General features: G+C 36.2%; 1 protein-coding gene and 7 long non-coding RNA genes across 19 annotated transcripts; 4 read left to right on the top strand and 4 right to left on the bottom strand.

Annotated features, from left to right (window-relative positions):
* Positions 1 to 4,695: 4,695 nt before the first annotated feature.
* LOC141366249 (protein S100-A1-like) lies at positions 4,696 to 5,008 on the top strand (the record flags this gene model as incomplete). Its single annotated transcript, XM_073871712.1, has 1 exon — positions 4,696 to 5,008. A coding segment is annotated over one exon (186 nt), but the record flags the coding sequence as incomplete, so codon positions are not given.
* Positions 5,009 to 6,325: 1,317 nt separating this feature from the next.
* On the top strand, positions 6,326 to 13,305 carry LOC141366152 (uncharacterized). Of its 4 annotated transcripts, none has more exons than XR_012371252.1 (9): positions 6,326 to 7,982; positions 8,095 to 8,253; positions 8,910 to 9,080; positions 9,184 to 9,279; positions 9,528 to 9,615; positions 9,708 to 9,811; positions 10,569 to 10,671; positions 11,652 to 11,832; positions 12,355 to 13,305. It is a non-coding gene; the product is annotated as an uncharacterized lncRNA (long non-coding RNA). The 4 variants fall into 4 exon arrangements; XR_012371250.1 differs by having other exon boundaries at positions 9,166 to 9,279; XR_012371251.1 differs by having other exon boundaries at positions 8,113 to 8,253; positions 8,910 to 9,279.
* A 2,262-nt stretch (positions 13,306 to 15,567) lies between these two features.
* On the top strand, positions 15,568 to 22,804 carry LOC141366151 (uncharacterized). Of its 7 annotated transcripts, none has more exons than XR_012371244.1 (8): positions 15,568 to 16,780; positions 16,867 to 17,226; positions 17,339 to 17,497; positions 18,154 to 18,859; positions 18,952 to 19,055; positions 19,813 to 19,915; positions 20,896 to 21,076; positions 21,599 to 22,804. It is a non-coding gene; the product is annotated as an uncharacterized lncRNA (long non-coding RNA). The 7 variants fall into 7 exon arrangements; XR_012371247.1 differs by having other exon boundaries at positions 15,569 to 17,226; positions 18,154 to 18,324; positions 18,428 to 18,859; XR_012371245.1 differs by having other exon boundaries at positions 15,569 to 17,226; positions 18,154 to 18,324; positions 18,410 to 18,859.
* Positions 22,805 to 25,311: 2,507 nt separating this feature from the next.
* On the bottom strand, positions 25,312 to 27,869 carry LOC141366248 (uncharacterized). The gene is made up of 3 exons (XR_012371352.1): positions 27,808 to 27,869; positions 27,038 to 27,081; positions 25,312 to 25,661 (listed from the first exon to the last, which is right to left on the bottom strand). It is a non-coding gene; the product is annotated as an uncharacterized lncRNA (long non-coding RNA).
* Positions 27,870 to 28,913: 1,044 nt separating this feature from the next.
* Positions 28,914 to 31,195, bottom strand: LOC141366247 (uncharacterized). The gene is made up of 3 exons (XR_012371351.1): positions 31,060 to 31,195; positions 30,863 to 30,968; positions 28,914 to 29,208 (listed from the first exon to the last, which is right to left on the bottom strand). It is a non-coding gene; the product is annotated as an uncharacterized lncRNA (long non-coding RNA).
* Positions 31,196 to 52,262: 21,067 nt separating this feature from the next.
* Positions 52,263 to 53,932, top strand: LOC141366150 (uncharacterized). Its single transcript, XR_012371241.1, has 2 exons — positions 52,263 to 52,655; positions 53,168 to 53,932. It is a non-coding gene; the product is annotated as an uncharacterized lncRNA (long non-coding RNA).
* A 477-nt stretch (positions 53,933 to 54,409) lies between these two features.
* On the bottom strand, positions 54,410 to 55,748 carry LOC129434459 (uncharacterized). Its single transcript, XR_012371240.1, has 2 exons — positions 55,546 to 55,748; positions 54,410 to 55,038 (listed from the first exon to the last, which is right to left on the bottom strand). It is a non-coding gene; the product is annotated as an uncharacterized lncRNA (long non-coding RNA).
* A 10,659-nt stretch (positions 55,749 to 66,407) lies between these two features.
* On the bottom strand, positions 66,408 to 71,313 carry LOC129441759 (uncharacterized). 3 transcript variants are annotated; one of them, XR_012371239.1, is made up of 9 exons: positions 71,202 to 71,313; positions 70,931 to 71,089; positions 70,104 to 70,274; positions 69,905 to 70,018; positions 69,569 to 69,656; positions 69,373 to 69,476; positions 69,044 to 69,146; positions 67,883 to 68,063; positions 66,408 to 67,360 (listed from the first exon to the last, which is right to left on the bottom strand). It is a non-coding gene; the product is annotated as an uncharacterized lncRNA (long non-coding RNA). The 3 variants fall into 3 exon arrangements; XR_012371237.1 differs by having other exon boundaries at positions 69,569 to 70,018; XR_012371238.1 differs by lacking the exon at positions 69,905 to 70,018.
* Positions 71,314 to 72,089: the final 776 nt, after the last annotated feature.

Here is a 72,089-nt window from a genome sequence, read left to right as displayed (position 1 = left end):
AAGTATATCTATGATGTTTTCTTTTTTTTAACACAATGTAGGCCTACGTTATTTAGCAATAGACATGATCTAAGTACTAAAAAAAGATACAGATTTTTTCCATTTGTTTCCAATGCATACTTGATAAATCTTGCTTGTGTATTGTATATCAGGGGTTTCCAAACGTTATCAACCCAACAGTTAATTTCAAGACTCACCATTTTTTAGAAATAGAAATATAGAGGAAAATACAAACACATTTGTTTCCTTTAGTTTTTGAATAAGTTTACTTTAGTAATATATGGTCTTATGGTAGGGCTGCATAATTATGGCAAAAATTATAATTGTTTACTGCATTTGCACGGAATATGAAATTATATATTTGAAAAATACAGTGAATTGCAAGGCTGCAGAGAACAGTGCACTACTGCAGACTTATACTACTGAGGGTTTAAAGATATCATTTTAATAGTCAGTCGTGAACTAAAGTGGGCCGGTCTAAGGCATGAAACTCCAGGGCTGAAAATGAGTCCCACTCCGGCCCTGGTGTGTAAGATGCGATATAAACATCAAGCTGCACCACATCAGAGGAAAGCAGTTAAATGCAAGCCAGAGCCACACCTTTACTGGTCAAAGAACTATTTAAAGTATCCATCTCACACCACATATATTAAAAAAAAAACCTGCAGAGATGGTGTTGGAACCACAACTGTCTGTGGTCTGACAACTTCCTTTAAAACAATGTGTCAAAACCTTTCAAAGTATGTGGCATACAAAAAATGCATAAAATTTATCCAGCTCATTTTTGACGTAAAACTTGTGGTGAACCACTAAAGCTAATGGTAGTGAGGGACACAACCATGTATGTATGTATGTATGTATGTATGTATGTATGTATGTATACATATGTGTGTGCATATTTGTATATACAGTACAGTACAAAAGTCTTAGGCCACCATCACCAGCTTTGTTGTTTTAGCAAAGTTTTAATGTCCATCCATATTTATTTTTCACTCTTAAGATACAAACAGAAAATACAGGAAATATGTACACAAAATTAAAAACAAAACAACAGGCCTTGCTACCATCAGATTTGTTATTTTTTGCAATTGTATAGTGATCATATATAATTATTTCTCAGTCTCTTTATTAAAATACAACCAAAAATACCCAGTTTCACGTAGATGCGTATAAATAACACGAAGTGTAAAAATCGTGCAATACATACGCAAAATTCCACTTTGGTGTGCATATGATATGCCAGTCCTTCCCATTCACTTAAACGGTGCATCTTTTTTTGTCGTTTTATTTATTGGTTTCTCAATTTTTTTTTAGGTTTTTAAACCATTTTTACTTGGGTTTAGGGTTAGATGTTAGATTTGCTTAATGAGGTTATTTAATATACAGGTTTCTCCATGTTTTTGTCCATATTTAAGCCATGGTCGCTTAGAGTTGGGGTTAGAGTTGAGGTTTGGGTTAGGATGTCATTTTTATATAACAAAAAGTTCTTCTAACCCTAAACCCAAGCGAAAATGGTAAAAAAAGGCAAAAAAATTGGGAAACCAATAAATAAAACGACAAAAAAAGATGCACCGTTTAAGTGAATGGGAAGAACTGGCGTATCATATGCACGCAAAAGTGGATTTTGACATATGTATTGCACGATTTTTACACTTCGTGCTATTTATACGCAACTCCGTGAGACTGGGCTGAAAAATACAGGAAATGTGTAGGCTATGCTGTAACAGATATCCTTTGTTCTATTCGTTTGCCCCCTTGTTTCATTGTTAGCACCTGTGAATTGTAAACATCATTGTCATTAGTACCTCCACCTGTGTTCTTCTGTGTATTTAAAGGCGGAGTCCACGATGTTTGAAAAACGCGTTGGAAAAGGAGACGGGCCGACTACCAAAACACACTTATAGCCAATCAAATCAAATCAAATGCCGGTTTGCGTATGTGTGGGGCGGGTCTATCAACAGAAGGTCCAGATTCTATTGGGGTAGGGGCGTGTTTGTTTAGGTGATTTCAAATATCAACATTGGCTTTCAAACATCATGGACTCTGCCTTTAAACTCCTGCATTAGTTCAGTCCTTGTCGGTCCTCGTTAATGTTACCTGCAACCTGTGTAAATAAAAATTTAAAACATTGATTGAGTAACTGTCAGAGTAACTACCCAAACATTTGGGCCCTCTTTTAAAGATCTAAGCGGAAGGTCTAAAGCACACTGCGCAAGAGCACTTAAGGCGTGTCCGAATCCACTTTTGCCTGGTGCACGGTCTAAAAGATTTTCTATTATTGTCACAGGTCGGAGCGGACCACAGATGTCGTGAGTCACGCCCCTTCCTAGTTTCCACCTCGAGGAGGTCCCAAGAACACCCCAATGACAAGACACACGGAAAGCGTAAGTATAATTAAAACAAAACTTTATTTAAATTACTTAAAATATGGGGAAGGAGAAAAGGGAATGCTAAAATCCAACTGGCAGGCACAGTTTCGAGTCTCCTGGACTCTGTCGCAGGCAAATCTCAGGTGGGTCCTTCCTTTGCTTATCTCCTGGTTTTGCGACGACAAACAGTTTATTCACTGGGTTTCCTTTGTTCTGCTTACATCGGCCCGGTCCGGGGCACTCTCCTCTTTCTTGGGGTAAGGAGAACAGAGGGTGAGTATCTGAAGGCTGGTGTATCGATACCTGCACTTGTACGTGCCCAACTCCAAGTTGGTCCCGTAGGGGTGTCCCTGCCGGGCTCGGCTCCGCCCGTTGGTTGGAAAGTGAGAGGTGGCTGCTGTGATCGTCCGCAGTTTCCTTGGATGGTGGCCAGGTAAGTACTGCAGGAGGGAGGTCACTCGATCTGCGATGGAAACACAGGTAAGTCAACACTTTGTAAATGACTGGGGCTTTGGTTTTCCCTCAGGCAGCGTACAACTCAATCTGCTGGCTCTTAGCGTTAGGCAGAAAGGTAAGTAATTCACAGGTGACGCAGTTACTTCAGGTAACGTACGATTCACTCTGCTGGCTCTTAGCGTTAGGCAGAAGGTAAGTAATTTGCAGGTGACTGAAATAGGGTGAAATAGTGAAATAGGGTCAGAACCACGGCTGACTAGGACTCGTCCTGGGATTCGTTGGGCGCTGATTGCAGCGGAGGGTCGAAATGTGACCGTCGCGACCCCCTGGGTCTTCCTGTACTTATGACCCCCGGCACACCCACACTCCTTTCCACAGTGGGGCCGTTCACCTGTATGCTAAACTCACAATACTCGCTGGATGGTTTACTCTCCAATATGATGTAATTTACAAATGTTCAGAAGTACTCACAAGCGGTGATAACACTCTTCCTTTGTCTCCGTCTCCTTTCAGCTGTCGGATACTCTTCACACCATCGGTTAGCAATCGCTGGCGGTTTCCCTCGGCGATACTTCCGGTAAGTATTCCTATTACTGTTACTCAGAGTATGTTATTAGTTTGCATGTGTTGTTTCACAGATTGTCATTTAAATGTGATATACTCAGCCCAATCACTAGTGTCCTTAGTTCCTTCTTCACCCAGTCAATAGTATCCTCCGCCTTCACAACGCTGACTTCGCCCAGACCCTTAACTCCTCTCACCAGATCGGCTAGAATAAACTGCGCCTTTGGCAACTTCTGAGGCTCTTTATATACTCCTCCTCTTCTCCCCGTTGTCCAATCCATAATCGCCACACTCACTTCACACACCTGTGCCTGATAAAGCCTAATTTTCCTCCCGGAGTTTCCCGGAAGTGCCGGTGTTTGCGTTTTACAGTCCGGGCGGAACCAATTTCCACCAACTTTAGTTCCGCCCCAAAAAGTCACTGTGTGACATTATCGTAATGAGTATTGGGTGTGTTTTCGGCGTAACATGCAATAAACCAATGAGAGTCTCTAATCCCCTTTAAAGACAGTTGCGCTTGCTCCGTGGTGGATTCCCTAGTTACATGATTGAATGTGAAAGCAGAAAATCTGTTAGTGGAGAAAGAAGACCACCCCATTATACAATGCAATGTGCGACGCAAGTGTCTTTTGCTAGTTTCAACCCTTCACAATTATCATTTTCATGTTTAGCACCACGTTGTTTAAAGAGCAAATGCATTCTTGCCAATTTTGCGCCCATGGGTGTTCTGGTCTGAAAACGAGGTGTGTTCAGGCGCATTGTTGGTGCGTTGCGATTTTGAGGCAACTAAAATAAACTACGCCATTGACCAACAAAAACCTGCTCTAAAGTCTAAAGTCAATGGCGCAAGATTGTTTTTGTTATTTAATGAGCACGATAGTAATATGGGACGACAATGCGCATTTGCTTATCACACACATGGATGCGCAGCAGCACACAACCCTTTCAATAACATAAAAATTTAAGGATTAAAATACAAAAGATTATTATTGTGTCTCTTGGGCACAGGGGCGGAGCCGGACATTGTAGACATTAGGGGCTTAGCCCAAATCTAGGGGCTTCAAAACATGGTCCTTTATGGCAGCTTTATGTACTATTTTTTAATCTAAGTGTTCTCTGTATCATTTTGAAACTAACATAACAATTTTTGACAATGACACTTTAGCTTCTCTTATCCAAAAATAGGCAAAATATGTTTAATGTATACCAGTAACTATGACGCTACAAAGAATAGAATAACAATTTTGACTTAATTAGAAGATTTCTCACCTACTCTCTCTTTCTCTCTCTCTCTCTCTCTCTCTAAAGCTTGCTTCAGGGTGAACTCAATGACTTTTTATCGGCGAGTAAAGACCCTATGGTTGTGGAGAAGATTATGTCTGATTTGGATGAAAATCGAGATGGAGAGGTGGACTTTCAGGAGTTTGTTGTATTGGTCGCTGCTCTCACAGTGGCGTGCAATGAATTCTTTATTGAAAGCATGAAGAACTAAATGTCATGTCTTGATACTGTATGTCTATTCTCAGTTTTGCTGTCTTTTGCAGAAGACCATTTTGTAAATGCTATTTATCTGCATGTGACTTTGATAAGATGAAATGAAAATAAACAGCTGGAAATGTCTCTCTCTCTCTCTCTCTCTCTCTCTCTCTCTCTCTCTCTCTGGAGTTTGGAAGGTTTTAAAGTGCTGGGAGTTTTTCTTGGAACTGATCATTATATGCAGAAAAATTGGGAGGGTGTTTTTGAAAAAGTTTCTGGTCGCCTACAAAAATGGAGATGGATTCTACCTCAATTGTCATACAGGGGAAGAGTCCTCATTGTCAACAATTTAGCAGCTTCCATGATGTGGCATCGCTTGAATGTGCTTGACCCACCAAAAGATTTGATTCAACGCCTGCAGAAGGTTTTTGTTAACTTTTTTTGGGATGGTTATCACTGGCTCCCCCCTGCATTTCTTTATTTGCCAGTAATTGAAGGAGGTCAGGGGTTAATTGATTTAGCAGCAAGGGTTAAGGCCTTGAGGTTAAGAACTGCTCAAAGCTTGCTTTACCCCATGGAAGCTAGGCCATGGGTATCCTTTGGCCTTGCTTTGCTTAGAGCTTTTGGTGGATTCGGTCTTGATAGGCAGCTGTTCTTAATGTCTTCTTATGACAAAAGTTTTTTAGCTGATGCAAAATTTTATGGTTCTGTTTTAAGGTCCTGGACAGTTTTTAAACTGCTTAGGAATGAAAAAGACCATTATGGCCTTGAGGAGCCTCTGTTTTATAATTCTTTTTTAGGTGAAACTTCTTGTACGTCTAATGCCATTGTTAGAACTTTTATGGAAAATGGGTTAACTAAGGTTTCTCATTTAATTGACTTTTCCTCTAAAACATGGAGGTCAGTGATGGACATCTGTAATCAGTCTGGTTTCAGATCAGTTAGGGTGATAGAGCGGACTATAGGAGGGTTGAAAGAAGCCCTTCCCTCACCACTCTTCGGTTTTGTTAACTCTTTTCTGGCTGGAGGTCCTGACAAATGTGCTTTCCCTACACTATTTGTGTCGCCTAAGGTTTTTTCGGAGGATGACTGTGAAGGGAAACTGCTGTCTTTTAAAAGGTTACATGAACTTCTTTTTCAGGAGGCTGGGAAAAAGGAACTTTATCAGATTTGTGTTAAAACAGACCATTTTGAGGTTATGCAACCCAGTATCACGCTAAAGCGTGTAATAGACACGCTGGTCCACTAGAGGATGCGTGTCAATGTCACGCTTTGCCTCCTCAAGGCGTGAAAATGACACGCATTTATGAGGATGATAACCAATAGGGGGCGATCATTTCTTATTGCCAACAACTTAAACAAGAGAAGCGACGCAGTTATATGGTTTCTCTGGAGCTCAATGGGTAAGGCTTTCTTGGAAATTTGGTGATTAATGTTACTAAAATTGAGTAAATCCTGTGTTTATGTTAAGTCGTTGTTGCAACGTTAGCAATATAATATCACCGCTAAGGCAACAGACAAGTCAGTGCACGCGTTTGGTCAGAATCCAATTGGCTCATATTTAGGACATAATTGTTTGTTCAGGTGCGGTCATTTAAGAAATCCTAAAGTTGGTGCAGCATAACATTTAATTTGCGTGTGTGAACTATGGAGTTATCTATAGTGGTTTTTACGTTACTAAGGTCAGAAACATTATTGGATGACTGTTTGATAATCAGCTAATGTATTAATCACAGAAAGCTGCAGTGACTGCATTATATTATGTTGCTAAACAGTTGTTCTAGCGTTTTTAAACCAGTAGTTTTATTAATTTCGCGCGGAATGCAGTTCGTGAAATAAGCTCTAAATGAAAAAATAACCGATTTAAGTAAATAATTGTGTTCATTGTAAATCTGCTCATCTAAACATACAAGGCGGAACCAATCGATCACAGAGAGCGATCGCTGCTGACACCGTCAGCAGCACTTACATTCAGATTACAATAATATTTCACATTATTACATTCACATTACAATAATATTTCACATTATAAGTGTTTTTATATCAAATAAATGCAGCCTTGGTGAGCAGAATAGATTTATTTAATTATTTAATATTATTTATATAATAAGGCTAGTTTGTGCAGTTACATCTATGTCAATTGAGCGTTAGAAGGGATTAAAATTGATTGTGTTATGTTCTGTAATTGTTGTTAATAAATCTGTCAGAAGAAAGTGTGTAAAAGTTTGACTACAGTAACCATATCTAACCAAGCTTCAAGTACCAAGATAATTATTTCATTTATTTCTCTGAAGTCAGATCAACTGTTCATTTATGCAGTTTATGCTTTATTTATAGGTAGCATAACTGTTACCTTTTTTTTACAGTTCTGCATATATAATATGACAAACCTAGGAGACTTTGCTGTAAGAGAATTAATCATGTTTTTGTTTTCTTTTCTCAGGTCCGGTCAGTACCCACCACCCTTCCCTGTTAACATCACCCACAGTTTATACTTTTTCTTAGATAACCAACGGCTCTTTTAAGAGCCACTTCAATAGACCCTTTTACAGCCCACGTGATCAAATAGCCTGCGTGCGCATTTTGGCAACGGAAGTGATGTTATTTCCCAGTGGTTCTAACGTGTAAGCAACTCAGAAAGTTTATTAAAACGATTTCCCCACATCAAAACGTCTGGTTGTAGCATTTGGTTGCACTAATATAATATACGTTTAGTATTTGGCCATCTTCTAACGTCTTCTATCCACTCCACTATAGTACACGGATCTGGTAACTGTGTAGAAGATAAGTCAACTTTTTAAACTAACTTTCTCTGTCTGTGTTGCTTCACTGCTGATTCTTGCCATGCTTCCGTTGCCAAACTGCGTGCGCATACGTTGCCACGTCATCATTGTGTACAAACAGTAAAAGGGTCACTCACTAACTGCTCAAGAGTTGGCTGTATTTCAGTATTACCATACAAGGCACACTTTCTTTTATGCAAGGCAGAGGAACCCAAGGGCAAAGCAACAGCCATTAAAGGGAGTACATTTAATGTCAGATAGGTGGAGAAAATGCTGAAGGAGGTCCACTACTAAAAAGCAGCAAAAGTGAAGAGATACAAAGCTTCAGCTACAGGTATCCATGTTCTACCAGATTATTTGTGATTTGTCAGCCTCATTTTTTCTAAGCTATATTACTGTGCCCATTGTTAATGCTTTCTAACAAATTATTGAACTTCTGTTTTCAGTCTGTTTATTGTCTACAGTGAGACCTCCACATTTCTGCACTTGTGATCATGCAAACATCCAGTGTAGAGCACTTCACCTGCCCGGCATGTACACCCAACAATGCTCGCTCTTTGTGCAGATGGCAACAGAAAAACCTACAGATTCCGTCTGTCAAAAGAGTAAGTTCTTTTACTCTTGTAGTTTTAAGGAAAAAGAAACTTTTTGATTTAAATCCATCATTTGAAATGTGTAATTTTTGCTTTATTAAGTAGTTAATGTATCCCAGCTGTTGTGAGCTTATATAATACGTAAGGAATATTTGACAGTGGGCTGCTACGCAGCAGGTGTGCATTATTTTCAAATAATTTAAAGGACTGGAGTCAATTATTCTGCTTATACCACAGTTACCACAAACATTGCTTTGGGTATTTTAAGACATTTGACAGGTTAGGTGTGCGTTTTACAAAAATAATCATTTGGATATGGGAATGTGTGCTGGCACCCAAAGTGGCTAGTTTAATAGCTTGGTCATTCATTATTACATATCAATTTGTCACCCTGACTTTCAACTAGTTTGTGTACCTGGAGTAGAGAAAGCAGAAGATTAACTTTTTAATGCTCCATGAATCCTGAAAAACCTTTAGTTTAAAAGTAAACCTTTATTGTCTACAATCATTATAAAGATGCCTGTTGGTGTGATGTAATTTGAAACTAACAGAAAAGTAAGCAAACTTGATGAAGAGGGCCTTCAGGTGGTTGTTTGCAGACACGGAGTGCTACTCAAAGCTCTTAATGTGCCGGGGAGTAATATTTTCTTATCCACCTATACCTGCAGAAGGAGCTTCAAGCAGCCACAAACGGAGAGTTCTTTTGAACAGATATTGCTTGCAAGTATTGGCCATACCTTGAGAAGGCGTCAGTCTCCATGTTGGAACTCAGACCTTTACTGCAGATGAGACCTTTCCTTTCTGTCATGCATGCCAAGGCTCATTCAACCAAGTGTCAGGTAATGCATATTCTTTATCGTACCATTTGAAACTGTATTTGTATTACTTATTAATACACTGTAACTGTTTATGGTTGTAATATAGGTGTCACACATTTGTTAGATAATCTGGCAAAAATCAGGAAGGTGCTGGTACAACTGCAGTTGAGGGGGTCAAAATGGTCAACAGCTACCTGTCTCGTTGTGGCCTCACAACCAAGTATCTAATTGATGCCTATTTATAATATTTTAGGAAACCTGTCTTTATTTTTTCACTTTTTTATTCTTTCTGTCTAGTACTTTGAGATATTGCATAAGAGTAAGCTGTAACTGTTCAAAGTACATAAAAAATTGGCATGTAGTTCTCTCTTAAATTTTAAACTCAATTGTCAGTTTCTGGATTAATTGAAATACGACAAGCATTAATGGGACCTTTCTTCCTTCATCACATACATGTCTTGTTAATAGCCAGGAATGACATGCTAACTGTCCATGCTATTGGGTGGAACAAATGGAAGCAAGAAGGCCTTCAGCATTATCCAGCAGATACGTCAAGGTCTTATATTATGACTGAGTTATATAGACACAAAGATTTTTCTCACTTTTAAAGATTGCAAGGACAAACATATTTTTATGGCATTCTTTCAGAAAGGCTGAGTCTCAGAGACGGGAAGATTTGAGCAGTGAACTGGGGTGTCCTGAGAACATTGTGAATCAGTGGGTACAAGATGTCAGACAAAAGGCTACTGATGGTAATGTATTTTATGGACATTATTGAAATTGGTTTACAATATTGCAGTGTGATAATCAATTTTGTAACTGAGAATCTTTGCTATGTATAAGTATTTAAGTAGGGATGGGCAATATAAACGATATGCAATATAAACGATAGAAAATTGGCATACGATAGAGATTTAAAATCTATTGCACTATCGCGATAATGCGTGTTGATGACACAATCTACCCGCGAACTTAAGAGCCACGAGCTGCAGCCGAATAAACATGGATGAAAGCGTCAGTGAAACAGAGGAACTCGTGAAAAAGACCGATGCAACATCTATTTTTTGGATTTAAGCCATAAGTTACATAAGTTAACTGCTGCTCCACGCGCGAAATTGGCATTATGGTAATAATATATATGCTGTAGAGTGTGTCAGGCAAAAGTTCCAGCTAAGAGAGGTAACAAGACTAATCTGGCCATAACAGTTTACTTTTACTTACTTTTTAGCAGTTTGGCTTTTGTAAGGGTCTATATAACCTGTTCTGAAATGTGTCTATTGAAAGTATTATATCGCAATACATATCGCTATCGCAAGAGGCTGCAATGTATAACGCAATATGGATTTTAGGCCATATCGCCCATCCCTATATTTAAGTAAAGGTATGTCCTGTTTTAATCACAATAAACTTGTGTCCCTCTAAACTCCTTTGAGACATTAATTTGATTTGGGACATGTACAGCCTAAAAGACATCATAATCATTTACTTGTATTATTATTTTTGCTTTAGTATTTGGTAGGTACCAGATGTGATGACCTACATAACCTTCAGAAATTAATTGAACAAATGTTTCTTAGTCTTCATCGAAAAGCCAGCCTTTATAATCACACTGGTATGTTGATAACTCATCTAAAACATTTAGGGGCGGTTTCCCGGACCAGGATTAGCTTAATCCAGGACTAGGCCTTAGTTTAATTAGGAAATATAACTAGTTTTAAAACAACATGCCTTACTAAAAACATTACCTGTGTGCATCTTGAAGTAAAACAAAGGGCCCTGATGTATTTTAAGATCTGTAAGTGAAAGTTGTTTTCAGTTTGGAGAGCTCTTAAAAGTGTTTAAGTCTAGGACTAGTCTAATCCCTGTCCGGGAAACCGCCCCATAGTCATTTTTGTTGATTGCATTTATACCAGGGGTATGTTGAATGCTGTATTCTGATTGGCTGAGAAATGTTCTGTGGGTATGCATTAATTTCTGATAACTGCACACCTAACTTGTCAAATGTCTTAAAAATAGGCACCAGAGCAATGTATGTGGTAACTGTGGTATAAGAGGAATAATTGACTCCAGTCCTTTGAATTATTTGAAAATAATGCACACCTGCGGAGCATCCAGTTTGCGTCGTGCCTCATTGCACCAAATGTGCTTTTGCACCAAAAGTGCTTTTGAGAGAAACAACAGATAAAGAACAAACATAATATTTTTTGTCTGTACTTTTAAATTATTGAATGACACAATTACAGTATTCATTTTAATTTTACTGCTACTCTGAAGATTTAGTCCATTATTTTTCATTAGGGTGATGTTGAAACTAGGTCTTCAGCAGGCTTACACCACATGTGATATAAGGAGAATTATTTAAAGGCTCATAAGCAGCAAAGAAGTTGTTCTTATATAGATATAAAGATAATGGGAGACAATCTTTACTGTGTGAGTGTTTCTTTTTAACCTCTCATAGCCAAAGTTCTGAATCAAATATTTTGCGCCCTGCACCAGATTATGGGCTGTACATGCACTGCTTTTGTTTTGCTTGCTTTTCAGAATATACCAGTCAAAATTGTGTTTAAGATGTTGTTATTTGTGTGACTTCAGAATCCAGCAACACCCTCACCAAGAAGATTTTTTTGATGTATACATGTCAAAAGTGCACCTTCAAGAAGCAAAGATCATTGTGATGAGGGAGATGAGACACCACTGCACCGCACCTATCTCAGAAGCCTGGCTAGGAGCATCAGGAAAATGATTTCAGAAATGTCTTCAGGCAAAAACAGTGGTAAGAGGCTAACTTTTATTACCATCTTGCAATGATGCATGCCATTGGTTTCTATAAATAAGGGTTACAACAGTCTCAAGACACATGTTAGTTTCACATTCTGAAATCAAGTTCCTTTGTCATTTGGTGATAAAAATCACAGATAATCTACATGATTAGACACACTGAATAGCAAATACGACAATAAAACCCCACTCATTTTTAGATCCTGAAGTGTTACGTTATAGTTTTCTTGTGGTTGGATCTTAATGATCTGTAGTTCTTTACATAGAATAGAAACAAAGAAAATCAAGACACAATGAAAGCATGGCAATTGTTGTATATAGTTTAGAAAGGAGTACATGGAGGTATTTACATTTATTTCCTAATAGTATAATGTAATTAGTAATACTAATGTGAAATCTTTAGGAATATAATTGGACCTTGATAATGAAAGCAGTATTAACATACAGTAATGTACAAAATAAGCCTCAAGTAAAACCTTTAAGTATTTTCATGCATCCCTTCAATTTTTCCTTTTAGGCAGTATAAGAGAAGAGTGTCATCGCTGGCTACTGTGTCGTCTTCAGAAAAGGCTTGCAGATGTAGAGAAGAAGTTCCAAGTTTGCTCAAGTTACAGCCAGGCTTTGGGACGGTGTTCTTCGCTCCCAACCCTGGGGGGCCGGTGTCCTGCAGACTTTAGCTCCAACCTTAATCAAACACATCTGAAAGCTAATCAATGTCTTCATGATCTCTAGAAAATCACAGGTATGTGTGTTTGATTAAGGTTGGAGCTAAGCTCTGCAGGACACCGGCTCTCCAGGATAGAGGATGAAGAACACTGCTTTAGGACCAACTGCTGGTTCTCTGCTGGAGGATGAGCCTGAGGAGATACTGGAGGACCACAAAGAGCTGGATTATGAGAGTTCAGATGACATTTTGGATTTGGAACTCTGAACTGGTGTATGCATTTAGACTGTGTGTTACACTGAACTGCAGGTGTGTTTCATGGAAAACATAAAACTATTTGGAAATGTAATGGATGTCTGATACAGTGCTTTTATTTTAGACAACCGTTTCCTGCAGTGTGTAAGCAACATTAGCCTCATAGATTGATGGGAAACTACTGTTAAATAAGTTTTTGTATGATAATCCATATCTCCGTTTACAAGCAGCAGGTTAGCTATTAGGTTTCCCCTCCACCTCCGATGTTTCACAGACTACTCCTACAGTCAACTGTGTTGCTACAACTTGCAAATGCCACAATTCTCTTGCAATGGTTACTTCACCAAACTGTGCCCATATCATCTTGTCAACATAATGACATTTACTGTAGAAAAATGTGCAAATCTATTTTGCCTGTGTTACATATGTTACTATTATTGTTATATAGTTTTATACTGTATAAAGTTTTTTTCACAGTGATTGTGGTACTTTTGGAGTGAACTAACTGTATGTCATTAGATGAAATACTTTACATAAATGACTGATCAATAGCCTACCCATATTTGATGCATGAGTTAATACTGTTGTTACCTTTTCAATGAAAGGAAATGTTTTACAATGCCATTTTCTTGAGGTAACTATTAAACTGTTTCATATATGTTCCTGCAAAATTGTTTGCTAAAGCGTTGTTTACTTTTCCCTGTTTTGAAAATGAGATGTAAAACTGCTTTATTTATTTATGCCTTAAAAATATATGATAGTTTAATACAGGGTAAATAATAAAAACTTGTTAATTAGTTAGTATATACAGTTGTGTTGTATTATTTATGGCATAGTTGTTATAATTAATACAAGTTTTTCATTACACTGCTGCATAACTTTGCTCTAGATAATAGTAGGGTATTAACACTAGACAGTTCAAAGATTATTAACTTTTAAGTTATGTATAGTATCAATACATATATTTACATATAGTATGTGTGAATGCTTTTGGTCTTTGATTAAATGCTTGTCAGCACGGGAAAATGCTTTGTAAATGAAGTTATTTTTATTATTTGCTGTGTTTTCTGTATTAAAACCTAAAAGTTAGACATACTAAACTTAACCCAAAGAAAATGAATACAATAGGATAATTGGAGACCCTAAAATTTCTCTGGAGTGTTGTTTCTATTAGTAAATCAGTGATGGTGACCAGTCCGACTTGAGGGTGTAGCATATACACCGCGTAGCCCAACCAAACAGATAAGCAATGGATGGATAGAAATAAATAGCCAGCCCCTAACATTTAGTGCCTAAATTTCAATCTGAAACACAATTATAAATAATGACATTTTAAATGATTTCTTAGCAATATCAGTATCTTTTGTCCCCCAATACGTTTAACTTACTTAGGCCTATATGTGTCTGTGGTCAGGCTGTTAGCTTAGCAACTAGCATGAACTCGTTTGAATTCTTACAATATGTTTTATTGTTTGGCAATAGCATGTCTGTTAGAAAGTCACTTTATACTATAGTTCTTCTGAAAAGATGTAAACAATAGGCTACTGGTCCAGAGGCACTTCCTGTTTCAGTTTGTGACTGTTATTTCACACATAGGCTATATTATTATCTTTAAGATGTTTGTTTAACTTTTTGATCAGTTATATATGTTCTGTTGGTTGTAATTTATCCCAACATTTATCTAGTGTTAAAAAACTGAAACAGGAAGTGCTTCTGGACCACTGTTTACATCTTTTGAAATGGTCTATTTACAACCCTAGTTTGCAAACCTAAGAACTACATATTAAACAGTCTATAATACACTGCAACAGGGAAATTATTTGTATAGTGTTTTTCATGTCTGGAATATTAAACCCTAATGGAAAAAACAGCATAGACCAGCATAATTCCCATGCTGGTTTGGTGCTTGTTTAGCTGGTCACCAGCATACCAGCACCAAAACACAACATATAGCATGCTGTTCTTGCTGGTATGACCTGCATGGGATTGGTGCTGGTATGCGATGACCACCAGCACCAACCCAGCATGAGAATTATGCTGGTCATCAGCAAACCAGCACCAAAACACATCATTTCCCTGCTGGAAAAAAACAGCATACCAGCATGAGTATGCATTTAGGGTTATGCAGAAGTGAAGCACAGTAGTGTTGTCAGAATTAAAAATTATACATGACAGCAAAGTGAAATTTAATTTGTATCACATTTTGTGATGCTATCTATTAGTGATCACACCAGTACTCCTCATGATGGAAGAGTTCAAGGGCTTTGTAAAACAGTTCGTCTCATCATTGTAGTCCCTTTCCTTTTCTGAATGATGAGACTCACATATATGCATCATTTTTATAGTTCAGATGTCAATATATCAAAGCAAAGCAACTGTATATTTGGTTTAGTCCTATGACAATTTCACTCTGCCCACTCAGCCCTTGTATCACACATTTCAAAGACATGAAATGGTCCAGCGCATTTGTCAGACATAGTATTCAATTCCTTAATGATTTTTTTTCTTATTTGAATCAAACACTACTGTGGGCCTCATAACAGTGTCATTATAGCAACCCAGTATCACGCTAAAGCGTGTAATAGACACGCTGGTCCACTAGAGGATGCGTGTCAATGTCACGCTTTGCCTCCTCAAGGCGTGAAAATGACACGCATTTATGAGGATGATAACCATTTGGGGGCTATATTTTCTTTTTGCAAAAAACTTCAACAAGAGAAGCGACGCTGTTATATGCGTTCTCTGGAGCTCCTTGGGTAAGGCTTTCTTGGAAATTTGGTGATTAATGTTACTAAAATTGAGTAAATCCTGTGTTTATGTTAAGTCGTTGTTGCAACGTTAGCAATATAATATCACCGCTAAGGCAACAGACAAGTCAGTGCACGCGTTTGGTCAGAATCCAATTGGCTCATATTTAGGACATAATTGTTTGTTCAGGTGCGGTCATTTAAGAAATCCTAAAGTTGGTGCAGCATAACATTTAATTTGCGTGTGTGAACTATGGAGTTATCTATAGTGGTTTTTACGTTACTAAGGTCAGAAACATTATTGGATGACTGTTTGATAATCAGCTAATGTATTAATCACAGAAAGCTGCAGTGACTGCATTATATTATGTTGCTAAACAGTTGTTCTAGCGTTTTTAAACCAATAGTTTTATTAATTTCGCGCGGAATGCAGTTCGTGAAATAAGCTCTAAATGAAAAAATAACCGATTTAAGTAAATAATTGTGTTCATTGTAAATCTGCTCATCTAAACATACAAGGCGGAACCAATCGATCACAGAGAGCGATCGCTGCTGACACCGTCAGCAGCACTTACATTCAGATTACAATAATATTTCACATTATTACATTCACATTACAATAATATTTCACATTATAAGTGTTTTTATATCAAATAAATGCAGCCTTGGTGAGCAGAATAGATTTATTTAATTATTTAATATTATTTATATAATAAGGCTAGTTTGTGCAGTTACATCTATGTCAATTGAGCGTTAGAAGGGATTAAAATTGATTGTGTTATGTTCTGTAATTGTTGTTAATAAATCTGTCAGAAGAAAGTGTGTAAAAGTTTGACTACAGTAACCATATCTAACCAAGCTTCAAGTACCAAGATAATTATTTCATTTATTTCTCTGAAGTCAGATCAACTGTTCATTTATGCAGTTTATGCTTTATTTATAGGTAGCATAACTGTTACCTTTTTTTTACAGTTCTGCATATATAATATGACAAACCTAGGAGACTTTGCTGTAAGAGAATTAATCATGTTTTTGTTTTCTTTTCTCAGGTCCGGTCAGTACCCACCACCCTTCCCTGTTAACATCACCCACAGTTTATACTTTTTCTTAGATAACCAACGGCTCTTTTAAGAGCCACTTCAATAGACCCTTTTACAGCCCACGTGATCAAATAGCCTGCGTGCGCATTTTGGCAACGGAAGTGATGTTATTTCCCAGTGGTTCTAACGTGTAAGCAACTCAGAAAGTTTATTAAAACGATTTCCCCACATCAAAACGTCTGGTTGTGGCATTTGGTTGCACTAATATAATATACGTTTAGTATTTGGCCATCTTCTAACGTCTTCTATCCACTCCACTATAGTACACGGATCTGGTAACTGTGTAGAAGATAAGTCAACTTTTTAAACTAACTTTCTCTGTCTGTGTTGCTTCACTGCTGATTCTTGCCATGCTTCCGTTGCCAAACTGCATGCGCATACGTTGCCACGTCATCATTGTGTACAAACAGTAAAAGGGTCACTCACTAACTGCTCAAGAGTTGGCTGTATTTCAGTATTACCATACAAGGCACACTTTCTTTTATGCAAGGCAGAGGAACCCAAGGGCAAAGCAACAGCCATTAAAGGGAGTACATTTAATGTCAGATAGGTGGAGAAAATGCTGAAGGAGGTCCACTACTAAAAAGCAGCAAAAGTGAAGAGATACAAAGCTTCAGCTACAGGTATCCATGTTCTACCAGATTATTTGTGATTTGTCAGCCTCATTTTTTCTAAGCTATATTACTGTGCCCATTGTTAATGCTTTCTAACAAATTATTGAACTTCTGTTTTCAGTCTGTTTATTGTCTACAGTGAGACCTCCACATTTCTGCACTTGTGATCATGCAAACATCCAGTGTAGAGCACTTCACCTGCCCGGCATGTACACCCAACAATGCTCGCTCTTTGTGCAGATGGCAACAGAAAAACCTACAGATTCCGTCTGTCAAAAGAGTAAGTTCTTTTACTCTTGTAGTTTTAAGGAAAAAGAAACTTTTTGATTTAAATCCATCATTTGAAATGTGTAATTTTTGCTTTATTAAGTAGTTAATGTATCCCAGCTGTTGTGAGCTTATATAATACGTAAGGAATATTTGACAGTGGGCTGCTACGCAGCAGGTGTGCATTATTTTCAAATAATTTAAAGGACTGGAGTCAATTATTCTGCTTATACCACAGTTACCACAAACATTGCTTTGGGTATTTTAAGACATTTGACAGGTTAGGTGTGCGTTTTACAAAAATAATCATTTGGATATGGGAATGTGTGCTGGCACCCAAAGTGGCTAGTTTAATAGCTTGGTCATTCATTATTACATATCAATTTGTCACCCTGACTTTCAACTAGTTTGTGTACCTGGAGTAGAGAAAGCAGAAGATTAACTTTTTAATGCTCCATGAATCCTGAAAAACCTTTAGTTTAAAAGTAAACCTTTATTGTCTACAATCATTATAAAGATGCCTGTTGGTGTGATGTAATTTGAAACTAACAGAAAAGTAAGCAAACTTGATGAAGAGGGCCTTCAGGTGGTTGTTTGCAGACACGGAGTGCTACTCAAAGCTCTTAATGTGCCGGGGAGTAATATTTTCTTATCCACCTATACCTGCAGAAGGAGCTTCAAGCAGCCACAAACGGAGAGTTCTTTTGAACAGATATTGCTTGCAAGTATTGGCCATACCTTGAGAAGGCATCAGTCTCCATGTTGGAACTCAGACCTTTACTGCAGATGAGACCTTTCCTTTCTGTCATGCATGCCAAGGCTCATTCAACCAAGTGTCAGGTAATGCATATTCTTTATCGTACCATTTGAAACTGTATTTGTATTACTTATTAATACACTGTAACTGTTTATGGTTGTAATATAGGTGTCACACATTTGTTAGATAATCTGGCAAAAATCAGGAAGGTGCTGGTACAACTGCAGTTGAGGGGGTCAAAATGGTCAACAGCTACCTGTCTCGTTGTGGCCTCACAACCAAGTATCTAATTGATGCCTATTTATAATATTTTAGGAAACCTGTCTTTATTTTTTCACTTTTTTATTCTTTCTGTCTAGTACTTTGAGATATTGCATAAGAGTAAGCTGTAACTGTTCAAAGTACATAAAAAATTGGCATGTAGTTCTCTCTTAAATTTTAAACTCAATTGTCAGTTTCTGGATTAATTGAAATACGACAAGCATTAATGGGACCTTTCTTCCTTCATCACATACATGTCTTGTTAATAGCCAGGAATGACATGCTAACTGTCCATGCTATTGGGTGGAACAAATGGAAGCAAGAAGGCCTTCAGCATTATCCAGCAGATACATCAAGGTCTTATATTATGACTGAGTTATATAGACACAAAGATTTTTCTCACTTTTAAAGATTGCAAGGACAAACATATTTTTATGGCATTCTTTCAGAAAGGCTGAGTCTCAGAGACGGGAAGATTTGAGCAGTGAACTGGGGTGTCCTGAGAACATTGTGAATCAGTGGGTACAAGATGTCAGACAAAAGGCTACTGATGGTAATGTATTTTATGGACATTATTGAAATTGGTTTACAATATTGCAGTGTGATAATCAATTTTGTAACTGAGAATCTTTGCTATGTATAAGTATTTAAGTAGGGATGGGCAATATAAACGATATGCAATATAAACGATAGAAAATTGGCATACGATAGAGATTTAAAATCTATTGCACTATCGCGATAATGCGTGTTGATGACACAATCTACCCGCGAACTTAAGAGCCATGAGCTGCAGCCAAATAAACATGGATGAAAGCGTCAGTGAAACAGAGGAACTCGTGAAAAAGACCGATGCAACATCTATTTTTTGGATTTAAGCCATAAGTTACATAAGTTAACTGCTGCTCCACGCGCGAAATTGGCATTATGGTAATAATATATATGCTGTAGAGTGTGTCAGGCAAAAGTTCCAGCTAAGAGAGGTAACAAGACTAATCTGGCCATAACAGTTTACTTTTACTTACTTTTTAGCAGTTTGGCTTTTGTAAGGGTCTATATAACCTGTTCTGAAATGTGTCTATTGAAAGTATTATATCGCAATACATATCGCTATCGCAAGAGGCTGCAATGTATAACGCAATATGGATTTTAGGCCATATCGCCCATCCCTATATTTAAGTAAAGGTATGTCCTGTTTTAATCACAATAAACTTGTGTCCCTCTAAACTCCTTTGAGACATTAATTTGATTTGGGACATGTACAGCCTAAAAGACATCATAATCATTTACTTGTATTATTATTTTTGCTTTAGTATTTGGTAGGTACCAGATGTGATGACCTACATAACCTTCAGAAATTAATTGAACAAATGTTTCTTAGTCTTCATCGAAAAGCCAGCCTTTATAATCACACTGGTATGTTGATAACTCATCTAAAACATTTAGGGGCGGTTTCCCGGACCAGGATTAGCTTAATCCAGGACTAGGCCTTAGTTTAATTAGGAAATATAACTAGTTTTAAAACAACATGCCTTAATAAAAACATTACCTGTGTGCATCTTGAAGTAAAACAAAGGGCCCTGATGTATTTTAAGATCTGTAAGTGAAAGTTGTTTTCAGTTTGGAGAGCTCTTAAAAGTGTTTAAGTCTAGGACTAGTCTAATCCCTGTCCGGGAAACCGCCCCATAGTCATTTTTGTTGATTGCATTTATACCAGGGGTATGTTGAATGCTGTATTCTGATTGGCTGAGAAATGTTCTGTGGGTATGCATTAATTTCTGATAACTGCACACCTAACTTGTCAAATGTCTTAAAAATAGGCACCAGAGCAATGTATGTGGTAACTGTGGTATAAGAGGAATAATTGACTCCAGTCCTTTGAATTATTTGAAAATAATGCACACCTGCGGAGCATCCAGTTTGCGTCGTGCCTCATTGCACCAAATGTGCTTTTGCACCAAAAGTGCTTTTGAGAGAAACAACAGATAAAGAACAAACATAATATTTTTTGTCTGTACTTTTAAATTATTGAATGACACAATTACAGTATTCATTTTAATTTTACTGCTACTCTGAAGATTTAGTCCATTATTTTTCATTAGGGTGATGTTGAAACTAGGTCTTCAGCAGGCTTACACCACATGTGATATAAGGAGAATTATTTAAAGGCTCATAAGCAGCAAAGAAGTTGTTCTTATATAGATATAAAGATAATGGGAGACAATCTTTACTGTGTGAGTGTTTCTTTTTAACCTCTCATAGCCAAAGTTCTGAATCAAATATTTTGCGCCCTGCACCAGATTATGGGCTGTACATGCACTGCTTTTGTTTTGCTTGCTTTTCAGAATATACCAGTCAAAATTGTGTTTAAGATGTTGTTATTTGTGTGACTTCAGAATCCAGCAACACCCTCACCAAGAAGATTTTTTTGATGTATACATGTCAAAAGTGCACCTTCAAGAAGCAAAGATCATTGTGATGAGGGAGATGAGACACCACTGCACCGCACCTATCTCAGAAGCCTGGCTAGGAGCATCAGGAAAATGATTTCAGAAATGTCTTCAGGCAAAAACAGTGGTAAGAGGCTAACTTTTATTACCATCTTGCAATGATGCATGCCATTGGTTTCTATAAATAAGGGTTACAACAGTCTCAAGACACATGTTAGTTTCACATTCTGAAATCAAGTTCCTTTGTCATTTGGTGATAAAAATCACAGATAATCTACATGATTAGACACACTGAATAGCAAATACGACAATAAAACCCCACTCATTTTTAGATCCTGAAGTGTTACGTTATAGTTTTCTTGTGGTTGGATCTTAATGATCTGTAGTTCTTTACATAGAATAGAAACAAAGAAAATCAAGACACAATGAAAGCATGGCAATTGTTGTATATAGTTTAGAAAGGAGTACATGGAGGTATTTACATTTATTTCCTAATAGTATAATGTAATTAGTAATACTAATGTGAAATCTTTAGGAATATAATTGGACCTTGATAATGAAAGCAGTATTAACATACAGTAATGTACAAAATAAGCCTCAAGTAAAACCTTTAAGTATTTTCATGCATCCCTTCAATTTTTCCTTTTAGGCAGTATAAGAGAAGAGTGTCATCGCTGGCTACTGTGTCGTCTTCAGAAAAGGCTTGCAGATGTAGAGAAGAAGTTCCAAGTTTGCTCAAGTTACAGCCAGGCTTTGGGACGGTGTTCTTCGCTCCCGGCCCTGGGGCGCCGGTGTCCTGCGGACTTTGGCTCCAACCTTAATCAAACACATCTGAAAGCTAATCAATGTCTTCATGATCTCTAGAAAATCACAGGTATGTGTGTTTGATTAAGGTTGGAGCTAAGCTCTGCAGGACACCGGCTCTCCAGGATAGAGGATGAAGAACACTGCTTTAGGACCAAATGCTGTTTCTCTGCTGGAGGATGAGCCTGAGGAGATACTGGAGGACCACGAAGAGCTGGATTATGAGAGTTCAGATGACATTTTGGATTTGGAACTCTGAACTGGTGTATGCATTTAGACTGTGTGTTACACTGAACTGCAGGTGTGTTTCATGGAAAACATAAAACTATTTGGAAATGTAATGGATGTCTGATACAGTGCTTTTATTTTAGACAACCGTTTCCTGCAGTGTGTAAGCAACATTAGCCTCATAGATTGATGGGAAACTACTGTTAAATAAGTTTTTGTATGATAATCCATATCTCCGTTTACAAGCAGCAGGTTAGCTATTAGGTTTCCCCTCCACCTCCGATGTTTCACAGACTACTCCTACAGTCAACTGTGTTGCTACAACTTGCAAATGCCACAATTCTCTTGCAATGGTTACTTCACCAAACTGTGCCCATATCATCTTGTCAACATAATGACATTTACTGTAGAAAAATGTGCAAATCTATTTTGCCTGTGTTACATATGTTACTATTATTGTTATATAGTTTTATACTGTATAAAGTTTTTTTCACAGTGATTGTGGTACTTTTGGAGTGAACTAACTGTATGTCATTAGATGAAATACTTTACATAAATGACTGATCAATAGCCTACCCATATTTGATGCATGAGTTAATACTGTTGTTACCTTTTCAATGAAAGGAAATGTTTTACAATGCCATTTTCTTGAGGTAACTATTAAACTGTTTCATATATGTACCTGCAAAATTGTTTGCTAAAGCGTTGTTTACTTTTCCCTGTTTTGAAAATGAGATGTAAAACTGCTTTATTTATTTATGCCTTAAAAATATATGATAGTTTAATACAGGGTAAATAATAAAAACTTGTTAATTAGTTAGTATATACAGTTGTGTTGTATTATTTATGGCATAGTTGTTATAATTAATACAAGTTTTTCATTACACTGCTGCATAACTTTGCTCTAGATAATAGTAGGGTATTAACACTAGACAGTTCAAAGATTATTAACTTTTAAGTTATGTATAGTATCAATACATATATTTACATATAGTATGTGTGAATGCTTTTGGTCTTTGATTAAATGCTTGTCAGCACGGGAAAATGCTTTGTAAATGAAGTTATTTTTATTATTTGCTGTGTTTTCTGTATTAAAACCTAAAAGTTAGACATACTAAACTTAACCCAAAGAAAATGAATACAATAGGATAATTGGAGACCCTAAAATTTCTCTGGAGTGTTGTTTCTATTAGTAAATCAGTGATGGTGACCAGTCCGACTTGAGGGTGTAGCATATACACCGCGTAGCCCAACCAAACAGATAAGCAATGGATGGATAGAAATAAATAGCCAGCCCCTAACATTTAGTGCCTAAATTTCAATCTGAAACACAATTATAAATAATGACATTTTAAATGATTTCTTAGCAATATCAGTATCTTTTGTCCCCCAATACGTTTAACTTACTTAGGCCTATATGTGTCTGTGGTCAGGCTGTTAGCTTAGCAACTAGCATGAACTCGTTTGAATTCTTACAATATGTTTTATTGTTTGGCAATAGCATGTCTGTTAGAAAGTCACTTTATACTATAGTTCTTCTGAAAAGATGTAAACAATAGGCTACTGGTCCAGAGGCACTTCCTGTTTCAGTTTGTGACTGTTATTTCACACATAGGCTATATTATTATCTTTAAGATGTTTGTTTAACTTTTTGATCAGTTATATATGTTCTGTTGGTTGTAATTTATCCCAACATTTATCTAGTGTTAAAAAACTGAAACAGGAAGTGCTTCTGGACCACTGTTTACATCTTTTGAAATGGTCTATTTACAACCCTAGTTTGCAAACCTAAGAACTACATATTAAACAGTCTATAATACACTGCAACAGGGAAATTATTTGTATAGTGTTTTTCATGTCTGGAATATTAAACCCTAATGGAAAAAACAGCATAGACCAGCATAATTCCCATGCTGGTTTGGTGCTTGTTTAGCTGGTCACCAGCATACCAGCACCAAAACACAACATATAGCATGCTGTTCTTGCTGGTATGACCTGCATGGGATTGGTGCTGGTATGCGATGACCACCAGCACCAACCCAGCATGAGAATTATGCTGGTCATCAGCAAACCAGCACCAAAACACATCATTTCCCTGCTGGAAAAAAACAGCATACCAGCATGAGTATGCATTTAGGGTTATGCAGAAGTGAAGCACAGTAGTGTTGTCAGAATTAAAAATTATACATGACAGCAAAGTGAAATTTAATTTGTATCACATTTTGTGATGCTATCTATTAGTGATCACACCAGTACTCCTCATGATGGAAGAGTTCAAGGGCTTTGTAAAACAGTTCGTCTCATCATTGTAGTCCCTTTCCTTTTCTGAATGATGAGACTCACATATATGCATCATTTTTATAGTTCAGATGTCAATATATCAAAGCAAAGCAACTGTATATTTGGTTTAGTCCTATGACAATTTCACTCTGCCCACTCAGCCCTTGTATCACACATTTCAAAGACATGAAATGGTCCAGCGCATTTGTCAGACATAGTATTCAATTCCTTAATGATTTTTTTTCTTATTTGAATCAAACACTACTGTGGGCCTCATAACAGTGTCATTATAGATGGCCCTCAAAGCAGCAACAGTTGAGGGGGGCTGATCACATCCCAATAGCTTCAAGTAATGTACTGCAGAACACCAGGGTCCATCCTCTTAATTTTATGTCTGTCTCTTTGGGCTGTGCACATATGGGTAAGTGGTTATTTTCAGAATCATCATCTAATTTAAAGAGTTATTATATGACACACTGATGTTTTAAAACTTTTCTATTGCTCAGAAGTTCACAATGCATTTGGCAACATTTAAATGATGGTGTGATTACTCAACACCTTATGTATTGTTGGTTTATATACTGAGACTATTTCTGGTGCACTTATGTATTGTTGTTCTTGTGTTGCTCTTAATGCTACCTCATTTGTAAGTCGCTTTGGACAAAAGCATCTGCAAAATTATTAAATGTATAAACAATTACTTATTTCCCACCATCAATCTTCAAGTAAAAAAAGCTTTGTATAGAGTTGTCTATCAACATTAAAAATTAAGGTGCTCTAAACCACATCATTTCCATTGCTTGATAGATAAAATGTGTAGGTAAAATATGTGATCAATTAGAATGGATGATTGATTTGTTTTTAACAACACAAGACAGGCAGAACAAAATATCTTGTTTCTAGAAACTAAACAGTTTTACTATAAATAATACAAGGATCAGCAGCTATGGATGTTTTTTATTCTCTGAGCAAATACATTTTATGTTGTCTTGAATGTTCACCAAGTAGACTTTTTAATAAATAGTGTGTGTGTGAAAATAAAGAAACCAATGAATTCCTCAATGTTTATTGAAAAAAGTAAAGTAAATAGACTCACTGTACTTAACATCATTACATCACAGTAGGATATAACATCGATTAAAACAGTTAAATTGACAATAATTTGGTTGCAAAACAGTTTTAACAGTATTCAGAATTAATATCCAAAAAAGAGCAAAAAAGCAAGTGAAAGGAGGAGCAATAAAAGGGTCCAGGAAACAATGGTTTGTTTAAAACATAAAAGAAAAACAAGTTACACAGAGAAATAATAGTGCTTCTTATTGTATCAGGTCCCCAAGAAGATGCCGAAGCACTAACAAGTGTCCCCATCCGCCACCCACTCCAATGGCCACTTCTTTTATCTGTAACACAAAAAGAAAAAATGCAATTACATGTTTGGTTGGGCAAATAAACTGTAGACACATTAAAGGAGAACACCACAGTTTTTCAATATTTACTATGTTCTTACCTCAACTTAGATGAATACATACACATCTTTTTTCAACGCGTGCACTTAATCTTTGTACAATGCTTCTTGAATGTGTTAGCATTTAGCCTAGCCCCATTCATTCCTTAGGATCCAAACAGGGTTCAATTTAGGAGCCACCAAACACTTCCATGGTTTCCACACTTTCCATGTTTGGTTTTGTGCCACCATACTTACTCGTGTAACTACTCATGTAAGAGTCTTTAAATATGGAAAACATGGAAGTGTTTGGTGGCTTCTAAATTCATCCCTGTTTGGATCCTAAGGAATGAATGGCGCTAGGCTAAATGCTAAAGCATTCAAGAAGCACTGTACAAAGATTAAGTGCACGCATTGAAAAATGATATGTATTCATTTGTCTAAATTACATAGTAAATATTGAAAATGGTGGTGTTTTCCTTTAAGACACACATTAAAACTTCAGCTGTTTTCCTAAAGCTGTGTTTTGGTGGGGTTTTATTAAATCACAGTAGGTTTAAAAGTAGTTTAAAATCACCTGTGTTTCCAACGTCACAAACATAATATAACCAATCACATCAACACAGTTGAACGCGTGCATCAGTAGTATGTATGTATGTATGTATGTATGTGTATATATAGTCTAAGCTCAGCAGTTATGCGTCTAGACAGTGGTCACCAATCCTGGTCCTTCAGGTGTGTTTGATTAGGGTTGGAGCTAAAATCTGCAGAGACACCGTCCCTTCAGGACCAGGATTGGTGACCACTGGTCTTAGACCATATACATGTAAGTAGATGCTACATACAGATGTTTTAGCTGTGCAACTGAGTAGATTAGCATAATCATAGATCTTCGCATACAATGTGACAAGCAGAACTTTTTTTATATTATTATATTATATTATTTTTTTTATTATGATGTTCAAAGATGCATTTTAACTGATACAATTCTTGACTAGAATGAGACTTTAAAGAAAAGCACATGAGCAAGGTAAATCTATATAAATACCTAGAGACAAGGAAAGCTCATTTTGCAATGATGCCAAAATCTTAAATTTTGTCTCGACCTTATCTTCTACAAGGAGTTTAATGGGTTGACAAATCCTCAGAACTATGACTTCACGCAGGCCATTTAGTTTGGGCATACTACCTTAATTTCATTATTTGCCTAAATTGTTTTGCATGTTAATTGTGGACAGTAGGTGTTAGTGGCAATTAGATATACTGACAACAGATTAAAATTAACAGTGAACATGCCACTTCTCATTGGCATGACTGAGACGTTGTACATACCAAAGTTTGCACGGCTCCCACTCCACCTGCTTCCATTTCTGGCCCTAAAAAATAGTGGGACTTTTTTAGTTTCAAATATTTACTGTGTTTACCAATAAGTTTAAGACCATTACATCAATAACAAAACAAAAAAAAACTATATCATCCCTTTTCAACTGGAACATTATATAACCTGTGTATTGTTTGAGTTGTATTACATTTAACCTTAATAACTCTGGATTTGGCAACCCTCTTCACAGGGTAAAAATCCTGTCTCCCTGTCACATTGTGTGGGCATTCAGAATTTCTGAATAATACATTTTAGAAAATGGAATGGGAGTAATAGTCTGCATTTTTTTTTATATACACTCCTTAAATCAAATCCGTACTTTCCCATAGAGTGCAAGAACCACCATGTACAACAGTTTCCACACTGCAGATAAGTTCTGTTCATTAATTCACAACAGACTGTAATACACTACATACTAGTGCTGCACAATTAATCACATGTGATTGTAATGCGCATCTCGTCAGTAAATCTCGTCCTTGTTTAGTAGTAAATGGCCATCAGCTGCTTTCAGATGGAGCGCATTTACTACACAGAGCCGTAGTTCACTGACAAGAGGGGAAATATTGCATTAATAATCGCACGCGATTCATCCTACTACATAAATATCCCCTCCTGAATTTAAAGGCCATTGCTGATTCATCTAGTTAGATTGTGATCTTTTTCCCCATCAACCAATTCAAATTTAGCTTAAAAGTCATTTAACTGTCCGTTGTCAACACACCTTTCCTTTGATCTGGCCGCACTGTAGTAAGAGCTGGAAAGCCTTCTTTCACACCATCTGTTAACAACAGAGAAACATTTAAAATGTAGAAATTATTATGTAAATTAGTCCAGTTTATAATAAAAACTTATTTTCATAAAGGCTGCACACGGTGAGCACTGGACGCAAAAGGTCTTGTACAGTCAGTAAGAAATAACGCCATCACAGTAAAGTAATACTAATCACAACAAAAAATAGCCTATTATTCCACAGCTTTATAATCTCAAATAGACAGTTTATACTTGCATGGACACTTGCACGTGACTGGGCAACTGGCCAATGAAACATGATCATTAGCAGTTCCAAGTGGGCTCTAAATCTAACGCAACTAAGCCACACAGTCAACAGAAAGTATGCAGTTTTTCTTTATGATATTATGCAATGAAATATTGTGATAAAGGTACAGAGTCAATATATATTGCACCCCTAATTGGAGCCCACCAAAACGATGTCTTAGATATAGGCAAACACAGGCATGATTTAAGTTATGACAACAGCATTTCATGGAATTTGCCAAACACACACAAAACTGTTATTTGATTGATGGTACCTCTCGTCAAAATTCATGAAATGCTGTTTTCATTACTTAAAGTGGTGGCCAAAATGATTAGAACACCTGACAGATTATTAAACCCACGTGGGCTATGAGATAACATTACCGATAAAGTTCTGAGGAAATATATTGACACTAGGCCAGAGAGATGTGCTGCTGTAATTGCTGCAAAAGGTGAAGATACCAAATAATAAAGTTAAAAGTAAAAACAGTACGACTCACCTCATCTGATATTTGTTGTGCTCAAAGCAACCATTGTTATGAAAAGTAATCATGTTTTGGAAACAAAAAAAAACTATATTTCAGATCTGTCAGGTGTTCGAATAATTTTGACCACCACTGTATATAAATATCAATTTCTGCAACTCCTATTCAAATGCTTTGAATGCAGGGATCCCAGGACTCTTAATTTGATTACAGTTTCACATTACACAAAGTAAGAGTATGGTTTTTTATAAAGCTTAGAATTTATTTTCAATGCACTTCATAAAGCTCCTTTTTTGCTTACCTTTTCCAAGAGAAACTAGGAAGGCTCTTGGGGGTCCATCTGGGTAATGGGTTTCTTTTCCCAGATTGCTGCAGTGGGGTTGCATGGTGTCCTGAGGGTCCTAAAAGGGATACTGGCTGTCAAATTGGGGACTTTGGTGGTCCAATAAGGGCTGCTGGTGGTCCAGTTGGAGCTGCTCTGGTATGAGGCAGGGCCACTGGTACCTGGAGATCAGGTTGGGCCATTTGTGGTCCAGTTGGGGATTCAACTCGGGCTGATGAGGTTTTATTGACTTGTTCTGCAACACCTTGTGAGGTCCCGCCTACATTTTCGAAATACAGAATTATTTAGAAAACACTGATCAACCGTTATAACAATTGTATAGACCAAACACCTAAACAATTATTTTAAGTGAAAAACGACAATAAAAATAATCATAATAAATTGCAGCCACAGTAGTAACAAGAGATGTAGACCTTACAAATGTAAAAAGTGCTTATTGTTCTACCAAACAGTAATAATTTAAAATAGAAATGTGATGGATGTTTGATAGTCTGGATGTTGACCAATTGTGCCACTTGTTCTACTGGTATACTGAAATTGTATAACTACAATATTTACTATTTTCAGTGTCTACCAATTCAATGTGATAGTTAATGTTATAAACAAATGATAAAATATATGCAATTGTAAAGTTACTCTGATAGGACCAGTGTTATCACCTTTAGGGGTGGTTTCCTGGTCAGAGTTGATACTAGTCCCAAAGTAAAATGCATGTCTGAGTGTTTTAATTAGAAAAACACCTTGTACTGACATATCTTAACATACATCAGTGCCAATGTTTGGTCTCTAGATGCAGACACTGGTTGCTTGATTAGTAGTAAATCACCATAACCTGCTTTCAGATGGAGCAACATTTACCACACAAAGCGAAGTACACTGACAAGCTACGCAATATTGCATTTATCATCGTTGACAAATTGCCTGTGACAATGAACTGGATATTACCTAGCTTTTCAGAGAAACACAGCTTTGTGTAGGAAATGCTGCTCCATCTGAAAACAGGTGATGGTGATTTACTGCTAATCAAAGAACTGACTTCACTGATGAGATGTGCAGGACAATTTCATGCAATTTATCCTGCAGCCCTATTTGCAAGCATTTGTATAATAAAATGTCAACCCTTTAATCCACATTAGAGTTCAAGCTTAGTTCAAGCTTAGTTTAATATCGTCTGTCTTCCTGTGTCTGGACTGGATCATCTGGTGTGTGCATTTAATTTTATTTTAGATTAAACTGACAACCAAGCAGATGGAGTTATTAATGTTATTTTATTGATACTTAAACATGATCAGCTACATAAAGCTAGCTAGCTTTTAGCCAAACTCCCAACACTTGAGAGCAGTTGTAGCTGCAGTGATAGCTGCCCACTGTTCAGTGTGTGTGTGTGTGTGTGTTTACTACTCACTAAGATGGGTTAAAAGAATAATTCACACTGTCGTCATTTACTCACTCATTATTTTAAACCTATATGAGTATCTTTAGTCCTTTGAATGCTAAAGATGATAATTTGATGAGCAAGTATGGCAAGGATGCAGTTGACAGTACTCAGTGACTTTCATAGTATTTGTTTTAACTACTATGGAACTCAATGAGCAACATCATCATACATTATCAAAATATCTTTTGAATTCAATAGACAAAGGGAATTCATGCTGGTTTAGAACAATGTCAGAATGAGAAAATAATGACAATGTTATTTATTTGGGTGAACTATCCCTTTAAATTGCATGGGTCACTTTCAAGCATGCATTCAACACTTGACAAATGTGTCACACACACACACGCACGCACGCACGCACGCACGCACGTCAGTTGTAAACTAAAAGCATCAATCACAATCTGAGTACTACATTAGTTGAGAGAAGGCACCACATTTTTACCTGTAATTTTTAATATTATTTTTTATTTCTTACTTTGAATAGGTTCTTTAATCTTTCCAAGCATGTAATGGATGTCTCAGTCAAGTGACAATGGGGTGTCAAAACCTCAGACCCCCAAGCATTTGGTTTTCTTCCAGGCCTTGACAAATACAAAACATAACAAACACGCAAAATAACATATATATGTTGTATGTATGTATGTATATAAAACAATAATCGCAATTTCATACCAGCATATCTTCCATATCTTCATCATGCACCCAGCTCTCCCGCTTCTGATCACATTTCTTCAGTTCTTTTTTACCCGAAGCTTATGTGGCTGCTCTACCTTGCATGTGTTGCAGGTTTTGCAAGCTACATTTAGTTATAAAGTAATAAGAGTAATAAGAGTAGTAATAAAGATAAGAGTAAACGGAAGAGAGTGAAAGAGACTTTGAGAAGTACAAAGCAGGGCAAGATTAAAAAAATTAAAAAGCAATACTTACTTGAGGAGAGTGAGTGAGTGAGTTGATTATTGAAGTGGCTCTTAAAAGAGCCGTTGGTTTTTTAAGAAAAAGTATAAACTGTGGGTGATGTTAACAGGGAGGGTGGTGGGTACTGACCGGACCTGAGAAAAGAAAACAAAAACATGATTAATTCTCTTACAGCAAAGTCTCCTAGGTTTGTCATATTATATATGCAGAACTGTAAAAAAAAAAAGGTAACAGTTATGCTACCTATAAATAAAGCATAAACTGCATAAATGAACAGTTGATCTGACTTCAGAGAAAAAAATGAAATAATTATCTTGGTACTTGAAGCTTGGTTAGATATGGTTACTGTAGTCAAACTTTTTCACACTTTCTTCTGACAGATTTATTAACAACAATTACAGAACATAACACAATCAATTTTAATCCCTTCTAACGCTCAATTGACATAGATGTAACTGCACAAACTAGCCTTATTATATAAATAATATTAAATAATTAAATAAATCTATTCTGCTCACCAAGGCTGCATTTATTTGATATAAAAACACTTATAATGTGAAATATTATTGTAATGTGAATGTAATAATGTGAAATATTATTGTAATCTGAATGTAAGTGCTGCTGACGGTGTCAGCAGCGATCGCTCTCTGTGATCGATTGGTTCCGCCTTGTATGTTTAGATGAGCAGATTTACAATGAACACAATTATTTACTTAAATCGGTTATTTTTTCATTTAGAGCTTATTTCACGAACTGCATTCCGCGCGAAATTAATAAAACTACTGGTTTAAAAACGCTAGAACAACTGTTTAGCAACATAATATAATGCAGTCACTGCAGCTTTCTGTGATTAATACATTAGCTGATTATCAAACAGTCATCCAATAATGTTTCTGACCTTAGTAACGTAAAAACCACTATAGATAACTCCATAGTTCACACACGCAAATTAAATGTTATGCTGCACCAACTTTAGGATTTCTTAAATGACCGCACCTGAACAAACAATTATGTCCTAAATATGAGCCATTTGGATTCTGACCAAACGCGTGCACTGACTTGTCTGTTGCCTTAGCGGTGATATTATATTGCTAACGTTGCAACAACGACTTAACATAAACACAGGATTTACTCAATTTTAGTAACATTAATCACCAAATTTCCAAGAAAGCCTTACCCATGGAGCTCCAGAGAACGCATATAACTGCGTCGCTTCTCTTGTTGAAGTTGTTGGCAATAAGAAATTATCGCCCCCTATTGGTTATCATCCTCATAAATGCGTGTCATTTTCACGCCTTGAGGAGGCAAAGCGTGACATTGACACGCATCCTCTAGTGGACCAGCGTGTCTATTACACGCTTTAGCGTGATACTGGGTTGCATTATAGATGGCCCTCAAAGCAGCAACAGTTGAGGGGGGCTGATCACATCCCAATAGCTTCAAGTAATGTACTGCAGAACTCCAGGGTCCATCCTCTTAATTTTATGTCTGTCTCTTTGGGCTGTGCACATATGGGTAAGTGGTTATTTTCAGAATCATCATCTAATTTAAAGAGTTATTATATGACACACTGATGTTTTAAAACTTTTCTATTGCTCAGAAGTTCACAATGCATTTGGCAACATTTAAATGATGGTGTGATTACTCAACACCTTATGTATTGTTGGTTTATATACTGAGACTATTTCTGGTGCACTTATGTATTGTTGTTCTTGTGTTGCTCTTAATGCTACCTCATTTGTAAGTCGCTTTGGACAAAAGCATCTGCAAAATTATTAAATGTATAAACAATTACTTATTTCCCACCATCAATCTTCAAGTAAAAAAAGCTTTGTATAGAGTTGTCTATCAACATTAAAAATTAAGGTGCTCTAAACCACATCATTTCCATTGCTTGATAGATAAAATGTGTAGGTAAAATATGTGATCAATTAGAATGGATGATTGATTTGTTTTTAACAACACAAGACAGGCAGAACAAAATATCTTGTTTCTAGAAACTAAACAGTTTTACTATAAATAATACAAGGATCAGCAGCTATGGATGTTTTTTATTCTCTGAGCAAATACATTTTATGTTGTCTTGAATGTTCACCAAGTAGACTTTTTAATAAATAGTGTGTGTGTGAAAATAAAGAAACCAATGAATTCCTCAATGTTTATTGAAAAAAGTAAAGTAAATAGACTCACTGTACTTAACATCATTACATCACAGTAGGATATAACATCGATTAAAACAGTTAAATTGACAATAATTTGGTTGCAAAACAGTTTTAACAGTATTCAGAATTAATATCCAAAAAAGAGCAAAAAAGCAAGTGAAAGGAGGAGCAATAAAAGGGTCCAGGAAACAATGGTTTGTTTAAAACATAAAAGAAAAACAAGTTACACAGAGAAATAATAGTGCTTCTTATTGTATCAGGTCCCCAAGAAGATGCCGAAGCACTAACAAGTGTCCCCATCCGCCACCCACTCCAATGGCCACTTCTTTTATCTGTAACACAAAAAGAAAAAATGCAATTACATGTTTGGTTGGGCAAATAAACTGTAGACACATTAAAGGAGAACACCACAGTTTTTCAATATTTACTATGTTCTTACCTCAACTTAGATGAATACATACACATCTTTTTTCAACGCGTGCACTTAATCTTTGTACAACGCTTCTTGAATGTGTTAGCATTTAGCCTAGCCCCATTCATTCCTTAGGATCCAAACAGGGTTCAATTTAGGAGCCACCAAACACTTCCATGGTTTCCACACTTTCCATGTTTGGTTTTGTGCCACCATACTTACTCGTGTAACTACTCATGTAAGAGTCTTTAAATATGGAAAACATGGAAGTGTTTGGTGGCTTCTAAATTCATCCCTGTTTGGATCCTAAGGAATGAATGGCGCTAGGCTAAATGCTAAAGCATTCAAGAAGCACTGTACAAAGATTAAGTGCACGCATTGAAAAATGATATGTATTCATTTGTCTAAATTACATAGTAAATATTGAAAATGGTGGTGTTTTCCTTTAAGACACACATTAAAACTTCAGCTGTTTTCCTAAAGCTGTGTTTTGGTGGGGTTTTATTAAATCACAGTAGGTTTAAAAGTAGTTTAAAATCACCTGTGTTTCCAACGTCACAAACATAATATAACCAATCACATCAACACAGTTGAACGCGTGCATCAGTAGTATGTATGTATGTATGTATGTATGTGTATATATAGTCTAAGCTCAGCAGTTATGCGTCTAGACAGTGGTCACCAATCCTGGTCCTTCAGGTGTGTTTGATTAGGGTTGGAGCTAAAATCTGCAGAGACACCGTCCCTTCAGGACCAGGATTGGTGACCACTGGTCTTAGACCATATACATGTAAGTAGATGCTACATACAGATGTTTTAGCTGTGCAACTGAGTAGATTAGCATAATCATAGATCTTCGCATACAATGTGACAAGCAGAACTTTTTTTATATTATTATATTATATTATTTTTTTTATTATGATGTTCAAAGATGCATTTTAACTGATACAATTCTTGACTAGAATGAGACTTTAAAGAAAAGCACATGAGCAAGGTAAATCTATATAAATACCTAGAGACAAGGAAAGCTCATTTTGCAATGATGCCAAAATCTTAAATTTTGTCTCGACCTTATCTTCTACAAGGAGTTTAATGGGTTGACAAATCCTCAGAACTATGACTTCACGCAGGCCATTTAGTTTGGGCATACTACCTTAATTTCATTATTTGCCTAAATTGTTTTGCATGTTAATTGTGGACAGTAGGTGTTAGTGGCAATTAGATATACTGACAACAGATTAAAATTAACAGTGAACATGCCACTTCTCATTGGCATGACTGAGACGTTGTACATACCAAAGTTTGCACGGCTCCCACTCCACCTGCTTCCATTTCTGGCCCTAAAAAATAGTGGGACTTTTTTAGTTTCAAATATTTACTGTGTTTACCAATAAGTTTAAGACCATTACATCAATAACAAAACAAAAAAAAACTATATCATCCCTTTTCAACTGGAACATTATATAACCTGTGTATTGTTTGAGTTGTATTACATTTAACCTTAATAACTCTGGATTTGGCAACCCTCTTCACAGGGTAAAAATCCTGTCTCCCTGTCACATTGTGTGGGCATTCAGAATTTCTGAATAATACATTTTAGAAAATGGAATGGGAGTAATAGTCTGCATTTTTTTTTATATACACTCCTTAAATCAAATCCGTACTTTCCCATAGAGTGCAAGAACCACCATGTACAACAGTTTCCACACTGCAGATAAGTTCTGTTCATTAATTCACAACAGACTGTAATACACTACATACTAGTGCTGCACAATTAATCACATGTGATTGTAATGCGCATCTCGTCAGTAAATCTCGTCCTTGTTTAGTAGTAAATGGCCATCAGCTGCTTTCAGATGGAGCGCATTTACTACACAGAGCCGTAGTTCACTGACAAGAGGGGAAATATTGCATTAATAATCGCACGCGATTCATCCTACTACATAAATATCCCCTCCTGAATTTAAAGGCCATTGCTGATTCATCTAGTTAGATTGTGATCTTTTTCCCCATCAACCAATTCAAATTTAGCTTAAAAGTCATTTAACTGTCCGTTGTCAACACACCTTTCCTTTGATCTGGCCGCACTGTAGTCAGAGCTGGAAAGCCTTCTTTCACACCATCTGTTAACAACAGAGAAACATTTAAAATGTAGAAATTATTATGTAAATTAGTCCAGTTTATAATAAAAACTTATTTTCATAAAGGCTGCACACGGTGAGCACTGGACGCAAAAGGTCTTGTACAGTCAGTAAGAAATAACGCCATCACAGTAAAGTAATACTAATCACAACAAAAAATAGCCTATTATTCCACAGCTTTATAATCTCAAATAGACAGTTTATACTTGCATGGACACTTGCACGTGACTGGGCAACTGGCCAATGAAACATGATCATTAGCAGTTCCAAGTGGGCTCTAAATCTAACGCAACTAAGCCACACAGTCAACAGAAAGTATGCAGTTTTTCTTTATGATATTATGCAATGAAATATTGTGATAAAGGTACAGAGTCAATATATATTGCACCCCTAATTGGAGCCCACCAAAACGATGTCTTAGATATAGGCAAACACAGGCATGATTTAAGTTATGACAACAGCATTTCATGGAATTTGCCAAACACACACAAAACTGTTATTTGATTGATGGTACCTCTCGTCAAAATTCATGAAATGCTGTTTTCATTACTTAAAGTGGTGGCCAAAATGATTAGAACACCTGACAGATTATTAAACCCACGTGGGCTATGAGATAACATTACCGATAAAGTTCTGAGGAAATATATTGACACTAGGCCAGAGAGATGTGCTGCTGTAATTGCTGCAAAAGGTGAAGATACCAAATAATAAAGTTAAAAGTAAAAACAGTACGACTCACCTCATCTGATATTTGTTGTGCTCAAAGCAACCATTGTTATGAAAAGTAATCATGTTTTGGAAACAAAAAAAAACTATATTTCAGATCTGTCAGGTGTTCGAATAATTTTGACCACCACTGTATATAAATATCAATTTCTGCAACTCCTATTCAAATGCTTTGAATGCAGGGATCCCAGGACTCTTAATTTGATTACAGTTTCACATTACACAAAGTAAGAGTATGGTTTTTTATAAAGCTTAGAATTTATTTTCAATGCACTTCATAAAGCTCCTTTTTTGCTTACCTTTTCCAAGAGAAACTAGGAAGGCTCTTGGGGGTCCATCTGGGTAATGGGTTTCTTTTCCCAGATTGCTGCAGTGGGGTTGCATGGTGTCCTGAGGGTCCTAAAAGGGATACTGGCTGTCAAATTGGGGACTTTGGTGGTCCAATAAGGGCTGCTGGTGGTCCAGTTGGAGCTGCTCTGGTATGAGGCAGGGCCACTGGTACCTGGAGATCAGGTTGGGCCATTTGTGGTCCAGTTGGGGATTCAACTCGGGCTGATGAGATTTTATTGACTTGTTCTGCAACACCTTGTGAGGTCCCGCCTACATTTTCGAAATACAGAATTATTTAGAAAACACTGATCAACCGTTATAACAATTGTATAGACCAAACACCTAAACAATTATTTTAAGTGAAAAACGACAATAAAAATAATCATAATAAATTGCAGCCACAGTAGTAACAAGAGATGTAGACCTTACAAATGTAAAAAGTGCTTATTGTTCTACCAAACAGTAATAATTTAAAATAGAAATGTGATGGATGTTTGATAGTCTGGATGTTGACCAATTGTGCCACTTGTTCTACTGGTATACTGAAATTGTATAACTACAATATTTACTATTTTCAGTGTCTACCAATTCAATGTGATAGTTAATGTTATAAACAAATGATAAAATATATGCAATTGTAAAGTTACTCTGATAGGACCAGTGTTATCACCTTTAGGGGTGGTTTCCTGGTCAGAGTTGATACTAGTCCCAAAGTAAAATGCATGTCTGAGTGTTTTAATTAGAAAAACACCTTGTACTGACATATCTTAACATACATCAGTGCCAATGTTTGGTCTCTAGATGCAGACACTGGTTGCTTGATTAGTAGTAAATCACCATAACCTGCTTTCAGATGGAGCAACATTTACCACACAAAGCGAAGTACACTGACAAGCTACGCAATATTGCATTTATCATCGTTGACAAATTGCCTGTGACAATGAACTGGATATTACCTAGCTTTTCAGAGAAACACAGCTTTGTGTAGGAAATGCTGCTCCATCTGAAAACAGGTGATGGTGATTTACTGCTAATCAAAGAACTGACTTCACTGATGAGATGTGCAGGACAATTTCATGCAATTTATCCTGCAGCCCTATTTGCAAGCATTTGTATAATAAAATGTCAACCCTTTAATCCACATTAGAGTTCAAGCTTAGTTCAAGCTTAGTTTAATATCATCTGTCTTCCTGTGTCTGGACTGGATCATCTGGTGTGTGCATTTAATTTTATTTTAGATTAAACTGACAACCAAGCAGATGGAGTTATTAATGTTATTTTATTGATACTTAAACATGATCAGCTACATAAAGCTAGCTAGCTTTTAGCCAAACTCCCAACACTTGAGAGCAGTTGTAGCTGCAGTGATAGCTGCCCACTGTTCAGTGTGTGTGTGTGTGTGTGTTTACTACTCACTAAGATGGGTTAAAAGAATAATTCACACTGTCGTCATTTACTCACTCATTATTTTAAACCTATATGAGTATCTTTAGTCCTTTGAATGCTAAAGATGATAATTTGATGAGCAAGAATGGCAAGGATGCAGTTGACAGTACTCAGTGACTTTCATAGTATTTGTTTTAACTACTATGGAACTCAATGAGCAACATCATCATACATTATCAAAATATCTTTTGAATTCAATAGACAAAGGGAATTCATGCTGGTTTAGAACAATGTCAGAATGAGAAAATAATGACAATGTTATTTATTTGGGTGAACTATCCCTTTAAATTGCATGGGTCACTTTCAAGCATGCATTCAACACTTGACAAATGTGTCACACACACACACACACACACACACACACACACACGCACGCACGCACGCACGCACGTCAGTTGTAAACTAAAAGCATTAATCACAATCTGAGTACTACATTAGTTGAGAGAAGGCACCACATTTTTACCTGTAATTTTTAATATTATTTTTTATTTCTTACTTTGAATAGGTTCGTTAATCTTTCCAAGCATGTAATGGATGTCTCAGTCAAGTGACAACGGGGTGTCAAAACCTCAGACCCCCAAGCATTTGGTTTTCTTCCAGGCCTTGACAAATACAAAACATAACAAACACGCAAAATAACATATATATGTTGTATGTATGTATGTATATAAAACAATAATCGCAATTTCATACCAGCATATCTTCCATATCTTCATCATGCACCCAGCTCTCCCGCTTCTGATCAAATTTCTTCAGTTCTTTTTTACCCGAAGCTTATGTGGCTGCTCTACCTTGCATGTGTTGCAGGTTTTGCAAGCTACATTTAGTTGTGTATGGAAGACCACACACTTTCTAGTTGTTGACCCCTGGCCTGGCATTTCTAATAAAGATAAGAGTAAACGGAAGAGAGTGAAAGAGACTTTGAGAAGTACAAAGCAGGGCAAGATTAAAAAAATTAAAAAGCAATACTTACTTGAGGAGAGTGAGTGAGTGAGTTGATTATTGAAGTGGCTCTTAAAAGAGCCGTTGGGTTTTTAAGAAAAAGTATAAACTGTGGGTGATGTTAACAGGGAGGGTGGTGGGTACTGACCGGACCTGAGAAAAGAAAACAAAAACATGATTAATTCTCTTACAGCAAAGTCTCCTAGGTTTGTCATATTATATATGCAGAACTGTAAAAAAAAAAAGGTAACAGTTATGCTACCTATAAATAAAGCATAAACTGCATAAATGAACAGTTGATCTGACTTCAGAGAAAAAAATGAAATAATTATCTTGGTACTTGAAGCTTGGTTAGATATGGTTACTGTAGTCAAACTTTTTCACACTTTCTTCTGACAGATTTATTAACAACAATTACAGAACATAACACAATCAATTTTAATCCCTTCTAACGCTCAATTGACATAGATGTAACTGCACAAACTAGCCTTATTATATAAATAATATTAAATAATTAAATAAATCTATTCTGCTCACCAAGGCTGCATTTATTTGATATAAAAACACTTATAATGTGAAATATTATTGTAATGTGAATGTAATAATGTGAAATATTATTGTAATCTGAATGTAAGTGCTGCTGACGGTGTCAGCAGCGATCGCTCTCTGTGATCGATTGGTTCCGCCTTGTATGTTTAGATGAGCAGATTTACAATGAACACAATTATTTACTTAAATCGGTTATTTTTTCATTTAGAGCTTATTTCACGAACTGCATTCCGCGCAAAATTAATAAAACTACTGGTTTAAAAACGCTAGAACAACTGTTTAGCAACATAATATAATGCAGTCACTGCAGCTTTCTGTGATTAATACATTAGCTGATTATCAAACAGTCATCCAATAATGTTTCTGACCTTAGTAACGTAAAAACCACTATAGATAACTCCATAGTTCACACACGCAAATTAAATGTTATGCTGCACCAACTTTAGGATTTCTTAAATGACCGCACCTGAACAAACAATTATGTCCTAAATATGAGCCAATTGGATTCTGACCAAACGCGTGCACTGACTTGTCTGTTGCCTTAGCGGTGATATTATATTGCTAACGTTGCAACAACGACTTAACATAAACACAGGATTTACTCAATTTTAGTAACATTAATCACCAAATTTCCAAGAAAGCCTTACCCATGGAGCTCCAGAGAACGCATATAACTGCGTCGCTTCTCTTGTTGAAGTTGTTGGCAATAAGAAATTATCGCCCCCTATTGGTTATCATCCTCATAAATGCGTGTCATTTTCACGCCTTGAGGAGGCAAAGCGTGACATTGACACGCATCCTCTAGTGGACCAGCGTGTCTATTACACGCTTTAGCGTGATACTGGGTTGGGTTATTAAGGAAAAATGTGACACAAAATGGAGAGATTTTTTATTGGTTTCTGCTGGACTTTCACCTTCTTGGAGGCTTTTTTATAAGAGTCCCCTACCTAAACGATCGGGAGATTTACAGTGGAGATTACTACATTGTGTCTTGCCAACTAACACCCATGTTTCTAAGTTCAATGTGAACATTTCACCAGTTTGTATTTTCTGTTCTGCACCTGAAACTGTATTTCATGCTTTTACTGAGTGTTCAAGATTGTTTCCACTATTTGCCTTGCTTGGGAAAATACTTGGGGATTTGGGGTTTGTGTTTGATAAACCACTGTTTGTGTTTGGATGCAAATAAGAACACACATACAACAGTGTACGGTGGCTAATTTTATAATTGGACAAGCTAAGCTAGCTATTTGGAAGTCTCGCAAACTGGCAGCTGAAGGACGAGATTTAAATGTTTTAAAGTTGTTCACTGCTCTGGTTGAATCTAGAGTCAGAGTGGAGCACAGATTCTTTCAGATGACTGAAAATCTACTTGAATTTGATTTTAAATGGTGCGTTAATGGAGCTCTTTTGTTACTTGGTGAAGATGGTGAAATAACCTTTAATTGGTGATGTTGATTTTACATCTTTAACCCGAGTTATTTTATATTGCTTTTTTGTTTTTTTTCTTCTTTTTCATATTTATATTTATTAATGTGGCCTGATCACATTGCTTTGTGATCGCTTTAAGATATAATGCAATGTTTTTCAGATGGTTTAATAAAGTGTGTTAAAAGTCTCTCTCTCTCTCTCTCTCTCTCTCTCTCTCTCTCCGTCTCTCTCTCTCTCTCTCTCTTGACAATTATCACACATAAGCATATTGTAATGTAAGAGATTGAGAATTCACAATTTATAACTGTCTATCAATGTAATCATTAGAAATGTCAGTAAAATGCATATGGTCAAAACATAAGCTTCCTAAGTAACTATATACTTTCTCACCTCCTTGCCTCTGATGTCTTAAAAAATTGTATATACATTTATAAAAAGAGATATGTGCAATGAGTCCGTGTACCTTCAGATAATTTGTTTATTCGTTTTTGTCTTTCAAACAGAATTGATTACATATTGCACTCTACTCGTGAACATAAAACACTAATTTTGGGTTTGTTTTTGTCAGAGTTTGTTCGAATGCAACAAATAAAAATACAATAAATCCAAGACGAAAAATCAAGCATTTTATGATGAAAGTGCGTTTTGGTCCACAGGAAGTTTAGCTTCAGTTCTGAGCGCTTGTGAACAGCAGTATAAATATTAAATAGCATCTTAAGGGGAACTTAAATCTTAAATTTAAAGGGGAATGAAGCGATCATGAATTCCTGTGCAGTTTATGGAGATAACATAACAACATTTTTAGGGGGGTTGAGAAGAATTTTGGGAGGGCCAAAGCCCCCCTAAAAATGGCCTAACGATGCCCCTGGAGAGGGCACTGACAGAGCTTTGGAGCCTAGAGGAGATGATAGGCTGACAGGAACCAAAGAGCAACCACAACCAACAACTGCAACACCAACATATACATTGAAGGCTTGTTTGTTGCTGATGTGTGCATTTTATGGTAACACTTTACAATAAGGTTATATTGGTTAACATTAATAAATGATTTAGCCAACATGAACTAACAATGAGCAATATAGTTTTATCATTATTAATCTTTGTTATTTTGAAAATTAATAAAATGCACTTACTGTATGGATGTTACATTTTTAAGTATTTACTATTAAGATGTTTCAAACACTTACATGCAACATAATTCACAATTGCTTACATTACAGGGATAGTTCACCCAAAAATGAAAATTCTGTCATCATTTAGTCACTCTCATGTTGTTACAAACCTGTGTAAATTTCTTAGTTTTGATGAACACAAAGGAAGATATTTTGAGTAATGTTTGTTCGTTGACCCCCATTAACTTCCACACTATTATTTTTCCTACTTTGGAAGTCAATGGGGTCCACGAACAAACATTACTCAAAATATCTTCTTTCGTGTTCATCAGAGCAAAGAAATTTATACAGGTTTGTAACAACATAAGAGTGAGTAAATGATGACAAAAGCTTAATTTTTGGGTGCACTATCGCTTTAATATAAGGAATTGTGAATTATGTTGCTTCTAAGTGTTTCAAACGTCTAAGTGTTTCATCTCTTTAAGAGCAGAGGTGGGTAGAGTACCCAAAATCTGTACTCAAGTAAAAGTACAAGTACTTATGCAAAAATGTACTCAAGTAAAAGTAAAAGTATCAATCTAATTATTTACTTGAGTAAGAGTAAAAAAGTATTAGATGAAAAAACTACTCAAGTAGTTAGTTACTCGTTACTTCCGATCTGATAAAAAAGTAAGCGCAAAAGCACTGAATTTCAGATTACTTGGAGGGTTTTCACAAACCTCTCCTTAAAAGTCTCATTGTTCTGCTTATATACAAGTAAAGCAGCCTATCTCAGTCCTGCAATGGGTACATTAACATCACGTAATGTGTCATTTGAGAAAAAATCTCACACACACACACACACACACACACACACACACACACACACACACACACACACACACACACACACACACACACACACACACACACGTTTTTCTGACGGTTAACTCTGTATTTATTTTCATGTTCACAACACAAACTTGTCAGCATCTGCCTTTAAACATGCAAACAGTAAACAAATAAGAACCTGTGTGTCTGCTTGTTATCATGTTTTTATATGAATAGGTTATTTTCATTGCCATTAAAGTGCAATTACTGAACATAAACAGGAGCTTAATAAAAATGATCATTTTAGAATTTCATATGGAACTTATCTGTTTGTGCAAATCAACTATACATGCATTATAATATATAATACATGTTTCTTTAAAATCAAACTTTATTCTTTTATTTTTATTCATTCATTCTGTAGGAAGGATTTAAATAAAATACAATTCCGTTTTTATTTGAATGTATTTTCTACACATTAGTGAGGTGTCCGGATTTGTGTAATGCAAGACGTCATTACATTATGCTGTTCAGTTTGTTTAGTTGTGGGGAAATGATATGGACATGTGCAGATGTGAACGTGCTGTTTGTTTGTATGGTTTAACTTACACTAGCACAAGAGTGCATTGCGAAAAACCCGGACAGTTAGTGAAATGACCATTAATAGTGTTCAAATAGACATACTGTGACACTTACTTCAGGTTGGATCTTGAATTCGTGTACGCTGAGATGTCAGCTCGTTTAGTGAAAAAAGCATGCATCGCATTATGAAACTATTCTTTTTGACCTCTTGGAGTGAAAACATAGACCGAACTTGAAGCCACGCATGATCTGCCTCCGATATCTTGCACACGTGCCCTCATCTGCTTCTCTATCATATACGCGCGGTCGCGCACGCTAATGACCGCGCGGTCGCGCACGCTAATGACCGCGCGGTCGCGTGCTAAAGGGTGACGCAGCCTGTTTCGCGAAACTTTCGAACACGCCCTATAAACTTTAAAAAAAAAATATTCAATTCAATTCAATTTTATTTATATAGCGCTTTTCACAAGTGTTAATTGTTGCAAAGCAGCTTTACATGAGAAGATGTAGAGGAGAACACAGAAAATTAATAGATAATATAAGAAGTAGAGAAAGCTGTTAAACCGTACAAGCGAGCATATTAATAAAGTAACGTATACTGTAAAGTGCTAAATTAAGCCAAAGTTGGCTGACTCTCCCTGGGATTAAAAACCCTCTAGGAAAAAAAAACCCAATGGGAAAAAGTCCTAGAAGGACAAAAACCCTTGGGAGGAATTAATATATATTTATATATATATATATATATATATAGAAACGGTAGGGATAGGAGGCGGGTAAGCGAATTAAACTGGTTTAGCCGGTGGTCGTTGGTCGGGCATCGGCTGGTCATCACGTTGAAGGACAGCCAGTGGATCAGTGATGCAATGATCTTCACAGCAACCGGAACTGGGTCTGTTTGTCTCATGGTCCTCGTGGTTGAGGACGAGACAGGGAGAGAAAAACAGAATTCTATTAGCGTAGGGGCCGTTCGCATGCAATGCAGGTGTCAAACATTATAGTGGTTCAAGTCGGCTCGGTTCCAGACAGGCTAACTATTGCGGCATAAGTATATTACCCATATGAGGTATGTGAGTGCTTTGTTCTGGACAAACTAACTACTGCGGGAAATGTACATTTACTGGACATTTTATGTGAATGCTTTGTTAAAGAAGAATGTCTTAAGTTTAGATTTAAATTGATCGACTGTGTCTGATACTCGAACATTGTTTGGTAAATCATTCCAGAGCTTAGGGGCTAAGTAGGAAAAGGATCTACCACCTTTAGATACTTTTGATATTCTAGGGATAATTAAGTGACCAGAATTTTGTGAGCGCAGTTTACGTGATGGATTGTATTCTGATAGTAGTTCTTTAATATACGAAGGCGCTAGGCCATTTAAGGCTTTGTAGGTGATTAGTAATATTTTAAATTGTATACGATATTTAACTGGTAGCCAGTGTAAAGATGCCAGAATTGGACTGATGTGGTCATACTTTTTAGATCGAGTAAGCACTCTTGCGGCGGCGTTTTGAACCAGCTGTAGCTTGTTTACCTGATTTGCATGGCATCCCCCGAGTAACGAGTTACAATAGTCTATTCTAGAGGTCATAAAAGCATGTATAAGCTTTTCTGCGTCTGATGCAGACAGCATATGGCGTATTTTTGAGATATTTCTAAGATGGAAGAATGCTGTGCGGCAGATGTTGGCGATATGACTATCAAAAGATAGATTGCTGTCGAACATTACGCCTAAATTCTTAACCGTGGAAGATGGCACCACCGTGCAGCCATCTATGGGCAACTTGTAATCTGACATATTATGTTTGTAGCGATTCGGTTCAATAATAAGTATCTCTGTTTTATTGGAGTTTAGCATAAGAAAGTTTTGTGCCATCCAGTCCCTAATATCACTAATGCAGTCTGTTAGCTTAGAAAACTGGTGGGTTTCGCTAGGATGCGACGAGATGTAAAGCTGGGTATCATCCGCATAGCAGTGAAAACTTATGTTATGTTTCCTGATAATGTCTCCTAGAGGTAACATATATAACGAGAATAGGATAGGGCCTAGAACTGATCCCTGAGGTATGCCGTATTTAACGGGGGAGTGATATGACTCTTCCTCATTTACATAAACAAAGTGATATCGATTGGTTAGATACGATCTGAACCAGGCTAACGCCTGACCACTGATGCCAACATAGTTTTCTAGTCTATTGAGTAAGATTGTGTGATCTATTGTGTCAAAGGCTGCACTAAGGTCTAGTAATATAAGGATTGAGATTTCACCACGATCGGATGTTAATAGGAGGTCATTTGTAACTCTAAGCAGCGCTGTCTCTGTGCTATGGTGGGGCCTGAATCCTGATTGGAACTTTTCATATGTATTATTATTTTCTACGAATGTGCGTAGCTGGCTTCATTAATTATTACCATTTGACAGTAGCGCAGTAACGCCGCCGAATGTAGCGAAGTAAAAGTACCGTTTTTTCACTAGAAATGTACTTGAGTAAGAGTAAAAGTACCCATTCTTAAATTTACTCTAAAAGTACTAGTTACCCAAAAAATGTACTCAAGTAAATGTAACGAAGTAAATGTAATTCGTTACTACCCACCTCTGTTTAAGAGCAAGAGTCAAGAGTCACATTCACTGTAAATTCTAACATGTTCAGTTTACTTAAAAAACTAAGGAAACCGATTGCCCTTATTTTTCCAAAGCAAACTTAAAAGGAAAATTAAGGTTAACTTACTCATTCATAGCTCCCATCATGCATTGCAACTTGACAAAATTGTGCAACTTTCTTACAATTTATCTTCACCATCATTGAGATTTGTATCAGAAATCATGATGTCTCATTTAAGCATCAATAAAAGCAGTGTTATTTTGGAAAAGTGTCATATGAGCAGCATTTTTATGTGCTTTATTTTCTTTACCATTTATTTATAAACAAATGTTTAGTTAACAACTTCATACAATATAATATTTAAATTAACCCCAGATGATCTGACAGGCTTATCTCCTACATCAAGCAATAAACAAATGGTTTTATTAAAACACTGTGGCAATTGCTAAAAGAGGAGAGTTAGTTCAGTGAATGTCAAGGGACAAATGTCTAACTAAAGGCAACAGTAATCACGGAAATGGTGACTTCAAATGAACCAATAACAAACACAAACTGGAGATTTTATGTGATACATTTTGTGGTAAATGTCCATTTAGAAACAGGTGTGGAGGAGGGGAATTGCGATCAAATGCGCGTGCTCATAGAACGTCTTGGATATTTTGTGTCATTTTACTTAAATTGCTTCAGTTGTGTGAATTTTATATTTTAACATTTAAACAACAATTAGCAATATTAAGTAAACTCAACATTTTAGTTGAAAACAAGTAAACATACTAGCATTTTTATAGTAAGGTATACTATTTGATTTTACAGTGTTTCTGACAGTATTTGTTACAGAGGTCAGTTTAGTTACAGTTTTCCAGATCGATAAACAAAGACCTGAAGTTAATTTTGGGCCAGACGCGTAAACGTGACAACACGCATGCGTCCGATGAAATCGTCTATACAGACCCAAATATTTTTGTGCTGGTATATTTGAACCTTGAGTGAGTTCCTATTAAATCAATAACTGAACTTTGACAAAGTCCATAAGAGCAAAAAATTGACGATGACACCAAACTGGAGTGCTTGTGTGTTTTGACCAAAAAGTCAATTTTGAATAGAGTTTAGTAATCATAATAAAAAACAGTAGATGCAGTGTTATTGTGAGGGGGCTATGCGAGGGGTAAAATGGTTTTACTTAAAAATATACATTTTACAATTATGCTTAGAAATCTGTATAAATCAGTATAAGAAAAAAACAGTACCTGTTCTGACCCGCAGCTGGCCCTGTTGTCAACAAGCAAACTGCAACTGAGTGCTACCAACTTTGGTCAGATCCTTTATTTTCACAACAACATGTAAATAATCAATGCATGCTGATGAATAGTTGTCTTAATCTTGTGTCATCCTAATCAATCAAACCATTTACGACTCAACTCCTAATATCAAATGTGATTTAGCCAACAGATCACATACACACCTAACTTAATAGTACAAGTCTGGTGTGAGGGATTAAGGTCTTTGTACTTAAAAGCCTATCTGCTGCCACCTGCTGGTGTACACCTGTAATTATAGTTTGTTAATTGAACTTTGTTCATTAAAATAGCATCATTACATTTGATATATTTTAGTCTGACAATTTCTGTAGTAGGGTGACAGGGGGTCAGAAGGAGGCTCATTTGACTTAAGCATGCAGGTTGAGCTTAAGAATGCAAATAAAAGATTAAGATTTGTTTCTTCCACAGTTTCCAGCTCTAAGAGCCCCAATGGAAAACAGTGTTACTACTGCCATGGGAAGAGTTGCTTCAACAATTTAAACTGTTTAAACTGACTAAATGACTTGCAGTAATAAGTTTAGTGTTTTAGCAATTCAGAAAAACTGTAAAATCATGACATTGGTCACATCAAAACATGCAAATGATAATAAATACTGAATGTGTACATTTTAGCACAAACAGAGAGACGGCATAGTATAAGAATTAATGGGATGTTAATATTTCATTACTAACTTTAAATATAAAAGTCAATAGAGTTGTGTTACAGTTTTTCTGAATCGCTAAAACACTAAACCCCAATCTCTGAACCAAATTCATAGTGACCTAAACCCGTTTGTCAAATCATGCACTCTTTTTGCAAAACTCTAAACACAAACTTCTCACTAAAACACACATTTCACACTGCAATGCACTTGTTTTATAAATGCTAAACACAGGCAGGCAAAAGTTGAACACAACTACAACACTGTTATCATCGAGGAAACACAACAACTCAAAATTCTACACACTTTTATCTAATGGTATTTTTTACCAATTGCGTGAATTGGAAACAGTCTGAGAGGCAGATGAAGAGTATGAGGAAGAAAATGACACCAGAGACGATGCAATTGGCAAAATTTGCAGTTGGATTGCTGACTTTTTACAAAATACAAGTGCTGCTTACAGTAATATTGAAAACGTACTATTACTTGCAGTACTTACAGTAAAGTATTCGCTATATTTACTAAATTAAACTTGTGATTAAAGTAATATAGATTTTTAACAGAATTTGTCAAGTGTGTTGTTATGTAAAAAAAAAAATATTTTTCTGTAAGCAGATGTCCTAGCTCAGGGCTATTCAATTAGTTTGTCGTGGGGGCCAGTTCATAAAAAGTATCTTAAATGAGGGGCCGGAGATATAACAGTGATGATGACTAAATTTTTCTACATTTAAACATATTCATGTTGTATTTTGAAACTGCATAACAACAAATTCAGTGCATTGTACAATAAGCTTTTTCTACAAACATGTATTTTGAAACTGCATTCAACAACATTAGTGCATTGTTAGATGTCAAAGTAGGCTTTTTCTACATCCAGACATGTTCATATGTTGTATTTTAAAATTGCATAACAACATAAGTGCATTGTAAGATGCCCAAGTAAGCTTTATTCTACATTTAAATAGGTAAATAAGATCCATATCACACTTATTCAGAATTTAACTTATTTACTCACTTCAGTGCACATAACAAAAAAGTTTATAATATGGAACATAATTGTTTTATGCTGTTTTTTGTCAAGGCTAATTATTACAGTAGCCCTATTTAAACTACAACAGCCATCTTAATAATTGGCAAACATTAGGCTACCTTCTAATAAACAGAATATGTTTTTAGATTTCGCAAGAGCAGTAAAATCAGGTGTATGTTTGTCAGCGCGATACACATACAGTGGTGCAGGTGCTGGGCTGTGAGCGATGGGTGACTACTGTTACTCGTTTTAATTGCATTCTTGTGTGAGAACGATGACTCGCATAATATTTGAGCCTTTGTCTGCTTTGAATTTTGGAGAAACGGCAGGATCTTTTTTGTCTAACTTAGTTCACAAAATCGTTTCAACGAGTTTCCTTTATCTAACGTTAATGTCATTGTGGATAAGCATAAACATATCAGACAACAATTGTCGGAAAAGGCAGTGTTTTAAGCTGAAAATACAACAAATAAAGTTAAAACAACCATAGAGTTCGGTCTCTTAAACCACTGTCAGCTATCGCGTCTTGAGACGCGGGCGCGAGCGGGGGAGGCGATCGCTTTGAGCTTGTGGACCAAAGCGCGAATATAATCACGTGACACAGCTGCTCGCACCAGTCACGTGACTCGCGCTCTGCAGCATGCTGCATGAAACAGACGCACGCGCATCAATTCGTAACTGTACGGCCCGTTGTCTAACTTACTAAATTTATTTTAGAGATGTCTTTGTTACAGACTACATAAAGGGCCAGGGCCGGATCAAATAACCTTGGGGGCCGGGTTTGGCCCGCGGGCCGCCAATTGAATAGCCCTGTCCTAGATGTTGTGTTTTCCATTTTTTAAGGTAGTGTCTAATGGATGCTTTGTAGTGTTTTATATTATAGACTTATGTGTGTATGATTTGAAAGCTTAGTTTGATTTTGAGTACAAGTGAAATGGTTTTGAAGGAATTGTTTGATTTTGCTGGAAGAGTCAGGGGTTCTGCACTGTAAAAAATACTTTGCTGCCTTAAAATTTTTTGTTGAATCAACTCGGATTTACAAGTCATTTCAACTTACTATTATTTATCTTGACTAGAGATGAGTTGTTATAACTACAGGTTAGTTGTTATAACTTATAAATTTAAGTTGACTTTTCTCAGCTAAATTTATGATAACTAATTTCTGTTGACATGACTTGTAAATCTGAGTTGATTCAACAAAAAATTTTAAGGCAGCAAAGTTTTTTTTACAGTGTGTGAATTTTGTTTGAAATTGGGATTTGTGTTTAAGGTTTTGAGAAAATGAGTGATGGTTTCAAAAAATGTGTTTTAGCAATTCAGAAAAACTGTAATGTTTAGAAGCTAGACAAAAAAACGCCATATTATTTTGTTTGCATTGTGCATACTCCATCCAATGTTTTTTGTTTTGTGGCAGTGCTGTTGGTTAGTATCCTTATTTTTCTGATATTTAATTACACAGATTTTATGATAAATTAATTTATTTTATAAACCTTCATAAAACTGGGGCCCCAGTTTGAGAACCACTGGGTAAGCGCGCCGGGTGATGATGAAGCAAAAGTGAAAGAGAGAGAGAGAGAGAGAGAGAGAGAGAGAGAGAGAGAGAGAGAGAGAGAGAGAGAGAGAGAGATACAACCAGATGGCACACGGATGTAACAACATTTTTAAGAAATTATTTGTTGGTTCAACTTAAAAAAGTTACCTAGTTGCAAGTATTAGTTGACTCAAAAAGTGAATTAACTCAAAATCATTGATGAGACTAGTTCTTGTGCTGTTCTTGTGTTTTTCAAATTGCTATATTGTTTACCTCATTTGTAAGTCACTTTGGATAAAAACGTCTGGTAAATGACTACATTTAAATGTAAATGTCAGGAAAGGGGTTTGGCAGGTGCTCAGGGATAAACATTAGGTTTCGTTTTCTCTGAAAGTATACTGATCACAGATTTGATTTCTTTTCAGCTTCACGTGCAGTTTAAACACACATTTTGAATTTTTCATTAAACTGAATAAAAGGAAGCTATTTTAATCTCTCAAAATAATAAGGATAAAAAATTATCAGTCTTTTAAGCGAGTACTGTTATTGGACCACCACAGTTAGATACTGTAGTTTAGAAAAGCCAGACGTCAAGTGTATTATTAACAGAGCTTGACTTAGTTCATGCTGTGTCTGTTTTCCACACTGAAAAAAAAAAATTAATTCAATTTACTCAATTTTGTAAGGTAAGTGGTTGCAATCAATTTATTTAAGCTACAAAAAATATTAGTAAAGTAAAATAAAATAAAAAAAGCTTAAATAAATTGATTGCAACCACTTACCTTAAAAAATTGAGTAAATTGAAGGAATAATTTTTTTTCAGTGCATGCTATGTTAACCTGCTGAAAAGCATATAGGCCAGATTTTCAGAATTTATGTTTGGTCTGTTATGCTTTTCACAAATGCATGTTTTTCTGGTGAACACCCTTGCAAAAAAAAAAAAAATGTGCACCACGAGATACACTCTCTTCAGTGTCTTGTTTGGGGCATAAAAAATACTTTTTCATCAAATCCCTATATCACTTTTATGTTGTCTGTCGATTTTTCTGTGTTTTCCCTGCTTCTATTAATGTAAAGCTGCTTTGATACAATTATATTGTGAAAAGCGCTATATAAATAAATGTATATTGAATTGAATTATTTAGCAAATTTTTAAAATATGTGTATCAATGAGATACATTGCTACGTATAAAAAAGGGATTAATACGGTGGCCGTCAGGGGTCACTGCCTTGCAATGAAAGAAAACACATGCAAATAGAAAAAACACCAGCAAATCAAGAAAACATCTTCATCAGTTTGACAACACATGCGCTGCAGATATCGCAACACATCCAAATACAGAAACGCGTTGCAAATATCACAACACGAACAAAAACAGAAACGCGTTCCAAATCTCACAACACATCCAAATACAGAAACGCGTTGCAAATTCTTACAACACGACCAAAAACAGAAACGCGTTCCAAATCTCACAACACAACGGAAGTGTTTCAGGGGGGTCACAAAAAGTGATGCACCGGTCTGAGAAGTGTTTTCGGTTTACATTCAATTCGTCCGTGGAGCTTTTGTGAGTTTACATCGATCAAATGTAAGTTTTTCTTGTTTATTTTAATATCCTAATTGCATATTTTTTTAGCCTTTCCATTATTATTAGCCTATAGACTCAAATAACTTGACGAAATACATAATAAACTGTGAAACGTTGTGTTAGCTGGCTTAGTTACACAAATGTCACTAGATAGTGTTCTAGGAGGACAATAAATACCACATTCTTCATTAAAACAAGTAAAAATAACGTGTGTGTGTGTGTGTGTGTACACGTGTGTTTCTATGGGAGGTTTTTGTGCTAATAATAGCTTATTGAACGTCTAACCAAACGTCTTGTGTGTGTGTGTTTTATTTTCAGGCAGCAAACATACTGTTTATAACTATATATAATAGTGTTAATTCAAGTTGTTTTTCATATTTTATTTACACATTTATCAGTTTTATATCATCTCTTTTATTATGTCTCAAACTTGTTTATTTTATATTGTGTGCTATGTGATTTTACGAATAGTTAACATAATTATTCTGTATTTTGTCTTTTTATTCTTCTAGGAAAGCTAGAGGACCTGTTTTAACATTGAGGGAATCCTGACCAGATGCATAGTGTGTGATATGGTAGCATGATTTAAATGAACTGCAAGAGCCTGTAGAGAGGGATAAAGTCTACTGAGAGGAACACAGTACAGAAAGGAGCCGGTTCCATTGTTAAAATGCCCACTTATACCAAACTGTTTCCACCTACATCCTCTGGCAATACATACAGAAGTGTAAGCTACAGGACGTAAAGATTGAGGAACCGTTTTATCCAGCAGCCCTCAGTGTTCAATATGTCAAAAACATTAATTGACCCCAATATCACTGTCATTATTTTAATCTCTACACAAACATTAGTTTAATACTGCAGGTTTTGATACACATAGTCATAGCCTAGTGGTTAGAGGGTTGGACTTGTAACCCGAAAGTTGCCAGTTCCAGTTTCCGTCTCTGCCGGCAGGTTGCGACTGTGATGTCCTTGAACAAGGCACATTAAACCCAATTGCTCCCCGGGCACTGAAGGAATAGCTGCCCACTGCTCCGTGTGTGTTCACCATTTACTGGGATGGGTTAAATGCAGAGGTCACATTTTTGAGTATGCGCTGCATACTTGGCAAGCATGTCACACTTACACTGCACAGATAACATTATATTGTATAACAGGTTTCTTTCTAGTTTATTATTTTAATGACAACCACAGTTTAATGTAATGTGGCAATAAAAAGGAAGAATGTCATTGTACAGGTATCTATACATATGAAAATAAAGGCTTTAAACTTCAAATGCATTTTTCATTTGCATATTTAAGAGAGAATATTTAAAATAATTTCTTTGATTCCTTTAAAAACACTCTTTCATTTTAGGGAAGAAAAGGAAACAGCAAGATTTATAATCTTAAAATGTAAGTAATTTGATAAAAATAGAAAATAACCTACCAAGGATGATAGAAAAGAAACAGTTTTGTTACTGTATTTACATATAGCCATGGTATTTGTAGTAAAGAAATAGGCAATCAATCAGCTTTACTGCAAGTTTTTTAACAGCATTGTCCTTTACGAGAAGTTCTAAGCAGGAACTAAAAAGAAGTATCAACATTGTAAGATGTTATAGTATTATTCATTCAAATAAAAGTCATACAGTACATGTCAAAGCGATAAGATTGATGTTCTGGTTGTAGTTAGCTTCACTACATTTAAGGTTTAGCTGGTTGAGGTGGCTAAATATGGAGCAGATTCCAGTAAGAAAATCAGGAGAGGAATCTTTGAACAAGATGTTTAATGTCAATCCAATTTATGCATCTTCATATGCAGCTGATATGATATGAAATACAATGCAGTGGTCTACAAAGAATCAAGAGAAATAATTACAAATAATCACCATTCTCAGATTAACATTAACATTGTAAATCTGTATGACCAGATTATCACCTAACAGCATCCAAAACTGTCAGAAGTTGAGCTACAAAACATAAGCTGTTACCAATGAAAAATACAAATTATGGCCCTGATGCTTAACTTTAACTTAAAATTGTGTTACAATTAGAAAACGTGTTATTTGTTATATGTTATGTTGTTTTAAGCTAGTAAACAAATGTTTTTTTTAATGCAATTTAATTTTTATTTAGTTTGCAGTAGAAATCTTGCTCTGGAATAGATACAATGATAGACCAGTCTGACACAAGCCCCAAGCTCAAATTTAAAGCTACCTAACAAAACTCTGGTTAATTTTGGTGCGTTAGTTTGTCAAATGTGAAAAGGAAAACAGTGGTGTTCCTCTCAGTAGACTTTATCCCTCTCTACAGGCTCTTGCAGTTAATTTCTATCATGCTACCATATCACACTGCATCTGCTCAGGATGCTCTCAATGTAATAGCAGGTCCTTTAGCTTTCCTAGAAGAATAAAAAGACAAAATACAGAATAATTATGTTAACTATTCGTAAAATCACATAGCACACAATATAAAATAAACAAGTTTGAGACATAATAAAAGAGATGATATAAAACTGATAAATGTGTAAATAAAATATGAAAAACAACTTGAATTAACACTATTGTATATAGTTATAAACAGTATGTTTGCTGCCTGAAAATAAAACACACACACAAGACGTTTGGTTAGACGTTCAATAAGCTATTATTAGCACAAAAACCTCCCATAGAAACACACGTGTACACACACACACACACGTTATTTTTACTTGTTTTGATGAGGAGTGTGGTGTTTGTTGTCCTCCTGGGGCACTGTCTAGTGGCATTTGTGTGGCTGGGCCGGCTAACACAGCGTTTCGCAGTTTGTTATGTGTTTCGTCGAGTTGTTTGAGTCTATGGGCTAATAATAATGGAAAGGCTAAAAAAAATATGCAATTAGGATATTAAAATAAACAAGAAAAACTTACATTTGATCGATGTAAACTCACAAAAGCTCCACGGACGAATTGAATGTAAACCGAAAACACTTCTCAGACCGGTGCATCACTTTTTGTGACCCCCCTGAAACACTTCCGTTGTGTTGTGAGATTTGGAACGCGTTTCTGTTTTTGGTCGTGTTGTAAGAATTTGCAACGCGTTTCTGTATTTGGATGTGTTGTGAGATTTGGAACGCGTTTCTGTTTTTGTTCGTGTTGTGATATTTGCAACGCGTTTCTGTATTTGGATGTGTTGGGATATCTGCAGCGCATGTGTTGTCAAACTGATGAAGATGTTTTCTTGATTTGCTGGTGTTTTTTCTATTTGCATGTGTTTTCTTTCATTGCAAGGCAGTGACCCCTGACGGCCACCGTAGATTAACCACATCTTTGTATTTTGAGTTGAAAAATTAAATAAATGATACAATTTGAAGGTTAAACTGATATAACTTAGGTGACTGCATATTAACTGGGTATTTTCTTTCACAGCTTCACAACTAGCTCATTTTATCGTAGGAGGAAGGAGAGCGGATGTGAGATTTACAGCAGATACCAATGCATTTTTCAGATTCGGAGAAAAGTGATGAAGATTAAGTTTTTGTGACGGTTTTATTACAATGTTGCACTAAGAAATGTAGATACTTTTTCTCATGCCAGGCATGCATTCCTCTAAATTGCAGCATATAAGAGACCTATGCATGAAAAAACCAACCCAGTATCACGCTAAAGCGTGTAATAGACACGCTGGTCCACTAGAGGATGCGTGTCAATGTCACGCTTTGCCTCCTCAAGGCGTGAAAATGACACGCATTTATGAGGATGATAACCAATAGGGGGCGATAATTTCTTATTGCCAACAACTTCAACAAGAGAAGCGACGCAGTTATATGCGTTCTCTGGAGCTCCATGGGTAAGGCTTTCTTGGAAATTTGGTGATTAATGTTACTAAAATTGAGTAAATCCTGTGTTTATGTTAAGTCGTTGTTGCAACGTTAGCAATATAATATCACCGCTAAGGCAACAGACAAGTCAGTGCACGCGTTTGGTCAGAATCCAATTGGCTCATATTTAGGACATAATTGTTTGTTCAGGTGCGGTCATTTAAGAAATCCTAAAGTTGGTGCAGCATAACATTTAATTTGCGTGTGTGAACTATGGAGTTATCTATAGTGGTTTTTACGTTACTAAGGTCAGAAACATTATTGGATGACTGTTTGATAATCAGCTAATGTATTAATCACAGAAAGCTGCAGTGACTGCATTATATTATGTTGCTAAACAGTTGTTCTAGCGTTTTTAAACCAATAGTTTTATTAATTTCGCGCGGAATGCAGTTCGTGAAATAAGCTCTAAATGAAAAAATAACCGATTTAAGTAAATAATTGTGTTCATTGTAAATCTGCTCATCTAAACATACAAGGCGGAACCAATCGATCACAGAGAGCGATCGCTGCTGACACCGTCAGCAGCACTTACATTCAGATTACAATAATATTTCACATTATTACATTCACATTACAATAATATTTCACATTATAAGTGTTTTTATATCAAATAAATGCAGCCTTGGTGAGCAGAATAGATTTATTTATTTATTTAATATTATTTATATAATAAGGCTAGTTTGTGCAGTTTATTTATGTCACTTGAGCGTTAGAAGGTATTAAAATTGATTGTGTTATGTTCTGTAATTGTTGTTAATAAATCTGTCATAAGAAAGTGTGAAAAAGTTTGACTACAGTAACCATATCTAACCAAGCTTCAAGTACCAAGATAATTATTTCATTTTTTTCTCTGAAGTCAGATCAACTGTTCATTTATGCAGTTTATGCTTTATTTATAGGTAGCATAACTGTTACCTTTTTTTTTTTACAGTTCTGCATATATAATATGACAAACCTAGGAGACTTTGCTGTAAGAGAATTAATCATGTTTTTGTTTTCTTTTCTCAGGTCCGGTCAGTACCCACCACCCTCCCTGTTAACATCACCCACAGTTTATACTTTTTCTTAAAAAACCAACGGCTCTTTTAAGAGCCACTTCAATAATCAACTCACTCACTCACTCTCCTCAAGTAAGTATTGCTTTTTAATTTTTTTAATCTTGCCCTGCTTTGTACTTCTCAAAGTCTCTTTCACTCTCTTCCGTTTACTCTTATCTTTATTACTACTCTTATTACTCTTATTACTTTATAACTAAATGTAGCTTGCAAAACCTGCAACACATGCAAGGTAGAGCAGCCACATAAGCTTCGGGTAAAAAAGAACTGAAGAAATGTGATCAGAAGCGGGAGAGCTGGGTGCATGATGAAGATATGGAAGATATGCTGGTATGAAATTGCGATTATTGTTTTATATACATACATACATACAACATATATATGTTATTTTGCGTGTTTGTTATGTTTTGTATTTGTCAAGGCCTGGAAGAAAACCAAATGCTTGGGGGTCTGAGGTTTTGACACCCCATTGTCACTTGACTGAGACATCCATTACATGCTTGGAAAGATTAAAGAACCTATTCAAAGTAAGAAATAAAAAATAATATTAAAAATTACAGGTAAAAATGTGGTGCCTTCTCTCAACTAATGTAGTACTCAGATTGTGATTAATGCTTTTAGTTTACAACTGACGTGCGTGCGTGCGTGCGTGCGTGTGTGTGTGTGTGTGTGTGTGTGTGTGTGTGACACATTTGTCAAGTGTTGAATGCATGCTTGAAAGTGACCCATGCAATTTAAAGGGATAGTTCACCCAAATAAATAACATTGTCATTATTTTCTCATTCTGACATTGTTCTAAACCAGCATGAATTCCCTTTGTCTATTGAATTCAAAAGATATTTTGATAATGTATGATGATGTTGCTCATTGAGTTCCATAGTAGTTAAAACAAATACTATGAAAGTCACTGAGTACTGTCAACTGCATCCTTGCCATTCTTGCTCATCAAATTATCATCTTTAGCATTCAAAGGACTAAAGATACTCATATAGGTTTAAAATAATGAGTGAGTAAATGACGACAGTGTGAATTATTCTTTTAACCCATCTTAGTGAGTAGTAAACACACACACACACACACACTGAACAGTGGGCAGCTATCACTGCAGCTACAACTGCTCTCAAGTGTTGGGAGTTTGGCTAAAAGCTAGCTAGCTTTATGTAGCTGATCATGTTTAAGTATCAATAAAATAACATTAATAACTCCATCTGCTTGGTTGTCAGTTTAATCTAAAATAAAATTAAATGCACACACCAGATGATCCAGTCCAGACACAGGAAGACAGACGATATTAAACTAAGCTTGAACTAAGCTTGAACTCTAATGTGGATTAAAGGGTTGACATTTTATTATACAAATGCTTGCAAATAGGGCTGCAGGATAAATTGCATGAAATTGTCCTGCACATCTCATCAGTGAAGTCAGTTCTTTGATTAGCAGTAAATCACCATCACCTGTTTTCAGATGGAGCAGCATTTCCTACACAAAGCTGTGTTTCTCTGAAAAGCTAGGTAATATCCAGTTCATTGTCACAGGCAATTTGTCAACGATGATAAATGCAATATTGCGTAGCTTGTCAGTGTACTTCGCTTTGTGTGGTAAATGTTGCTCCATCTGAAAGCAGGTTATGGTGATTTACTACTAATCAAGCAACCAGTGTCTGCATCTAGAGACCAAACATTGGCACTGATGTATGTTAAGATATGTCAGTACAAGGTGTTTTTCTAATTAAAACACTCAGACATGCATTTTACTTTGGGACTAGTATCAACTCTGACCAGGAAACCACCCCTAAAGGTGATAACACTGGTCCTATCAGAGTAACTTTACAATTGCATATATTTTATCATTTGTTTATAACATTAACTATCACATTGAATTGGTAGACACTGAAAATAGTAAATATTGTAGTTATACAATTTCAGTATACCAGTAGAACAAGTGGCACAATTGGTCAACATCCAGACTATCAAACATCCATCACATTTCTATTTTAAATTATTACTGTTTGGTAGAACAATAAGCACTTTTTACATTTGTAAGGTCTACATCTCTTGTTACTACTGTGGCTGCAATTTATTATGATTATTTTTATTGTCGTTTTTCACTTAAAATAATTGTTTAGGTGTTTGGTCTATACAATTGTTATAACGGTTGATCAGTGTTTTCTAAATAATTCTGTATTTCGAAAATGTAGGCGGGACCTCACAAGGTGTTGCAGAACAAGTCAATAAAACCTCATCAGCCCGAGTTGAATCCCCAACTGGACCACAAATGGCCCAACCTGATCTCCAGGTACCAGTGGCCCTGCCTCATACCAGAGCAGCTCCAACTGGACCACCAGCAGCCCTTATTGGACCACCAAAGTCCCCAATTTGACAGCCAGTATCCCTTTTAGGACCCTCAGGACACCATGCAACCCCACTGCAGCAATCTGGGAAAAGAAACCCATTACCCAGATGGACCCCCAAGAGCCTTCCTAGTTTCTCTTGGAAAAGGTAAGCAAAAAAGGAGCTTTATGAAGTGCATTGAAAATAAATTCTAAGCTTTATAAAAAACCATACTCTTACTTTGTGTAATGTGAAACTGTAATCAAATTAAGAGTCCTGGGATCCCTGCATTCAAAGCATTTGAATAGGAGTTGCAGAAATTGATATTTATATACAGTGGTGGTCAAAATTATTCGAACACCTGACAGATCTGAAATATAGTTTTTTTTTTGTTTCCAAAACATGATTACTTTTCATAACAATGGTTGCTTTGAGCACAACAAATATCAGATGAGGTGAGTCGTACTGTTTTTACTTTTAACTTTATTATTTGGTATCTTCACCTTTTGCAGCAATTACAGCAGCACATCTCTCTGGCCTAGTGTCAATATATTTCCTCAGAACTTTATCGGTAATGTTATCTCATAGCCCATGTGGGTTTAATAATCTGTCAGGTGTTCTAATCATTTTGGCCACCACTTTAAGTAATGAAAACAGCATTTCATGAATTTTGACGAGAGGTACCATCAATCAAATAACAGTTTTGTGTGTGTTTGGCAAATTCCATGAAATGCTGTTGTCATAACTTAAATCATGCCTGTGTTTGCCTATATCTAAGACATCGTTTTGGTGGGCTCCAATTAGGGGTGCAATATATATTGACTCTGTACCTTTATCACAATATTTCATTGCATAATATCATAAAGAAAAACTGCATACTTTCTGTTGACTGTGTGGCTTAGTTGCGTTAGATTTAGAGCCCACTTGGAACTGCTAATGATCATGTTTCATTGGCCAGTTGCCCAGTCACGTGCAAGTGTCCATGCAAGTATAAACTGTCTATTTGAGATTATAAAGCTGTGGAATAATAGGCTATTTTTTGTTGTGATTAGTATTACTTTACTGTGATGGCGTTATTTCTTACTGACTGTACAAGACCTTTTGCGTCCAGTGCTCACCGTGTGCAGCCTTTATGAAAATAAGTTTTTATTATAAACTGGACTAATTTACATAATAATTTCTACATTTTAAATGTTTCTCTGTTGTTAACAGATGGTGTGAAAGAAGGCTTTCCAGCTCTGACTACAGTGCGGCCAGATCAAAGGAAAGGTGTGTTGACAACGGACAGTTAAATGACTTTTAAGCTAAATTTGAATTGGTTGATGGGGAAAAAGATCACAATCTAACTAGATGAATCAGCAATGGCCTTTAAATTCAGGAGGGGATATTTATGTAGTAGGATGAATCGCGTGCGATTATTAATGCAATATTTCCCCTCTTGTCAGTGAACTACGGCTCTGTGTAGTAAATGCGCTCCATCTGAAAGCAGCTGATGGCCATTTACTACTAAACAAGGACGAGATTTACTGACGAGATGCGCATTACAATCACATGTGATTAATTGTGCAGCACTAGTATGTAGTGTATTACAGTCTGTTGTGAATTAATGAACAGAACTTATCTGCAGTGTGGAAACTGTTGTACATGGTGGTTCTTGCACTCTATGGGAAAGTACGGATTTGATTTAAGGAGTGTATATAAAAAAAAATGCAGACTATTACTCCCATTCCATTTTCTAAAATGTATTATTCAGAAATTCTGAATGCCCACACAATGTGACAGGGAGACAGGATTTTTACCCTGTGAAGAGGGTTGCCAAATCCAGAGTTATTAAGGTTAAATGTAATACAACTCAAACAATACACAGGTTATATAATGTTCCAGTTGAAAAGGGATGATATAGTTTTGTTTTGTTATTGATGTAATGGTCTTAAACTTATTGGTAAACACAGTAAATATTTGAAACTAAAAAAGTCCCACTATTTTTTAGGGCCAGAAATGGAAGCAGGTGGAGTGGGAGCCGTGCAAACTTTGGTATGTACAACGTCTCAGTCATGCCAATGAGAAGTGGCATGTTCACTGTTAATTTTAATCTGTTGTCAGTATATCTAATTGCCACTAACACCTACTGTCCACAATTAACATGCAAAACAATTTAGGCAAATAATGAAATTAAGGTAGTATGCCCAAACTAAATGGCCTGCGTGAAGTCATAGTTCTGAGGATTTGTCAACCCATTAAACTCCTTGTAGAAGATAAGGTCGAGACAAAATTTAAGATTTTGGCATCATTGCAAAATGAGCTTTCCTTGTCTCTAGGTATTTATATAGATTTACCTTGCTCATGTGCTTTTCTTTAAAGTCTCATTCTAGTCAAGAATTGTATCAGTTAAAATGCATCTTTGAACATCATAATAAAAAAAATAATATAATATAATAATATAAAAAAAGTTCTGCTTGTCACATTGTATGCGAAGATCTATGATTATGCTAATCTACTCAGTTGCACAGCTAAAACATCTGTATGTAGCATCTACTTACATGTATATGGTCTAAGACCAGTGGTCACCAATCCTGGTCCTGAAGGGACGGTGTCTCTGCAGATTTTAGCTCCAACCCTAATCAAACACACCTGAAGGACCAGGATTGGTGACCACTGTCTAGACGCATAACTGCTGAGCTTAGACTATATATACACATACATACATACATACATACATACTACTGATGCACGCGTTCAACTGTGTTGATGTGATTGGTTATATTATGTTTGTGACGTTGGAAACACAGGTGATTTTAAACTACTTTTAAACCTACTGTGATTTAATAAAACCCCACCAAAACACAGCTTTAGGAAAACAGCTGAAGTTTTAATGTGTGTCTTAAAGGAAAACACCACCATTTTCAATATTTACTATGTAATTTAGACAAATGAATACATATCATTTTTCAATGCGTGCACTTAATCTTTGTACAGTGCTTCTTGAATGCTTTAGCATTTAGCCTAGCGCCATTCATTCCTTAGGATCCAAACAGGGATGAATTTAGAAGCCACCAAACACTTCCATGTTTTCCATATTTAAAGACTCTTACATGAGTAGTTACACGAGTAAGTATGGTGGCACAAAACCAAACATGGAAAGTGTGGAAACCATGGAAGTGTTTGGTGGCTCCTAAATTGAACCCTGTTTGGATCCTAAGGAATGAATGGGGCTAGGCTAAATGCTAACACATTCAAGAAGCATTGTACAAAGATTAAGTGCACGCGTTGAAGAAAGATATGTATGTATTCATCTAAGTTGAGGTAAGAACATAGTAAATATTGAAAAACTGTGGTGTTCTCCTTTAATGTGTCTACAGTTTATTTGCCCAACCAAACATGTAATTGCATTTTTTCTTTTTGTGTTACAGATAAAAGAAGTGGCCATTGGAGTGGGTGGCGGATGGGGACACTTGTTAGTGCTTCGGCATCTTCTTGGGGACCTGATACAATAAGAAGCACTATTATTTTCTCTGTGTAACTTGTTTTTCTTTTATGTTTTAAACAAACCATTGTTTCCTGGACCCTTTTATTGCTCCTCCTTTCACTTGCTTTTTTGCTCTTTTTTGGATATTAATTCTGAATACTGTTAAAACTGTTTTGCAACCAAATTATTGTCAATTTAACTGTTTTAATCGATGTTATATCCTACTGTGATGTAATGATGTTAAGTACAGTGAGTCTATTTACTTTACTTTTTTCAATAAACATTGAGGAATTCATTGGTTTCTTTATTTTCACACACACACTATTTATTAAAAAGTCTACTTGGTGAACATTCAAGACAACATAAAATGTATTTGCTCAGAGAATAAAAAACATCCATAGCTGCTGATCCTTGTATTATTTATAGTAAAACTGTTTAGTTTCTAGAAACAAGATATTTTGTTCTGCCTGTCTTGTGTTGTTAAAAACAAATCAATCATCCATTCTAATTGATCACATATTTTACCTACACATTTTATCTATCAAGCAATGGAAATGATGTGGTTTAGAGCACCTTAATTTTTAATGTTGATAGACAACTCTATACAAAGCTTTTTTTACTTGAAGATTGATGGTGGGAAATAAGTAATTGTTTATACATTTAATAATTTTGCAGATGCTTTTGTCCAAAGCGACTTACAAATGAGGTAGCATTAAGAGCAACACAAGAACAACAATACATAAGTGCACCAGAAATAGTCTCAGTATATAAACCAACAATACATAAGGTGTTGAGTAATCACACCATCATTTAAATGTTGCCAAATGCATTGTGAACTTCTGAGCAATAGAAAAGTTTTAAAACATCAGTGTGTCATATAATAACTCTTTAAATTAGATGATGATTCTGAAAATAACCACTTACCCATATGTGCACAGCCCAAAGAGACAGACATAAAATTAAGAGGATGGACCCTGGAGTTCTGCAGTACATTACTTGAAGCTATTGGGATGTGATCAGCCCCCCTCAACTGTTGCTGCTTTGAGGGCCATCTATAATGACACTGTTATGAGGCCCACAGTAGTGTTTGATTCAAATAAGAAAAAAAATCATTAAGGAATTGAATACTATGTCTGACAAATGCACTGGACCATTTCATGTCTTTGAAATGTGTGATACAAGGGCTGAGTGGGCAGAGTGAAATTGTCATAGGACTAAACCAAATATACAGTTGCTTTGCTTTGATATATTGACATCTGAACTATAAAAATGATGCATATATGTGAGTCTCATCATTCAGAAAAGGAAAGGGACTACAATGATGAGACGAACTGTTTTACAAAGCCCTTGAACTCTTCCATCATGAGGAGTACTGGTGTGATCACTAATAGATAGCATCACAAAATGTGATACAAATTAAATTTCACTTTGCTGTCATGTATAATTTTTAATTCTGACAACACTACTGTGCTTCACTTCTGCATAACCCTAAATGCATACTCATGCTGGTATGCTGTTTTTTTCCAGCAGGGAAATGATGTGTTTTGGTGCTGGTTTGCTGATGACCAGCATAATTCTCATGCTGGGTTGGTGCTGGTGGTCATCGCATACCAGCACCAATCCCATGCAGGTCATACCAGCAAGAACAGCATGCTATATGTTGTGTTTTGGTGCTGGTATGCTGGTGACCAGCTAAACAAGCACCAAACCAGCATGGGAATTATGCTGGTCTATGCTGTTTTTTCCATTAGGGTTTAATATTCCAGACATGAAAAACACTATACAAATAATTTCCCTGTTGCAGTGTATTATAGACTGTTTAATATGTAGTTCTTAGGTTTGCAAACTAGGGTTGTAAATAGACCATTTCAAAAGATGTAAACAGTGGTCCAGAAGCACTTCCTGTTTCAGTTTTTTAACACTAGATAAATGTTGGGATAAATTACAACCAACAGAACATATATAACTGAGTCAAAAAGTTAAACAAACATCTTAAAGATAATGATATAGCCTATGTGTGAAATAACAGTCACAAACTGAAACAGGAAGTGCCTCTGGACCAGTAGCCTATTGTTTACATCTTTTCAGAAGAACTATAGTATAAAGTGACTTTCTAACAGACATGCTATTGCCAAACAATAAAACATATTGTAAGAATTCAAACGAGTTCATGCTAGTTGCTAAGCTAACAGCCTGACCACAGACACATATAGGCCTAAGTAAGTTAAACGTATTGGGGGACAAAAGATACTGATATTGCTAAGAAATCATTTAAAATGTCATTATTTATAATTGTGTTTCAGATTGAAATTTAGGCACTAAATGTTAGGGGCTGGCTATTTATTTCTATCCATCCATTGCTTATCTGTTTGGTTGGGCTACGCGGTGTATATGCTACACCCTCAAGTCGGACTGGTCACCATCACTGATTTACTAATAGAAACAACACTCCAGAGAAATTTTAGGGTCTCCAATTATCCTATTGTATTCATTTTCTTTGGGTTAAGTTTAGTATGTCTAACTTTTAGGTTTTAATACAGAAAACACAGCAAATAATAAAAATAACTTCATTTACAAAGCATTTTCCCGTGCTGACAAGCATTTAATCAAAGACCAAAAGCATTCACACATACTATATGTAAATATATGTATTGATACTATACATAACTTAAAAGTTAATCATCTTTGAACTGTCTAGTGTTAATACCCTACTATTATCTAGAGCAAAGTTATGCAGCAGTGTAATGAAAAACTTGTATTAATTATAACAACTATGCCATAAATAATACAACACAACTGTATATACTAACTAATTAACAAGTTTTTATTATTTACCCTGTATTAAACTATCATATATTTTTAAGGCATAAATAAATAAAGCAGTTTTACATCTCATTTTCAAAACAGGGAAAAGTAAACAACGCTTTAGCAAACAATTTTGCAGGAACATATATGAAACAGTTTAATAGTTACCTCAAGAAAATGGCATTGTAAAACATTTCCTTTCATTGAAAAGGTAACAACAGTATTAACTCATGCATCAAATATGGGTAGGCTATTGATCAGTCATTTATGTAAAGTATTTCATCTAATGACATACAGTTAGTTCACTCCAAAAGTACCACAATCACTGTGAAAAAAACTTTATACAGTATAAAACTATATAACAATAATAGTAACATATGTAACACAGGCAAAATAGATTTGCACATTTTTCTACAGTAAATGTCATTATGTTGACAAGATGATATGGGCACAGTTTGGTGAAGTAACCATTGCAAGAGAATTGTGGCATTTGCAAGTTGTAGCAACACAGTTGACTGTAGGAGTAGTCTGTGAAACATCGGAGGTGGAGGGGAAACCTAATAGCTAACCTGCTGCTTGTAAACGGAGATATGGATTATCATACAAAAACTTATTTAACAGTAGTTTCCCATCAATCTATGAGGCTAATGTTGCTTACAGACTGCAGGAAACGGTTGTCTAAAATAAAAGCACTGTATCAGACATCCATTACATTTCCAAATAGTTTTATGTTTTCCATGAAACACACCTGCAGTTCAGTGTGACACACAGTCTAAATGCATACACCAGTTCAGAGTTCCAAATCCAAAATGTCATCTGAACTCTCATAATCCAGCTCTTCGTGGTCCTCCAGTATCTCCTCAGGCTCATCCTCCAGCAGAGAAACAGCATTTGGTCCTAAAGCAGTGTTCTTCACTCTCCATCCCGGAGAGCCGGTGTCCCGCAGAGCCCAGCTCCAACCCCAATCAAACACACGCATACCTGTGATTTTCTAGAGATCATGAAGACATTGATTAGCTTTCAGATGTGTTTGATTAAGGTTGGAGCCAAAGTCTGCAGGACACCGGCGCCCCAGGGCCGGGAGCGAAGAACACCGTCCCAAAGCCTGGCTGTAACTTGAGCAAACTTGGAACTTCTTCTCTACATCTGCAAGCCTTTTCTGAAGACGACACAGTAGCCAGCGATGACACTCTTCACTTATACTGCCTAAAAGGAAAAATTGAAGGGATGCATGAAAATACTTAAAGGTTTTACTTGAGGCTTATTTTGTACATTACTGTATGTTAATACTGCTTTCATTATCAAGGTCCAATTATATTCCTAAAGATTTCACATTAGTATTACTAATTACATTATACTATTAGGAAATAAATTTAAATACCTCCATGTACTCCTTTCTAAACTATATACAACAATTGCCATGCTTTCATTGTGTCTTGATTTTCTTTGTTTCTATTCTATGTAAAGAACTACAGATCATTAAGATCCAACCACAAGAAAACTATAACGTAACACTTCAGGATCTAAAAATGAGTGGGGTTTTATTGTCGTATTTGCTATTCAGTGTGTCTAATCATGTAGATTATCTGTGATTTTTATCACCAAATGATAAAGGAACTTGATTTCAGAATGTGAAACTAACATGTGTCTTGAGACTGTTGTAACCCTTATTTATAGAAACCAATGGCATGCATCATTGCAAGATGGTAATAAAAGTTAGCCTCTTACCACTGTTTTTGCCTGAAGACATTTCTGAAATCATTTTCCTGATGTTCCTAGCCAGGCTTCTGAGATAGGTGCAGTGCAGTGGTGTCTCATCTCCCTCATCACAATGATCTTTGCTTCTTGAAGGCGCACTTTTGACATGTATACATCAAAAAAATCTTCTTGGTGAGGGTGTTGCTGGATTCTGAAGTCACACAAATAACAACATCTTAAACACAATTTTGACTGGTATATTCTGAAAAGCAAGCAAAACAAAAGCAGTGCATGTACAGCCCATAATCTGGTGCAGGGCGCAAAATATTTGATTCAGAACTTTGGCTATGAGAGGTTAAAAAGAAACACTCACACAGTAAAGATTGTCTCCCATTATCTTTATATCTATATAAGAACAACTTCTTTGCTGCTTATGAGCCTTTAAATAATTCTCCTTATATCACATGTGGTGTAAGCCTGCTGAAGACCTAGTTTCAACATCACCCTAATGAAAAATAATGGACTAAATCTTCAGAGTAGCAGTAAAATTAAAATGAATACTGTAATTGTGTCATTCAATAATTTAAAAGTACAGACAAAAAATATTATGTTTGTTCTTTATCTGTTGTTTCTCTCAAAAGCACTTTTGGTGCAAAAGCACATTTGGTGCAATGAGGCACGACGCAAACTGGATGCTCCGCAGGTGTGCATTATTTTCAAATAATTCAAAGGACTGGAGTCAATTATTCCTCTTATACCACAGTTACCACATACATTGCTCTGGTGCCTATTTTTAAGACATTTGACAAGTTAGGTGTGCAGTTATCAGAAATTAATGCATACCCACAGAACATTTCTCAGCCAATCAGAATACAGCATTCAACATACCCCTGGTATAAATGCAATCAACAAAAATGACTATGGGGCGGTTTCCCGGACAGGGATTAGACTAGTCCTAGACTTAAACACTTTTAAGAGCTCTCCAAACTGAAAACAACTTTCACTTACAGATCTTAAAATACATCAGGGCCCTTTGTTTTACTTCAAGATGCACACAGGTAATGTTTTTAGTAAGGCATGTTGTTTTAAAACTAGTTATATTTCCTAATTAAACTAAGGCCTAGTCCTGGATTAAGCTAATCCTGGTCCGGGAAACCGCCCCTAAATGTTTTAGATGAGTTATCAACATACCAGTGTGATTATAAAGGCTGGCTTTTCGATGAAGACTAAGAAACATTTGTTCAATTAATTTCTGAAGGTTATGTAGGTCATCACATCTGGTACCTACCAAATACTAAAGCAAAAATAATAATACAAGTAAATGATTATGATGTCTTTTAGGCTGTACATGTCCCAAATCAAATTAATGTCTCAAAGGAGTTTAGAGGGACACAAGTTTATTGTGATTAAAACAGGACATACCTTTAAACTTATACATAGCAAAGATTCTCAGTTACAAAATTGATTATCACACTGCAATATTGTAAACCAATTTCAATAATGTCCATAAAATACATTACCATCAGTAGCCTTTTGTCTGACATCTTGTACCCACTGATTCACAATGTTCTCAGGACACCCCAGTTCACTGCTCAAATCTTCCCGTCTCTGAGACTCAGCCTTTCTGAAAGAATGCCATAAAAATATGTTTGTCCTTGCAATCTTTAAAAGTGAGAAAAATCTTTGTGTCTATATAACTCAGTCATAATATAAGACCTTGATGTATCTGCTGGATAATGCTGAAGGCCTTCTTGCTTCCATTTGTTCCACCCAATAGCATGGACAGTTAGCATGTCATTCCTGGCTATTAACAAGACATGTATGTGATGAAGGAAGAAAGGTCCCATTAATGCTTGTCGTATTTCAATTAATCCAGAAACTGACAATTGAGTTTAAAATTTAAGAGAGAACTACATGCCAATTTTTTATGTACTTTGAACAGTTACAGCTTACTCTTATGCAATATCTCAAAGTACTAGACAGAAAGAATAAAAAAGTGAAAAAATAAAGACAGGTTTCCTAAAATATTATAAATAGGCATCAATTAGATACTTGGTTGTGAGGCCACAACGAGACAGGTAGCTGTTGACCATTTTGACCCCCTCAACTGCAGTTGTACCAGCACCTTCCTAATTTTTGCCAGATTATCTAACAAATGTGTGACACCTATATTACAACCATAAACAGTTACAGTGTATTAATAAGTAATACAAATACAGTTTCAAATGGTACGATAAAGAATATGCATTACCTGACACTTGGTTGAATGAGCCTTGGCATGCATGACAGAAAGGAAAGGTCTCATCTGCAGTAAAGGTCTGAGTTCCAACATGGAGACTGATGCCTTCTCAAGGTATGGCCAATACTTGCAAGCAATATCTGTTCAAAAGAACTCTCCGTTTGTGGCTGCTTGAAGCTCCTTCTGCAGGTATAGGTGGATAAGAAAATATTACTCCCCGGCACATTAAGAGCTTTGAGTAGCACTCCGTGTCTGCAAACAACCACCTGAAGGCCCTCTTCATCAAGTTTGCTTACTTTTCTGTTAGTTTCAAATTACATCACACCAACAGGCATCTTTATAATGATTGTAGACAATAAAGGTTTACTTTTAAACTAAAGGTTTTTCAGGATTCATGGAGCATTAAAAAGTTAATCTTCTGCTTTCTCTACTCCAGGTACACAAACTAGTTGAAAGTCAGGGTGACAAATTGATATGTAATAATGAATGACCAAGCTATTAAACTAGCCACTTTGGGTGCCAGCACACATTCCCATATCCAAATGATTATTTTTGTAAAACGCACACCTAACCTGTCAAATGTCTTAAAATACCCAAAGCAATGTTTGTGGTAACTGTGGTATAAGCAGAATAATTGACTCCAGTCCTTTAAATTATTTGAAAATAATGCACACCTGCTGCGTAGCAGCCCACTGTCAAATATTCCTTACGTATTATATAAGCTCACAACAGCTGGGATACATTAACTACTTAATAAAGCAAAAATTACACATTTCAAATGATGGATTTAAATCAAAAAGTTTCTTTTTCCTTAAAACTACAAGAGTAAAAGAACTTACTCTTTTGACAGACGGAATCTGTAGGTTTTTCTGTTGCCATCTGCACAAAGAGCGAGCATTGTTGGGTGTACATGCCGGGCAGGTGAAGTGCTCTACACTGGATGTTTGCATGATCACAAGTGCAGAAATGTGGAGGTCTCACTGTAGGCAATAAACAGACTGAAAACAGAAGTTCAATAATTTGTTAGAAAGCATTAACAATGGGCACAGTAATATAGCTTAGAAAAAATGAGGCTGACGAATCACAAATAATCTGGTAGAACATGGATACCTGTAGCTGAAGCTTTGTATCTCTTCACTTTTGCTGCTTTTTAGTAGTGGACCTCCTTCAGCATTTTCTCCACCTATCTGACATTAAATGTACTCCCTTTAATGGCTGTTGCCCTTGGGTTCCTCTGCCTTGCATAAAAGAAAGTGTGCCTTGTATGGTAATACTGAAATACAGCCAACTCTTGAGCAGTTAGTGAGTGACCCTTTTACTGTTTGTACACAATGATGACGTGGCAACGTATGCGCACGCAGTTTGGCAACGGAAGCATGGCAAGAATCAGCAGTGAAGCAACACAGACAGAGAAAGTTAGTTTAAAAAGTTGACTTATCTTCTACACAGTTACCAGATCCGTGTACTATAGTGGAGTGGATAGAAGACGTTAGAAGATGGCCAAATACTAAACGTATATTATATTAGTGCAACCAAATGCTACAACCAGACGTTTTGATGTGGGGAAATCGTTTTAATAAACTTTCTGAGTTGCTTACACGTTAGAACCACTGGGAAATAACATCACTTCCGTTGCCAAAATGCGCACGCAGGCTATTTGATCACGTGGGCTGTAAAAGGGTCTATTGAAGTGGCTCTTAAAAGAGCCGTTGGTTATCTAAGAAAAAGTATAAACTGTGGGTGATGTTAACAGGGAAGGGTGGTGGGTACTGACCGGACCTGAGAAAAGAAAACAAAAACATGATTAATTCTCTTACAGCAAAGTCTCCTAGGTTTGTCATATTATATATGCAGAACTGTAAAAAAAAGGTAACAGTTATGCTACCTATAAATAAAGCATAAACTGCATAAATGAACAGTTGATCTGACTTCAGAGAAATAAATGAAATAATTATCTTGGTACTTGAAGCTTGGTTAGATATGGTTACTGTAGTCAAA

This window comes from Misgurnus anguillicaudatus, chromosome 9 (assembly GCF_027580225.2).
Source record: "Misgurnus anguillicaudatus chromosome 9, ASM2758022v2, whole genome shotgun sequence".
Classification (NCBI taxonomy): domain Eukaryota; kingdom Metazoa; phylum Chordata; class Actinopteri; order Cypriniformes; family Cobitidae; genus Misgurnus; species Misgurnus anguillicaudatus.
Note: the sequence above shows the minus strand (reverse complement) of the source record. Positions and strands in the feature narration are given on the sequence as shown.